Source organism: Rhipicephalus sanguineus, chromosome 5 (genome assembly GCF_013339695.2).
Source record: "Rhipicephalus sanguineus isolate Rsan-2018 chromosome 5, BIME_Rsan_1.4, whole genome shotgun sequence".
Taxonomy (NCBI): domain Eukaryota; kingdom Metazoa; phylum Arthropoda; class Arachnida; order Ixodida; family Ixodidae; genus Rhipicephalus; species Rhipicephalus sanguineus.
The window spans coordinates 117,526,810-117,598,898 of NC_051180.1; the positions used below are offsets into that span (position 1 = coordinate 117,526,810).

Here is a 72,089-nt window from a genome sequence, read left to right on the forward strand (position 1 = left end):
GGCCTTCCGTGACGCTGAACTCTTCGACACCGCTTGCGACGAGGTGCCAAAGGAGGTAGGCTGCCTTAACATCTCGATGCGTGTCGTTCAAGAAAACGTCGTAAAGCAGGCGAATTTCTCCGACGCCTTCAACGTTTAGCAGTGTCGAATTCTTCAGAGCAAATCCAAGCGCATTCATCGCGTCCACGACTTCGTCAATGTTCCAAACCTCTTGAGTGAACTCAGTAGCGTCGAGCGATAGGGTAGACTATCGCTGGCCCCTGTTCGCCTTGAAATTGTTCACAGAGCCGTCCAGCCAACTCAACGGTGTCTTCCGTTGTCGTCGTAGAATTCGTGACGCGTTTCAGCACGTCCACTGTAGCGTTCAAGTCGTCCAGCTCGGCGGCGTCCGGATCACAAATGGCGTTAACTTGTAAAGTGACTGCCCGATTCACTCGGTAGCTCACTCTAATGGCCGAATGGAGAGAATACACGAGAGACGCCTCCGTGTTGAACGCCATGGCATTTCGAGAGTCCACATTCTTCAGGAGGTTTCCCGCTTCCTTCAATAACGCGTTCGCAAGCGAGCTAGCGAACGACTCGCCCTGCAGGGTGATGGCCTCCAGGCACGTCTTGTAGAACGAGTTGAGGAAACGACCCGCGGTGAACGTCGTTGCAATGTTCGGGATCGCGCCGGTTACCGCGGCGCTCGTGATTCTGGAGTTGAGGCTGGCCTCAGTTCCGGAGTGCCACGAGTCCATTGTGTTTGAGCAGACGTAAGCGAAGAAATCATCGCACGGTACTGCGCTAGTGCTAAGGTACCTGGCCATCTCTTCGACGTCGTCGGGGCAACAGAACGAGCGTCTCTTGGTGTCGGAAGGCTGCTTTTCCCTCGTCTGGCCTGCGTAGGCACCCAAGAACACGAGAGCCGCGATGAGGGCCACGGACAGCGCAGCGGCGAAGCGAACGAAGAACGCGCGCTTACAGATGTCCTTTGATGCGTTGCCGAAGCAGTCTGCTTCGGAGTTCACAGGAGCGGGTCGATCAGCACCATCCGCCATAGTGCACGTCTTCTTCTTCTGCTCCTTGCGGTCGCTTGCGCGTGCCGTCACTGTGTTGACGAAGAATGCGAAATTCTAGTGTTGAAAAATCCAGCCGATCCCACGCATTGTGGGGATCACTTTCACACAAAGCAGTTAGCCAGTAGCTGCCTATGCCGGATTTTTCGCTTTGAGCCAAGCGTTTTGAGGTGGATCCACGTCTTTGTGTATCCGTATGAATCCGTACCAACTAGCTCAAGTTTCAATTCTCATGCATAAAACTAAAGTAATGTGGAACAATCTTGGCAGAGAACAGCGCTTTGCGATAGGTGGCGAGACACTGGAAGTTGTAAAGGAGTACGTCTACTTAGGACAGGTAGTAACCGCGGAATCGAACCATGAGAGTGAAATAACTAGAAGAATAAGGATGGGATGGGGCTCATTCGGCAAGCATTATCATATCATTAATGGTAATCTACCACTATCCATCAAGAGGAAGGTATATAACAGCTGCATCTTACCGGTACTTACCTACGGAGCAGAAACCTGGAGACTTACAAAGAGGGTTCAACTTAAATTGAGGACGACGCAGCGAGCGATGGAAAGGAAAATGATAGGTGTAACCTGAAGACACAGGAAGAGAGCAGAGTGGGTCGGGGAACAAACGGGGGTTAAGGATATCATAGTTGAAATCAAGAAGAAGAAATGGATATGGGCCGGGCACGTAGCACGTCGGCAGGATAACCGGTGGTCGTTAAGGGTAACTGACTGGATTCCAAGAGATGGCAAACGCGTGAGGGGGAGACAGAAAATTAGGTGGGTAGATGAGATTAAGAACATGGGAGACGCCTTTGGCCTGCAGTGGGCGTAGACAGACTGATGATGATGATGAATTTTCCATGCTTTCTGGTGATACGAATTTCGGATGATACGAATATTTTTGGTGGTCCCGTGAGATTCGTATCACCGAGGTTTCACTGTATCATGATGAGTCATACCCGCTATGGGATATTAAGTAAGAATTAGATGTGATCGAGAAGAGGGCAACTAGATGATTTGAATCTAAGGACAAGCAAAATCCGTAAAAGTTTTTCTTCGTTAGGAGACACGGTAGGCACCGCGTGTCTGCTCCTTCATCCGCGACTTTGCTGAAAACAGACAAATTTTGTGGGTTTCAGGCGTCAAAACCACGATATGATAATGACGGATACGCCGTAGTAAGTGATTCCGGTGAAATTAATATGATCAGCGGTGTTCTTTTTTTTACCTTCACATAAGTTTAAAGGGGTACTGACACCTTTTTTCGAAGGCGAGTTTACTCTGCCATACATATCTCCTGTATGCAGAGACGGCTCTGAGCAAGTGTGAAGCTCAGCAAATGCTGATAAGATACTTTAATTTGATATGAAAGTCAATTTTTCCATGGCGCACCTACTGACATCGACATTAGCTTGACGTCAGGCTACAGTACAAATTCTGGTGACTTCACGCAGCAGTCTGGCTTGTTGTGATGACGTTAGGTACCGAAACTTCCAAGATGGCCGCTTGTACGTCATCAAAACTTCCAAAATGGCCGCTTGTGCGTGGAAACGTCACTATATATATTGTGCAAGCACGTGACGAGAAGCCCATACCGTGTTGTGACGTCAGGGTACAGTAGGAACCGAAACTAGCTTTTAAAAACGTACTGTAATTACCTTTCCAGGGCGCAGTCGCGCTTAGCACTACCTTTTCTAGGCTCTTGAGGGCTTGACCTTTCATTTGACGCAAAAAAACGACAACTCAAAATATTCGTGTCAGTACCCCTTTAAGTACACGAGTGTTTTTGCAGCCGCCTTGGGTGGGAATCGTACCCGTGTCCTCGAGCTGAGCAGCACAAATCACTATACTAGAGCGGAGGAGGTCGCCCACTATATTTAAGCACAGATAAAGGTGCGTATTCTAAATTAAAACAATATTCATTCGAGGCAAAGGTGATGAAATTAATTAAAGCTTGTCTGTTTTTGTCACGTCACGAGGACTAGCGACCCGATGGAGCGCAGCTAAGTCCGAGTGAATGCGGCAGGTAATAACGAGGTTGCCCGTGCCCGTGCACAACTTATCTTGACAGTGGAGCGAAGGCTACGGAGGCGGGGCTTCCGCACATTCATGTTGCTCCGCAAGCAGTACGGCAGCTTGCGGTCGATTTCGGTTTCGTTCGCTCGCATCGTTAACGTGTTTAGAAAATTATATACACGGAAAACGTGAATGGGAGAAGCATTTCGATTGTTCAGTGTACATTTTAGTGTCATATTACGAGTATATTTCAGTGGGAGAACTGAAGAGCACCTTTGCGGCCGCACACTGACCCACTACGTCATGGACGCCATGTTTACTTTGGAAAACGGGCGTGCTAAAAAGGTGGTGCTGTTTTAAGAAATGGAAAGAACAGGAAGGCATTCTTGCAAAGTGAACAATAACATTATTTTACCTACGACTTCCCGCAACTGTTTCAGTCTCATAATAAATAAAGCAGTATTTATCAAATGCAATGAGAAAATTATCAGCAAAGTAAAGTACTATTTTTTGGCGCGGTAGCAGGCATGCGTTTCGGTTCTGTAGCTTCCACAGTGTCCACAGTGCTGTCAAGGAAAGATTGTTCAGGCGACAATGACGACAACAAACTCATGACGTCACCACAAACACCACCACTTAGACTTGCTCAAGGCTTCTGCACGCTCTCCGCGGCGTGACATCATGCATGACAGAAATGACAGATCGTAGCATGAAGATCACGTCTAGCATGTCACGTATATATGTCATGATTTACATGACACGGTTTTGGTGCTCTCTCGGTCGTTTCATTAATTTGCTGTACACCAGCTTGCCATGACATGAGTGCATAATGGAACATAAATGACAGGTCACAATATGAAAATCATGCCATGCATGTCATGTGCGTCATGATTTACGTGACACAATCGAAGTGCTCTTGCGGTCGTTCCATTAACTTGATGTATACTAAAAGTGTCATAGCAGTTAGGAGTATGACAAACATAAATGGCAGGTGATGCATAGTATATACTAGAATACACACTTTCATTAGCTTTGTGTACCAGAATACGCGGGCGTACATGCATGACAAACGATAGTGAATGACATGTCATGTCATGAATGCCTTGATTTGTCTCAAAGCCAAACAAATACGGTGTGTGCAGCTCCTCGCTGACTGCTCCGCATTACTTGCATGCTTGCTTGTTTCTTAGTGCTGGCTCCCACCGTGTGGCGCAGCCATTTTTTTTTCCTGGGGTGGGGGACGGGGGGGGGGGGGGGGGCTTCAACCATACCTCACGTATGTTCGTGCGTGCGTTTGTATGTGGCCGTGTATATATCCACATGCAAAACTGAGAAATTTCAGGGGGAGGGGTGGGTGGGTCGGGTTTGTCACCCCCCACCCCCACCCCCACCCTGGTTACGCCAGCGTCTCCAACCGACTATGGGTGATTGGCCAAAACATTAAGACAAAGGCAAGGCAAGGGGGAAGTTCACATTTTTTGAAGTATAGAAAATCGTAATTTTAGTCATACGGAATAAATAAATAAATAAATAAATAAATAAATAAATAAATAAATAAATAAATAAATAAATAAAAGAATATTCCCCCAGTGCGTGGGATTATTGGATTTCTTTCTTCCTCGAAGCGCTTGAAAAGACGGGTATACGAAGAACGAGGTCGCAGCACGATGAATTTCGTGTTGCGTTCGTGCTTTTCGAATACGGTTTTTTTTTTTTTCGAACTCTTTAAACCTGTTTAAAAAGAAGCAGCGGTTGTGTGTTTAACCATGGTTGCAGGCTTAAACAGTGCGAAACAAAAAAAGAAAACGGCGTGAAGGGGTCATGCCTAACCGTGATGGGAAAACCACCCAGGCGTATAACGCCGAGCATTCGCGCTGCCACCAGAATCGAGGAATTTTCGTTTGACTGCATGCAGCTGTGAAAAGTGCGTGCAATTTCACGCTTTCTTCTCGTTTTCCCATCCAATGAAACTGTGTTTTCAGCAGAGCGCGCCAGAGATGTAGACCTTGCAGAATTGCGTCCTAATTTTTGGCGAAGTTTGGAGGGACCAAAGTGGGTATACACACAGCAGACAGGTAGGTGTCCTTTGTAAACCTTGTTCTAACCAGTCTGAAGTACGCACTTCAGATGGGTTACAGCGAACACAAACCAACAAACTCAGCGACTTATTATTTATCAATGGGAGCTGCTACCCCTTTCTGTTTGCTTCCTTGCTGTTTTTCTGTGTTTCATTAATTCTTGTCAGATAAATGACTTTTGTTACCTATTTAAAAAGTATTGTTTGTCTCTAGGCTGTGCAAGTTCGTGACACTGCACATGTATGTACAGTTAAAATTTTGGTATGGTTCCTTTATTACATAATTTTGCTGGCCAGCAGTTCTATTTTTGCTGTCATGCCTTATGTTGCGTTATAAACTAAACCTTTACAGACCAACTTCGGAAGTTCAGCGTCATCTCGTCGAGGCGTGCAGTCTGGTCTGCTCAGATTCATAATCGTCAGAGAAGACCTTGCACGCTTGCGATGATGGCGTACGGCGTTTCCGAGAAAGAAGAACGATGAATCGAGCAGCTGTAGAAGACTGCGCGCCAAGTGGTCGTCTATACAACGTTGCATACATAGTCAATATCGTGAACATAGCTTATTCATTCGGGCCTACAGGAAGGAAATTAGAATGTGCGCCCGCGCACGAGAATTCACCGTGTAAAGCTTGTTCGTTTCTGCGTAAGCACGGATGCGAGCCGAATTGTTGACGTGCATGCGCTGTCCGTCACGTTCGCTGTCAATCGTTCATTGGTTAATGCGTTTTTATTCGTTTTTTTTTCGGTTGATGCGTACTTTCATCTGCTGCAAGGCCCTGCCGAGGCTACACTTGGCTAGTTGTATGAATAAGCGTATAGCAGCAGTGACGAGGGCTCCTTGGATGCCGTCGTAATCCCATCAGGGCTGTGGTAAATATGCGTGATCCCCCCAAAATGCACTGCCGAAGCAGCGACGTCAGAGTGCGTCAGCCATTGTACTGCCGTGCCGAAGTCCAAAAAGGAAGTGCTCCCCCGCCCTCTCCGTTGAAAAATTATATCGGCTCCTTGAGCTGAGCTTCCAAGTTCCCAACAATGAATAATCTGACGTCACCTTGTGTCTCTTTCAACGTCAACGGCATGGTGGAAAAGAAGAAAAAAAAAACGTCGGAAAACGCTGGACGCTAGGCAAGTTCAACTGGAAGGAGTGATTCAACACCGTGATGTCGTGTGAGCATTGCAAGCAAGATGTGATCATCCAAAGGAACGCTGGCACAAATATTACTATTAGCAGTATATATTTCTCAAAAGTTCAGACAGCTGCATGATTGCTCTGTAATAAGGTTCGTTTGATGCCCGAGTTTCTCGAGTACGCATAATATTATTCAATGCATTGGTTTAGTTAATTATGTCAACCTCTTTAAAACGCACGCCAAGTACGTAGCTGTGACGTCGCGTCGTAGCTGTGATGAGAAGATTAAGCTTATCAGCGCTGCAATTTCTTTCGGAAAGTCGAATGCACTTCACCGTTACATTCGATAACGTACACTGCAATTCGCTTGCATTGCTAAGCAGGTCATTTCTGATAAAGCGTAATCACGCCTCAATGATTATATCTCGACTTCATTTCCACGCCTGTGCCCCGAAATGAAGAATTCCCATCTTATCAGCGACTATTCGTCATTTCGGTATCACCAAACTCGCATTTCTCAAAGCCAGTAAGATCCGCCTCTTCAATAGCAATCCAGCTGATGTGCGCTCTCTGTGATGTGTGACTGCAAGTGATTGTCGAGCAATATAAGAACTGGGCTCCATTCCTAAATAAAAACGAATTTTCCAGCTGAAGACTACATGGCACAAGTCTAGGCTCGTATTATTACCAACCTTACTATGCAATATGTTGTCCTTATCAGATATGCCCTGCCATCCCGTCGAGTGTGTACACTGCCAAGCTACTGCTGTGTACACAGGCGTGCGCACCGGGGGGCGCCGATTCGACCCCAGGACCTGACCCCTCCTTGTTCGAAGTGCAGGATTACGGCCACGAAGGTTTTTGACGATAATGGCGGCCGAGGATTCCCGATGTTGTTTCCCAAGAACTGCTTACTTCGTGCCTTTACCTTCGGAAAGTCGAGGACTGGAGGCAGGACATTGTGAGTGGCACTTCGTTCTTTCATTTTCATTTTTTGCATCCAATTGCCAAGCTTCTTTTCTTTCAGACTTGACCAATTAGGGCGTGGAGGCCGCGTTGAAACTTGGCTTCCCATAAGGCAGAACTCTGCGCTTAATTGACAATTTGCAAAAATGTTACTGCGCATGCGCAAGCGAATATATCTTGCACCCGAACCTCGACCACAGACAAGCAGAACAAACTATTTTCTTAGAAGAGGACAGGTTCTTGAAGGATGAAGGTCGCACTACCTCCTGCAAGCCTTGACGGATCAGCGACAGAACTATTCTTTCCGTTCAACAATCGTCCCTGCTAAAGCCCCTCCATCACGTCTGCTGCCGGCGGAAAACGCATGGAGGGTCCCTGCCTTTCCCCTCTCTCTGTACACCGGAGAATCTAGATGAGGCGTGAAATTCCAGCAGTAAATTTTTTTGAAAAGCCTCTGCGCTGCTTGTTTCACCTTCGCTGGAATGCGGAGGGGTGCATGGTGCAAATGAAAGTTTTGCAGCTTTTTTTTTTTTTTTGTTAGCTTCAGTGAGACCGTACTCGACACTATAGCGGGAGACAGACGGTCCGATTTTCCATGCGATTTGACGGCCGACACGGCGGTGGGGAAACCGGAATGGTGACCTTTCATAGCATCGGACAGCCACCATTCCCTCTCCCCCACCGCCGTGTCGGACGCCGCATCGCATGGATTCGCCGACCGACGTACCCGCATGCGATTGAACTCACGTGACCACTATATCAGTGACCACCCTAAGTAATAACAATACCGTGCTTGTGGAGTCTGCAGGCTACTAAATCAAACAATAAGAACTAAAAAAACAGCTAATCTTCATTCGGCTTTGCACGGATATTTGCACTCTCTGGGGGCAATCCGAATGCCCCATTTACTTGAGGCCGCTGGAGGTCTCATCGCTCTCGGTTTCTGTCTGAGCCGATTGCGGTGGCGGTACATAGGATAGCCAGAAAAAAAAAAGTTATAACGAGATCAATATCTTCGTCTCAGTGCGCCTTTGAGATTAAAGATATGCTAAAATGGGAGCACGATAAAACAGGGTTTATTGAGCCAACAGATCTGCATCGGTATCAGCAACGCGACAAGGACCGACGCGGCCGTCCCAAAGACTTCCGCGGTGGTAACGCCCCCCCCCCTCCCCCCCCAACCATTCCTTCGCGTGAATGCGCGCCAGGAAAGGGACGCCCGGTAACGACGTCGGCTGAACACACACACACGCCGCTTCTCACCGGCAGCAGGACAACGGGACCCGGCGGACCACTTTCACCGGGCCGACTCGGTGAAAGCAGCATCAGGTCCCAAGAAGCCGCTCAGCAGGGTTATCACCCCCTTGCTCGCCTGCAACCACGCGGGCCGCCGCCGCGGTACGTAGCCGCGTGGCCCACTTTTTTTCGGCCAGCTGGGCCGGGCCTTCCCCGCGTGCATCTCGTTCTTTTTGTGTCTTTATTCGACGTGTACGCCAGTGGCGAGGAGATAGCGCACCCAAGCTCCTCCCCCTTCCCCTCCGGCACCCCTTTCCTCTTCTACGAGACTGGCCTTCCTCGAAGACTAGTACGCGCTCGGCTCCTCGCGAGTCGTACCAGAACGAATGCACTCCCGCGTCATCGCGGGTTCATTTATTTCTGCCCCTTCACGACGTTCCTTCCCTGCGGGCCCACGCCGCCGAAAGTGACCAAAACCGTGAAGACCGCCACTCGTCTCCAGCGCCGCTTCGACTTCCACCGGTGTTCCCGACTCGTTCGCAGCTCCGAGGCATCATATCATTCGGTAGTGACACGCCGAACGAGTTCGATCGCCGCAGTTCCAGAAGACGTCGTCGCAGTTCTGAACGGTTTTGAACGCTTTTAGTCCAGTTGTGCGTTTTTTTTTTGTTTGGATTGGTGACTCGGATTTACGTATACTCTGGGCCCGTGTCTTCGCACCACTCGGACACTACGTGAACCACCACTGAAAGTCCACCGTCGTTCCTTTCAACGGCGCCTGACAACGCAGAGAAAGCACGCGTGGATAACGTTGTTCTTGGTATCCATTGCCACCGATGCAGCGCTCGGAAAAGTATTAGCGCAGTGAACTGCGCAGACACCGCGGTTATCTGCCTCACTGAAGAACAGTGCTCCAGGCCGCTTAATCCGTCTGCGAGCTACGTTCACGACGTTTCCAGGGCGCGGAAAGATACTGCTGAGGCGTTTGATCGGCTGCTCGTGATCGGCTAGTGTGTGCTGTTTTTTTATTTTTTTTTGTCGATATCCGGCTCTGACGATATCGTCCGGCCATTAAGGAAGTGCGGAATAATTATGGCTTCCGGGAGGACTCGGCTTCTGTGCCCCAGGATGCGCCACGCCGCTTCGGTGGCCTGCAAGGGCGGCCGCGAGCCCCAGCAGCGGAGGTGCGTGTGGTCTTCGTCGCAGCGATCAGCGGTGCCTAGCTCGCTGCGGCTCAACCACGCTATCCAGCGCGCCGAGAAGCTGACGGGCCACAACACGAGCCGTTTCTCGGAGAAGCTGATGAACATGGGTGAGCTGCACACGTTCCTGGGCACCGTGGCCAAGATGATGGGAAGCCAGCATCCCATCGTGGATTCCGTCAAGTGAGTCCGCCAACGCGTACCCATTGGTCATGCTTGGTATTTGTGTTGAGCATTTAGGGGGTCGGCGTTCCGGGTAAGTCACCAACGTTTTCCGAGTACTAGACACACCAGTAACATGCGTAGTACTTTTGTCGAAGCGAAACGAACAGCTTGGCCTCGTCAGTGCGTGTTCAGTTGATTTGGGATGACACAGGCTGCTGAAACTTTATCTGGCAAAACATTCGACACCGAAATGATTTGGCCGTCGACCTTCGGTTTGTGTTCTTGCGGCATTCTTTCAGAAATAAAAAATAGGAACTGAGTGGTAACATCTGTACACTAGTATTTGTGCACTAGTTTTCTTGCAAGCTCGCTAACCGCTGGAATAAGAGTTTGTTCCTGCTGCGGCCACACAAGCCATCTCGGAGCTCCGCGCTCGCCAACTGTCCATACTATAATCAGGATGACAACAATGCACAAGGCTAAAGCCTTTGTGCAGACATTCCCGAAGTACAAAAAAAAGATAAACTAACAAAATAACCAAACATTCAGAAGTATGTCTATGCAGGCACACTTGAATCCATCACTTTTTTTCTGGTTCCTCTCGTGTAACTCTGCCACAGCGCATGACAAGTGCGAGAGCGCGCACACAGCGATACTAAATCGCGAGCGATTATCTCACTAAGCCTTCCAGATAGGAAAAACCTTGATCTTAACGATTACAAAACAAACAAGAAAGGCCGTCGAAAAGCGAAGCACACATCGTCACGCATGTACCAACATTTGGGACCGAGTCGTCTTCGGAAACCGTGTTTCCGCGCATTCCCGATAGGAGGTGGTTCGAGCTGTCAAGCGCTAGAGTGCCTCGAGGAGGGCATCGAGGCACTCTATCAAGCGCGCGCTGCGTGCTTCGATCCGCACCGGCGGCAAGCCACGCAAGGGAAGCGGCGAGCTGCCGATTCGCATTTCCCGCTGCTGCCGCGACCGTACATCGAGCGCATGTGGGTCAGCCGGCACCGCGGGGCAAGACGTCGAGGAAGGGGAGCAAGACGCCGCCCCGGCAGACACGCCTTCCGCGTGCCTCGCAACCCTTTCTTTTCTTTTTACTTGAACGGCAGAAAATTCTTGCCAAGGGTCGCTTGTCAATACGTGATGGGGAGTTCCCCAACCTGGTGTGACGTGAACAATAGGGCCAGCCTCAGGTGCCAGGTTTAGGTCAAACACCCCTCACGTGGAGGATGAACTCTGCAGTGGAAGGCACACGTGCTCGAACTAGCGAAGCCACGTGCGTTTAAAGGACGGAGAGTCACCGTGCACTACGCTATGTGGCCCTGCACAAACACTCATCCGTAGCCCGGTTCACTGCAAGAAGCCCTTTGATGGCCTCGCGCGCACATGATCACCGGGTCCAGAACGACTGGCCAGCATGCAAAGACACACCATAGGTGCGGCCCAATGGGGAGGGGGTTCGAGGTATTCACTCCTTCCTGAAATGTTTAAGTTTAGAATACCGCGAGATTTGCGACCACCCGATGCAAAGGGGAAAGTCACTCTTCATCATCATCATCATTAGATGAAAATCCAGGGCTCATCATAAGCGTGGCAGTTCACCGCATAATGCGAGGTCTTCATGCGTGTGTTGCTTCCAGAATCAAATGGTTGCGCTCAGGCACAAATGGTTTTCTCAAATTCGTAACATGCCAGAAAAAGCACAAGGGGACACACACATCTTGCCATGACGGCCATTTTGTTTCTATAAGTATGGTATTGTATTTTTATTTAAATAAGGATTAAAATCATGCTTTGAAATAAAATTTTGCGGTTCTCGTGGAGCAGCCGACCCACGCTTGCTACTGTGTTTGCAGTGTGTACGCGCTAGGTGTTGTGTGGTGTTTCCTTGACTTCTTTGTACTCGTGTGTTTCATTAACGATAGTACGGCGTTGGAACTGTCCCCTACCACTGCGTGTTGCATGGACTTGTAAAAGTGCCCAAGCCGCAGGACGTTGTTGCGCGTCGAGCTGCGTCAATCGGCTATGGTGAACTGCGCTGTTTACGGTTGCTCCAACCGCACAAGAAACAGCCCCAACGACGAGAACTTTCAACGGGTAGGGTTCTATGTCGTGCCGAAAGTTATATCAGGACAGTGTGCGAAGACAACGGAGGTGTCGTCAAAGCGGAGAGCTCTATGCGGTGGCAGCAATGCATTCTGTCCATCCGTGCATGATCGACCATCCCGGCGTGTCACTGCTGCCTCCAAGTAAAAGAGCACTGCTCCAACGTGTGAGCACGCCTCGCCAAGGCCAGCCATGCACGTGCAGTGCGCGCACAGAACTTCACCATCAGGCTTGATTAGTAGCCACGGCAGCAGCGGCTTTTCTTTAAACGCTTGTGAGCGGCGGACATGCGCAGATAGTAAGATAAATCAGTGTTCAGCGCGCGCGATTAGATTTTTAGAGCACTACTTCAAGCCAGGGGAGCCGCCGGGGGGGGGGGGGGGGGGGAGGTGCTAGAGCTGCCCCTAAATTTCTGCCTGCCCCCTCGAGCAAACATGGTCAAAACACAACGCATATGTTCCCTGCCCCCCTGAAGGAACTCGCTTGTCTTCGGTGCCCCCCTCCCTTAGCATCAAAATCCTGGCGCCGCCCCTGCTCCAAGCGCTAAAAACACGCGAAACACAGCGACAACTTGGCTGCCCATCTAGTGATAGCGGCACGAAAGTGCGATGGGCTGGACGCCATATCAGCGACTGATAGCAAGCGTTACCACTTTAGCACCCGATCACTAACTTTACGGATACCTAGAACAAGCCGTTAAGTCGGGAACATGCGGTACAATATGTGCAGCCTATCTTTGAAACGACGACGATGTTGCCATCACGAAGAGTTTTCACCCTTGGTGGCTCCACGAGGCCGCTTGTGACATAATTGTGAGCCTCCAAGGATTTGTAGCTCTTAAGCTGCTCCCGCGTCACGAAACTTGTCCCGTGAACAAGATAATCGTTGATATCCGCACGGTCTACGCTGGGATAGCAGCCAACATCGTTCGTGAACTGGTCATCGGAAAGCGCCAAGGGGTCGTCGCTACCGCATTTTGCGACTTTGATATGGTATCTCCTGCGCTCGGGATCAGACAACGACTTGGCGTAGTCGCTGAGCAGCATCTTTTCACTGCAGCAGCACGGCGATCGCTTGCACAGCCAGGCAAATGACTAGATCCGTGCAACACGCAGTGGTAGGGGACAGTTCCAACGCCGTACTATCGTTAATGAAACACGCGAGTACACGGAAGTCAAGGAAACACCACACAACACCTAGCGCGTACACACAGCAAACACAGTAGCAAGCGTGGGTCGGCTGCTGCACGAGAACCGCAAAAATGGCGCCCAGCTCGGGGCACCGCAGCGCCACATTGCGGCTCAGTTTCAGTGCATACTCCCTATAACAAAAGCAAAATTTAAGAGCGATTGTGATATGCATTCCTACGCTACATTCAGGTCTTAGACAAAAAGGAGCCTTCGGTGCTTAAGGTTAATCCAGGCCTTTACCGTGGTGATCAAAGATCGAAGCGATGAGGCCCGTATTCTTAAACGCTCCTTACCTCAGACCCTTTCCTTACCTTACGTGAGGAGCCCTTCATGCCTCCTTATCTTAAGGAGCTCCTTAAGGGAGCCAGCGTATTCTAAAAGCTTCCTTCAACCTTCCTTTCCTAAGGGCCGCCTCAGTAAGGTAAGGCGCGTGTTTCACAAGTCTGGGATCGAGAGTACGTGTGAAATACGGACTAAACGTTCGTTTTCAAGCAAGAACAAGGAATATTTTTTAGGCATAACGATGAATAATAACGTCTACACTGCTTTTGTGGGAAATACTGACTAAAGGTCCGTTTTCAAGCAAGAATTAAGGAACATTTTTTGTGCATAATGATGAATGTGTACACTGCTTTTTCGCGATATGGGCGCACAGCCTTTTCCATTTACTTAACTTTCGCCTGTTGCAGAAGACAAAAATAGGATGATCGAGCAACCTTGCAGCTCATTGCGTTCATTGATGCATTTCAACGGCCTGTTATATGGGAGCGAGTAATAAAGATCGTTTAAAGAATTGAAGACGTGGGTGAAATTGATTTTCATAACCGAGCAGTGTTAAGCTTGTGAAATCTCCTCACTTTGGTGCAAATTTGACTCGAATGTACTTATGTCCAAGTAAATTATTATGTTTACATTCGAAACAAGGGCGCGTCTATCGGGTCGTACATCGCGCCATCGTGGATTGACCTGTTTTTTTTTTTTGTTTTTTTTTTTTTGCTAAACGAGAAAATCTTACACCAGCGGTTCCCAGGAACCCACGTCCTGATAGTATTTATATATATGTGCACTATTTCTTAGTAGTCTTACAGTGTGGTGCCTCGGAGTTGCATTCTGAGTTGTCACAAATGGTCGGAATATTTGAAGAATGTCGCCCGTCGTCTTAAAACGTGGTATTCTTTTCTAGGATTCTGTCGGGTTCCTTGACCTTAAGCTCGATTTCACCCGTGATCATGGCTGCTGGACATATGATGGAGGCGAAAATGTTTGAGGCCCGTGTACTTAGATTTAGGTGCACGTTAAAGATCCCCAGGTGGTCGAAATTTCCGGAGCCCTCCACTACGGCGTCTCTCATAATCATATCTTGGTTTTGGGACGTTAAACCCCAGATAATATTATATGTGCTGGACATATGAGCTAGGCTCGTACAAGCTCAACTCTGCACAGTAAGCTTGTCAAAAGGTTTAGTTCGGGCTTGCTTCTACAACGCATTAAAATAGTCATGCTGCCACAGAGTAGGAGCCAGCTTTCAGGCACAGGTCACTCGCCTGTATCACGACGGATTACTAATCTCAGTGGCTGAGATAATTCGCAGAAAAGGAAAGGAAGGTTTTCTGGGCATACATTGTAGCGCATGCGGCAGCACCCCTGTGTTCGCTGAGACCAATGTGATTTACCGCACCTGTCTCATTGTGGAAGCAGCCCGCATCAACGTTGGCCCGCATGGCATGTGAAGAGTGCCATTGTTAGCCTAATCCAAACAAGAACTGCCATTCCTGGAGGACGGCAGCACGAACGGTGGGCGATGAGGGGCCTACCGTGTCGCATTCCTTGAGTCTGTTCTTTTTTTCTCTATTCCTGTAAAATGCCTTGTCCTCCTCGCGCTGCGCAAAAAATGTTGACAGCCGTTCGGCCGCACGCTCAAAAACACGCCTGCCAAGCAATTTTCCAACAACGGCGAGGATACAATTAGAGCGAGCTTGTGCAAAAGTGCAAGGCATCGATCGAAAATAAGAAATCGGACACACTGTCGCCGACAAAGTACTGCAGAGAAGCGCCCTTTCAGTGCAAATAGCAAGGTAAGGAGGCCTTAAGGTAGCCCTAGAGCTACCTTAACTTGAGGGAGCACCAAGGAAGGCCTCAGTGAGGGAACCTTAGTAAGGAGCGTTCCAGAATACGCGATAAGGCATCCTCAAGCAGTTAAGGCTCCCTCACTCAGGTAAGGAGCGTTTCAGAAGTCATGTTCTCTCAAAGTGTCGATGCGCGACTGTCTGTTGTAAAATGTGGTGCGAACAATGTTTCTGGACGCGTTTAAACGGTCCAACGACATTTCGGTTTTGAGCGAATGGATGGTTGTCCTGCGGCACTGGAAGTATGACCGAAGGACAGCATAACATTAGCCGGTAACATAAGACAACAAATCTGTAGAAGAACAAGCAGGCGACAAAAACAGCGGCTTTGGGCATCGAGCTTCAAAAAAAAAAAAAAAAAAGAACTGCATTTTGACAGGACGCTAACGGCGCGGTCGTCAAAATAAGAAACAACGAATCGTTGCCGTCTTCGCTCGAAACCACCTTTTCTTCCCTGTTTTGGCGTGGGTCTTTAAACTGACAATGTTCGCTTCACCGGTAAAACGTTCTTCGTCGAACCTTGAACTAACACTAATACCTTTATTTGAATAATCAGCTGGCGCATATTTTATGCCATGCCAGTTTCCGCACTTGACGGCTCCTGAACGCGTAAACAAAGCTGAGCCGTCGTCGTACGAGGAAGACTTCGCCGTGTTCACCCGTTGGGTTCTTTCCTCCAGGTGGAACCATCAAACTCTTCGTGGCCCCCTTGCGCTGAAGTGGGCACTGACCGCTAGTGTGAGGCGACTCTTCGACTCACAAGTCTCACAATGCAAGTCTTGCTCCCGTGCTAGCAATCTGTCGAATATGAATGCGCTCAGTATTTTTACGACTGTGCGCAGGCGTCAATGGGCACAGAGATAGTAGTCAGGTGGAAAGGCGCTTCGGCATTGTGAAGCGGCCAGGAACTCGGGCGTTTGTACAACGGTTCTTGTTCGTTTGGTATTCGTTTGACAAGACAACGGGACGAGAGTCTGGAAAAGAGATTTCGAGAAGAAAACCGTTTTTCGGAATGATGTTTGCTACGGTTTCACATGAAACTTCAACCTCCTGACATCCACTTCACACCAGCACGGCCGGTGTGGAGGCGCGCGCTCGCTCCTTCCTAAGGAGCGAGCGCGCGCCTCTAGACCGGCCGTGACACCAGCAGGCAGCTTTCGACGATAAATACGAATGGCTTTGTGCGACGTTCAGCTGGCTTTGTGCGAGGCCCCCGTAGCACAGGTGAACTGTCACGTTTGAGACGTTTCCAGGGGCGCAAGCAAGCGAGCCCTTGGAATGACGTTCGAATCCGAGCACGGCCGCTCCGTTCGCATTTACACGCTGCCAATTTTGTCTAAGGCACGAACCAGTGTTGTAGGCGTTACTGAAAAACAGTAACTAAATACGTTACTCGTTACACTATGAAAAAAGGAACGCGTTACCGCCCTACGTTACCTACAAAAAAATGTAACGCGTTACCGTTACCGAAAAAAAGTAACGGACGTTACCTCTGCCGTTACTCCGCAATCATAAATTTTAATCGATGTGTCTTTGCTGCAGGAACCCACAATAACAATAATTTAAATCTGAAATTTATGTTTCACATAACACTTCTAACCCATACAACGAATATACCCAAAATGCTAATTTAACGAGTATTACTTGCACAAATGTACCGGACGTTAGCAATGGTATAGTGGCTTAAAGTTGCCTTTAGAGTTACGTGTGATGGCTTCTGACTCTGACACATGGTGAAGCCATTTTTCTCAACGTGACATTATACAGAATATGAGATTCAATCATCAACGCTATTCGCAAAGAAACCATCAATGAAATCTCAAGAATAAGGTACGAATTTGGGCTGGTTGGTTCATGATTAACTTTAGAAACAGCGCTAAAAGACGGGACAAAGGAAGGACACAAACCACGGCGCTGTGGTTTGTGTCCTTTCTTTGTCCCGTCTTTTAGCGCTGTTTCTAAAGGAAATCTCAAGAAATTTACAATAATTCTGATGGTGTTCTTCTGCTAGCAAAATAGATGCGCGAATTTTGTAGTAGTAAAGAAATGCTTAAATGGGCTAGTCACGTAAAAAAATATCTCTGCATAAACATTTTTTGTTCACTTTAACCTATATAATTACCGCAAAAATTGCGAGCGTTTATGTGAGGGTATTCAAGATCAGCCTCACTCGCTCAGGAGTTCATTAACCAGAAACTTCGCTGCAGTTGCAGATAGAAAGAAGCAAAGTTTATTTTTAAAACAAAGTTGATAAGCCTTATCAACTTGTAGCGACTATAAAATGTCGCATATTTAGACATTCTTCAAAAACAGTTTCCTTAGCTCTACAAGTTTCAAACAATGTTACTTTACTCTTTGTTGCGCATACATTTCATACACAAAATATCTTCTTTGTAACCATAATATTTGCGTTTTACAGCGTCGTGAACTTTCGAGAACGACAGGTAATGAAATTGGTCCCCCCGGATTGAATATGTTTGACATTTTTCCCTCGTAAATTATGCAGTTAATAAGGAAATTAAGTTCCTTTTCGGGCTACTGGCATGGGACATTGCATAAAATATAAAATACTCAATCAAATCTAAAATATCTATTTTCGGACCCGTGTCGATCTCTCGTGGAATCACCCGTTTGCAATAACCACGATTAGTACACTAACTGCGGTAATGTCTGCCGTGTAGCTACCTGCAACCGTGGTTAGCCGTAACTGTAGTTAGCTTAACCACGGTTAAGGCTGTTCGTGTGACAGCGGTATTAAGGTCATGAGTAAAAAAAAAAAGATTTTTTTTGCGTTACAAGAAAAAATTCTACGTTTCGTGTCCCGCTCGCATTCTTTTTCAGGGTTTTCTTCCAGCCGGGGGTCACGCCTATTCTCCGCAATAAGGCAGACCCTCGATCGGCAGCGCACCTGTAGACCGGTTGACGTTACCGGCTGTCGCCCAGATGGGCCAGAATTCCACAGAAAGCCGCTTAAGTCGACGACGCGGGAGTTGTCGAATTCGATGCGGTGGTCGTTTACCATGTTATGCTCAGCGAGTGTACTCCATTGTCACGCGAACTTGCGGACATCGTTTTTACGTTGCCGCAGCCTCTCGGGGGAGTTCTTTGTTTCCCCCACGTAAGACATTTCACGGTCAGCACGTGGTATGGAGTAAACCAGCCCTTGCGCTTTCTCTTCGGACGGCCTGTCTTTAGGGCACGAAAAGGCGCAGGTGCCAGCAATCCATCTACTACATCCACTTCCACGAGAAGCATGTCCGTACAGTTTCTCATGGTGAATTATGCGGCTTTCATCAAGCTTTGTGTGGCGATGGCCCACACCTCCACACAAGGAGTCGGCGCGTCTTGAGAAATTGGTCCCCACAATTGGTCCGCCCGCGCTTTCTTGGTCAATGCCCTGCAGGCCGACAGCAGTCCGACACTGCGACAAAAGAAGTTGTTAGGGCGAGCTCTAGGAAAACGGCACCTCCAGGATGGAAAAGTAACGAGTAACGTGACACCACACGTTACCGAAAAATGTTAACGTAAGTACGTTACTCGTTACAGTTTCTAAATTGTAACGAGTACGTTACTAAGTTACCAAAAAAAGTAACGCGTTACCGGTAACGCCGTTACTTGTAACGCGTTACCGCCAACACTGGCACGAACACACGTACGCGTTGCAGCGCGTCAACGCGTGACTTTTTGACGCGGCGTCGCGCCCTCTCCCTATGGAGAGGGGGGAGGGCGCGCAGCTTCGCGTAGCCGCGCCCCCTCTCTCCCCATATGGTGAGAGCGCGGCGCCGCGTCAAAAAGTCACGCGCTGACGCGTTGCAACGCCTACGTGTGTTCTTAAGAAATTCAACCGGTGGTTTGTTTAATATTATTATGGTATAAGAAAAGAAACTGAAGCTACTAGGTAGTTACTACTGGCCACATTGTTGTGACGTTTGCACACCTGAACGGCGGTCAGCAGTGAAGAGATTGGGGTAAAAGAGCAAGAAACCAAGCGCATGGGCATAGTAGAGAGGACTGAGAATTAATGGATGTTTCTACTTGCGTATCTACAGCACCGCGGCTATAGGCGTATTATCCGTAGTTTCCGGATATGACACTTCCTATATGGTGCGCGCGCACCGGCACTATTTAGAGTATGAATATCTGCGCGCGTATAAATATCTTTCATTACACAGGCTCCGCATAATACACTTCAGCCACACACAGGGATGACCGGAAGCTCTCCGGAAGCGCTCCTCAGCTGGCAAACTGTGGATGGAGAGAAGGAGAGAGATTACGAGAAAAGCCGAGACGTCGGTCTCAAAAGATCAACGTGAGGAAAATGCGGAACAAAATGGAGAGTGAACATGATGTTGGCGAGGGGAGGAAAAGTAAATGCGCACGAAGAAAAGGAAACTGCGGAAGACACCTAACTCCCATCCGGTTCAATTTCTGCTTTGATTAAAAACAAAAAGGCACGGTGACCGTCATGGCCTGACATTTCGGCTACGGACCTGGAAGAAAGACGAGTATCAGGGAGTCGTCGTAAGCCAATGCTGGCCAAAGGTTCGGCCATTGATTGTCCCTTTCGCAGTCAAGTACAGCGGCCAAGCCCAAATCGCACAACCCCGTTCAGTCCTCACGGTACGTGACGTATGGCCGACAATGGCTAGTAAGATGGTGATAGTGTTCAGTAAAAGCCAAGTTTCACTCTTTATGAGATGGCTTGCGTTGCTTGCTTAGGTGTTGCATGATATCCCGAGTAAAAGGTCGGAATTAATCAACGAAGGCGGCGACAACCGCAGTGTGGCCCTAAGGTGGTTTCCAGTGAATTGTTACTTGGCGTGTAGTCGCGAGTGCTTGACGAGAGATTTGACCACCTGAAATAGCCGCAAGCACGGATCGTAATTGAGACGGTTCCTTCTCTTTTACTTTCGGTGCTGGATTGGATTATCTGTTACACGCAGCAAATTTACGTTTGCACATTGGTCGCTTTTGATGAGTCCATGGGATGCACCCACTTTCAACCTAACAGCACGGTTTCAAAAATGTCACAGTTCCATTAGGTAACGCTCAGGGGAGCTCAGGCGAAAGCCTACGCGCTCACGAGACACCCAGCAGATTACAGTCGATGTTCTCAGTGGATTGTTACGTCCCCCACCCCTCGAAGCATTCTGCGCCTCGTCTGGTTTTGCAATACCTCCACCTTTGACAAAGCGACGACGTCATGTGATGACGTCTTCAGATGATGCCATGACATGTGACGCAATTCTGGTAGTTGGCAATGTCGGACGCCGTATTTTTCGACTTACGAGACGTGTAAGGTTTTCGCCCTAATAACGGCGCAGCGCTTGAAGTGCACCGGAAACAAACTCAGTGTGGCTACTCGGTCGCCCGTTGCGGAACACTGGAAACTATATGCCTTCAACCCGACACGAAGCGGTCCCTAAGGCTGGTACAACGAATAGCTCAGTACAACGAATCACTCGGTACAACGAATTCTCAACGAATAGCTACCTTGCTGTGCCCCTTCCAGACGCGCAACAACGTATCGCGCACCCCGTTAGTGGTCGCATATTGCCAGATGCCAGATCGTCTAGAGCAGAGAGAAAGAGAGAGTACACTTCGGCGGCGGTCCGTGACAGGCGTGAGAAAAATCGCGTGATATCGCCGCACCTACACTGTTAGCAAAAATAAGCCGAGATGGGAGTAAATGGCTTGTCCTCTAGCGCACGCCCTGATGGGGGTTTTTAAAAACACCGTCCGGACGGAGTAAAAAATTTACTCCCCAACAGGACGGGGTTTTTGGATGGACAGAGGGGAGTTTTTGTTTACATCCATAGGGGAGCTTTTCCAGGTAAATATGGGAGTAAATTTTTATAACCATCAAAAAGAAAAAAATGCCTTTCGCTCTTTAATTAAATTAGCATCGAAACACGCAAACTGGATCACACGTACACAAACATGCACACAACGTTCGCAAAGTAATACAACACTCACACTGACAACAACTCACCACCAGCGCTTCACAACCAAACTTTGGTCACCGAGTATATATAGGCACCACATCTTGACCTCCAATGTGGCTCAGATGGGACACTTCTTTCTCCGAAATTAAGCAACAAACATTCATGGCGTACGTGTAAATTTGTGATGAGCTTATAGATACCACTGAGGCACACCTATCTTTTACTATAAACCCGCCTAACATTCAACGCCTTCTTAATTAGCGAATTTTGATTATCAGCTGGCACTCTGTCGCATGGGATGTATCCGCCTTAGCAGTACTGTGCGTGAGTCTGTAAAATGCACATAATCGTACACGAACCACGAGCGGCCGTGCACGAACGCTTCAGCGGCACACAATCACGAGCAACACCGGCGAAGAAATGCGTCGCCCCGCCGGTATATACCGCGTTGTGGCCGACGGCGTCGCTAGGCCTCTCCCAGGAGTACGGTACGGCTATACGATGAACGACAGCTCGCGATCACAAAATACTTGCTGCTGTACAGTTTTCGTCGCCATTTTTTTTACACACACACTGCCGCTATCCGAGTCCGCTGGCTACGGAGCGATGCACTTAAAACGAACGAGACGGCTCGTAGTCGCGGTTCCTGTTGCTCGCAGTACATCGGCGGTCGCACGTTGGTTCAATCTGTCTCGTATCGGCGCTCGCCTTCTCGCTAGACGTTTGACAGCGGTGGTTGCATGGCGCAAAAGAGACAATTTAAGCTTATTCATTCCAGCAGCTTTTATTTTCTGTGAAACATATTCTTTGCTTCACCGGTGGCCGGTGCGAGCTCGTAGAACTCACCACGGCGACCGGTGTGGCGGTGCGAGTTCGCTACGTCGCCGGCTTGGTACCGACGACGTAGCGAAGCCTTCTTACCGCTTAGAAGTTGCAGCCGGTGAAACATCGTTTCGGTGACACTCCGAGAAGCAAGCGTTGCCGGTGGTCGGAGCGAGCGCGTCGCCGGCGCAGCTCTCACACCGGCCGCCGGCCGGCTTGATGCCGACGACGTAGCGAAGCCTACTTCTTACTGCTTCGAAGTTTTAGCCGGTGAAACTCCAGAAACAACCCGCTGACGATCGCAACAGCTTACTTTTGTTACCGATGAAATTATTCTTCGCACTTCTTCGTAACTCGGCACGTTGAAGCGAGGTATCCGTGGCGTGTCGGAGGCTTGCACTCGTGTGCATGGGCATTGCCGCTTGACGGGAGAATAAACACGGGACAGCCAGCTCGATGTGTTCGCGGTCGGACGCTGGCGCGAGTTGAACTTGTCTCTGACCAGAACGGTTCAGTGGAGAAAATAGTCCTACACGTCTACACAAACCAACCGGCCGTTGCAAATCCTCGCTGCACTGATAACTTCGTTTGTCTGTCGACAAATGCTCACACGGCGACCCACACAAGGCACTGGAGCTTCACACCGGCGTGCTACACGCACATTCACACACGCACGCACGTCACGACCAAAAATGGTTTTTAAAACTCCCATAGGGAGTTTTTAACCACGGCACGCACGTCAGGAACAAAAATACTTTTTAAACCTCCCATAGGGAGTTTCTAACCACGTGACCTAAAACTCCGTGGGGAGTTTAACAAGGTCATGTCGTTCATAAACTCCCTCATTAAGCACGGGGCGTTTTTCGACGACATGTGCCGACTTCACTCCGCTACCACGGAGTAAATGATTGGGGCATGGGGGTTTTGGGGGCTCATGTGCTGGAAAAGCTCCCATCTCGGCTAATTTTTGTTTACAGTGACATGTACGCCGTACATACCATATATATATGGTATGTACGGCGTACATGTGTACGTGTACGCTCGCGTACTCTTCCAACCACTGCAGCAGAAAGTGTCCCATATTGAGACATGACTCCCGTCGCTCGCGGGATCCCGTTTCGTGCCGCGTGCGCAGCGCGGCTTCCCACCAGATGAGAGAGACAGCGAGCGTGATCTCTGACACCACTGAGCGACTCGGCGCGCTGTGTGTGCGTATACGCGCAGCTATTTCTGGAAAGAAAAGAGACCCGGACGGAGAGAGCAAGAAAAAAAGGATTGCGCCTGGCTGCTGCCGGTGCAGGCCTATTCTCGCCCACCTCGTTGAACGAGTTCGCATGCACGCAGATCTGAGCGCGATGTTCCTAAGGATGGGAAGGAGGAATAACGGGCGCCGATCATTTCCTTTTTCTTCCGAGCTTCTCGAAGATCGGCAACGGGCATGGTCGCCGGGTTCGATGACCGCCGGCTGCCGCTTGAGTGAGGCGCACGTCCGCCCGAGAGTAAAAGTGGGCCACAGCGGTGTGCGCGCCCGCCGCCGCCGCCGGCCCGCCGAGAAGCTTTGTCGGTCGGCCCACCGCGTAGCCTTGATTCGCATCTCTTGCCGCGTGCGGGCGGCGGGGAAGTCATCGGCACCCACCCACCGCTGATCGACGCGGAAATGACCGTCGCGCGCTCTCTTCAAGCACTGCCGCGTGAGACAAACGTCGGCACGCGAAGACGGTTCCTGTATGCCGGTGGACGGAAAATGTATGCTTCTTTCTTTCTTTCTTTCTTTCTTTCTTTCTTTCTTTCTTTCTTTCTTTCTTTCTTTCTTTCTTTCTTTCTTTCTTTCTTTCTTTCTTTCTTTCTTTCTTTCTTTCTTTCTTTCTTTCTTTCTTTCTCCTGCTGTTCAGTGTGGCCATTAATATAGCCTGATTGGTGGCGACTTGAGAACACGATAGAAAGACGCAGCTGGTTGAATTTCCTGTCCCGGTTGAGCCGAAAGACTCCTGAGGATGTGGTGTTCGGCTGCGCGAACTTTCTTGAAAGAAAGAAAGAAAGAAAGAAAGAAAGAAAGAAAGAAAGAAAAGAAAGAAAGAAAGAAAGAAAGAAAGAAAGAAAGAAAGTAAGAAAGCAATTAAACGGCTTTCAATTGCGTCTGTTTCCTCACACAGTTCAAGATATCGGTACTTAAAAGAACGCGGCAATTCAGTGGCGCATGGAATTTTAGCGCTCAGCGTCATCCGCCTAATAACGTGCCCGTGAAAGGGAATCGCGAGTCACAAGCCGTGCTTGTATCACACTAAGAATGAAAAAGATCAGTACGCCGTGGAGTGCAGTATACTCGTTTTAAAGCCTACGACATCGGGCATAGTTTTGAATCGATTGGTGAAATAATAAATTGGTTTGTATAAATCAGTCCCGGCCGGAATTCCGGTTCGGGTACAACTTTCGGTTGGGGTTCTGTTCGCTACCCTGATCCCATGCGATTGTCTGCGTCTACTTGTTTAATGACTGTATGGGAAACGTGCAGCACCTACAGGGCGCAACAGTCCACTGCACCAATTAGAGTTATATGCTACCTTTAGGAAAATGGTAAGGTAGCGTATACAGTAACTCTAGCACCAATGCGCCGCCAGCGCCACGAGTGGCCACTTGCGGCCACTTAATTTTCAACTGGCGTGCTACGAACCGTCGTCTCCCTGTCTGCTACGTCCGCGTTGCATGCAAGTGCGTTCGCGCGAAGGCGACATATTTGATGAAGCGGCTAGGTTTTCAGAAAGTTGGCAGTGCATCATTCCGTTAGGGCCTCAGAGGAAGAAAAAAGGACAAATAATACGGAATCAATCATGTTTTTGGATGTGTCAGAAAGCCCGGACGTGCGACGGAGTGTTTCGGAAGGGCGATTCGTGCGGCCGCCCGTAAACCACGAAGCATAGGCCGTCACCGTCAATGTTTGTATGCATTCTTTCTTGTCATTTTGCCCGCTTATTGTTGAGTAAACGATTACATTTGTGTCTGACGTGTGTTAGACAATCCCTTGCGATGGGCGCAAGTAAAACGTACGATCGCCGTACTGCACGTGTTGCATTTAGTAATGCGTGGCAGTTCCGCGAAGTTTTCCGTGCTGTAGTTCAGCTTCGCTCATAGACGTTGCTCGGGCTGCATGGGTCATTGAGTAACATTGTCACGTGCTAGCGTTGCACGTGATACCTTAGCTGTCATGTAGCGCAAGAAAACGGCGCGACGCGGCTTTGCTTGCACACACGGTGATGTTACGGGCAATGGCAGTACAAGGGGAATAAATTTTAAGATTCTCGTGGTCCGCGATGCATTTTGCCAGACGAGGGGCATCTTCCTAACTGTTCCTGCTTACGAACTGCGCAGTCTGCGAACTGCGCCGCTAGACAAAGTGCGGTACGGCGGAAAAACAGCAGCATACAAGGGAGAATTGCTGGATCTGTCGATGGCATTCGGCCGACGAAATGTAGATGGCAGACTCGAGATCACATTGCCGGCTCCTATTCGGTTCCGTCAGCAGTGTAAAAATATCAGTTAACTTGCGTGGAGCGTAAATTCACAGCGAACTAGCTACATGTACTTCATAAACGTGCCCGCAGCATCAGTTGCTTTACGCGGCGTACACTAATGCAGCGTGCCTATCTATCTATCTATCTATCTATCTATCTATCTATCTATCTATCTATCTATCTATCTATCTATCTATCTATCTATCTATCTATCTATCTATCTATCTATCTATCTATCTATCTATCTATCTATCTATCTATCTATCTATCTATCTATCTATCTATCTATCTATCTGTCTGTCTGTCTGTCTGTCTGTCTGTCTGTCTGTCTGTCTGTCTGTCTGTCTGTCTGTCTGTCTGTCTGTCTGTCTGTCTGTCTGTCTATCTTATAAAGAGGTTTATTAGCGGCGACGATACTCAACAGCGACAGTCGAGGCGGGGCCGACTCTCAGCGCGAGTTGCGTTCTCTTCTGAAAGAGCCGAAGAGGGCGACCCACTAGGAGGTGTTCGAGAGGACGACCCATTACCAAGTTCGATCGCTTCGCTACAATCTATCTATCTATCTATCTATCTATCTATCTATCTATCTATCTATCTATCTATCTATCTATCTATCTATCTATCTATCTATCTATCTATCTATCTATCTATCTATCTATCTATCTATCTATCTATCTATCTATGTAATGTCGTCGCCTCCTTAACTTACTGTAGACCAAAATTGAAATGGGAGGGTAATATGGTATGACGAATATGACTATCTGCTCATGACAGGAATAATGTGAAAATCATGTCGCGTACGTCGTCAAACACTTTGCTCCAGTCACGTGTGGCACATACCCGTTTACACCGGGCCGCAGTGCGCAGATATGCGCCACAGGTGATTGACAGTTCTTATCTACCAAGGAACGGCGAGAACAGACATTGGTAACTTAAATGCGAGAGCGGTAAGAAAGACCGACATCCGCAGCGTTGACCCAATGAATGGAAAGAATGAAAATTAGGATCCCAGAAGGAATCGAACCCAAGCATTCTGCCACCACAGAGCCACGCCGGGTCTATAAACTGTCAATTTTGGTCTACACTAAGTTAAGGAGGCGATGGCGTAGATAGATAGATAGATAGATAGATAGATAGATAGATAGATAGATAGATAGATAGATAGATAGATAGATAGATAGATAGATAGATAGATAGATAGATAGATAGATAGATAGATAGATAGATAGATAGATAGATAGAAACGCTCAAAGTACCTTGGGTTCGCTAAGGAATGCTTCGAATTTAAAACTTTGTTCCAGGTGCGTAGTTCTTAGTTTACAGTTTACGAAACAGCAATTTATACGCGGCATTGCGAAGCACCGCTAACAACTTGACACTGCTTCGCTCATGGGTCGGCTCCTGCGCGGAGCACGCCAGGAGCTTTCATTCACTCCCGCACGGCGGCGCCACCAGCTCAGTGCACGTTTCCTATAGTAGTGCCTGCCGTGGAAGTTTATCACGTAATGTGTTGCGCTGCTAAGCTCGAGGATGCGGGTTCGATTTCCGGCCACGGCGGCAGCGTTTGATAAAGTCGAAATGCAAGGAACACCTTTGTGCCTATAGATTTAGGTGCACGTTAAAGAACCTCCAGGTGGATGAAAGTAATCCGGAGTCCCACACATACGGCTTGCCTTATAATCATATCATATAGTTTTCACACTTAAAACCCCATGAATTAATACCTGCATAGAGACAGCCTTTTTCAACTGTTCATAATCATCCCACTCACCGCCGTCATTGTCATAATTACTGTGAAGACGTAGTAGCTATGCCAGAGAGCCCGTATGCAAGTTGGCGGTCAAGTGAAAGTCAAAATGTCGGGCGATTTGCTGACCAGAACGACAAGCAACACTCAAATCTCAACGATAGCGGCGAGCTCAATGTCGTCGGTTGTCCAATATTTACTTGCTGATCAAGTCCACCCGCTACTTATCTATAGATATCTCTCTACACACTGCGCAGTGATCGTTTCCGCTCGGCGTAGACAGGACTATTTCATCATACACAATAGACAACAACGCTCAGAAATTATGGAAAGAGTAGTCATATCTGTACGCCATATAAAGTGACAATCTGGCAAAAACAAAGTTCACCGACCAAAGGGAAAACAAAAAAAACCCGTGGTGATACCGTCCCTAATTCGTAGCCTAAACGAAGCCACGTAAATGTAGTTAAGCGCCAATAAAATGTTGTTTAGTATCAACTTCAAATTAGTCCACAAAGGAACGTTCTCATCAATGATGAGTCACTTTTTTTCTTTTGGTCAACTTTAACAAAAGCATAGCCATTGGTAAACCGCAAACCACGCGACAACAAGAAGTTTCGCAAAGGGAGAAAGGATTATATATATATATATATATATATATATATATATATATATATATATATATATATATACACACGAAAGTAGAAAATTTTGTTTTGAGGCCGCGTTTCTGTGTTGATACCACCAGCAGATAATGAAGCCAAGACAGGTATAGGGGACGTTAATTTAACTGTTTTAACTGTATTTTAGTAATTACGATATAAATGTGAAGAAAGTAAAGTGGAAGAAAAGACAACTTGCCGGCGGCAGGGACCGACCGAACCTGCAACCTTCGGATAACGCGCCTGATGCTGTACCAGCTTAGCTACATACGGCAGCGGTTGTCCTCCTCTCGTTCACCTTGTGTGTGTGTGTGGGGAGGGGGGGGGTGTATACGTGCACGTGCTATGCAGATGAAAGTGCGGCACCGCGCTACACCCTGTATACCGTTAAAGGCTGGCTTATAGATGCGTGCCCGCCGCAGAAAGCAGCGGAGATCAGTGGCGGAGGGGGCTGGTTCAGAATCCTTTCCCGCGCCGAGCCTTGGGCAAGAGGCTGCGTCTCGGGTCAAGTGCACGTATCGATGACCCCCACGACGCAAGGCGGCACGGGATCTGAGCGAGGGCGTTGCGCTGCTGATCCCGCCGGGCCGCTATTTAGATCGGGCACGCGGCACGACGCGCAACGTGTGCATATGGCACAGAAATGCAAACGCCGGCCCTGATGACCGGAGATTTTTTTTATTTCGTGAAAGGTCAGTGGATATAGTATAGACCTATAAGGCGTTCGGAGCTGCTCAGCGTAGAAGTCGTTGGTTCGCATCGCGGTCGCGGCGGCCTATAAGTGCGCGGGATGCAAACACGCTCGTGCGCTTGCATTTCGGTCCACGTTACATAACCCAGTATGTAAACACAATTCTCATAACTGATATATCTGTGAGTCGCCAAAGAATTTCTCATGCTAATCAGTCTTGTTTACATGTGGCGCCATCGAAGTGGAATTGTTATATAATTAATTGGGATGCTACTTGCTAGAACAGCTGTTCTTTGTGAGCCCCGTGTCAAGTCAAGTTTATTAAAACGGTTGTGTTCGCTTTAGATGGTGAGAACATCACAGCAAGAGGCCCCAGAGTTTTGAAACAACTTCCAGGGTGTCCTCCTATGATTACATAAATGGGATAAGTATACGGAAACAGTAAACAAGTGCACGGACATCTGAACAGAGGGTCTCATTTTAAATGTATTTAAACTTTCATTCACGCCACTTGGCGTGATTGAAGTAGAAACAATAGCAATTTGTGTTCGCATTGCACATGCCGACAAGATCGGGGAACCATGTGTGGAAGAAAGATTTTCTATACCTACATGTTAGTGCAATCGATGGTTGGCTAGCACAGCCATCTTGATGACGATAAACTTTGAACGCGTAAGAGTACTTCTTGCCTGGCTTGTGTTGCTGTAACATAGCTCGAAAAAGGGGGCGCGAATCCGACAAACACGAAACGAAGGAGAGAGGACAAGCGCCACAACCAGCTGTTTTATTAAGCCGTCAGACCTTCGGCTATATACAGCACATAAGACATGCGCGGAATCACCACCCTTATTGAAAATAAAGATAACAGATAATGGTTTCTAAGTTCATGGGACGACATTCAGCAAAGCGCTTTCTGAAGAGTTCAAGGTTAAAGACGTGTCATTGATGCAACTGTCATCATATCTGTTGTATCGCACCGCAGAGTAAAGGGATCGAACCCCATGGCTCGAACTAAAAAGGCACGGACGCCGAACTGCTCCCTTCAACGAGCACGATCAAACTCCTTTAATAAGGAGGACGCAGGAAGTCTTCCTTTAATAAAAAACTAAATATTAATAATCTACACGCAGTTGCCAACAGAACACATCAATATCTGTTTATCTGGAATGTTTCTATAAGATTTCCCTTGCGATAGGGTTCTTATTTCTTCCTATGATTTCTATATCTGAAAAGCGTGTTCGTCAGACTCGCACCCCCCTTTTTAGAGTTGTGCATGTAACGCTTACGTAATCCCTCCTTTAAGGGTAACGTGCTCCTGTTTGTGTACATATTTGGCGCTGTTTCATCATCGTCGAGTGACGTATGTCTCCGCTATTCCCAGGCAGCTGCTGTTCCAGCAGAGCACCAACATCCAGACGCGGGGTCTTCTCGTCTCGCTGTTTATCAAGGCGTGCGGCGTGGCCGAGCGCCAGGCCGATCCCCTGGAAGTGGTGCTTCGCCGCCAGCAGCTGGTTGTCAACGCCACCGAGGAGTTCCACGCGGCGCAGACCATCCACGCGTCGGCGCTCAATGTGGCCGCGGCCGAGAGGGACCGACTGGACCCGCTCGTGCTGGACGACGTCCAGACGGGCAACAAGATGACCGTACTCGCCGGGGACTTCTTCTTCGCCAAGGCCTTCCAGACCACCACGGACATTGGCATTCCCGTGGTGCGCAGACCGTGTGCGGAATCCACACAGTATAGCTCGTTTACTGCATGTCCGCATTGTCCCCACATTGCGCACGACGCTGATTGCTTCTTTGGCAAGGCCCCGATAGAGCGCGCGCTCCTTCTAGCGGTATAACCGTACTTGTATTTGCGTATAGACGTAGAAATTGGCACAGAGGCTTGGATCAGCAGCTTTGTTTCACCAACTGTAGCGCACGTTCGAGAGCTACACGTTTGCGTGCACAGAAGGCGGGTCGAAGCGGCTTGTCGGGTTGAAAACAGGTCGTTGGATTTCCATAGCCAGCGTCGAAAATAGTTCAGGCTTAACCTCCTGTAAAAGGTCGATTGACCATTCAAACCCTATTGGCAGATGCATGTAAAAATGTGGCCGATGTAAGGTCGGATCAGCTCGATATCTGACTCGACCCGCTCACGTCGAGTTCGCGTAAACCAAGCTATATATGGTTTGCTGCAGGGGCCACCTGCAATCTATAGTAGCTAAGCTACCTTAGACGATTGCGTGGTGCGACTCAAATGCGTATTAAGGTCATGTGCGTCAAAATCGTTTGATCCGCCGGACGGGGCGTAAAAAAATGTATGGCATACTCGGTCTGTTGAAAATCTCTTCAAAGCGTCTTGAAAGCTGTTGGACGTCTCGCTGATATAAGGCCAGTCGTACAACGAATCGAATGACTTATACACACGTAGGTTTCGTGCTTTAGTACACGGCGAGTTGAGAAGTGGCCATCGAGATCGTTGTGCATATTGTAGTATAGCCCTCCCGTCGAAAAGCCGCGCTTTGTCTACACCAGCTCATTTCTCCAGGATGTGCACAGTGAAAGCTTGGGATAGAATTACGAACTGCAGCGGTCACTGTTGAAATTTTCCTCTGTACAAGAAATCGGCATGCTTATTGATAGCTTGCACATGACGTCATAGGCGCAGTACTGGCATAGGCGTGCGCAGGGTTCCCCTTCAGGGGGGGGGGGTGAAGGTTCGTCGCAGCGCCCCCCCCCCCCCAATTATGTCAATGTATGGCGCTGACATTGCGCCCCCCCCCCCCCGAGTCGCAGCTCCCCCTCCCTATATGTCAATGTGGGGGGCTGAATTTGCGCCCCCCTCTTAGGTGATAGGGGGGGGAGGGGCGGCCGCCCCCCCTGTGCGCACGCCAATGAGTACTCGTACACCAACACGACGGCTGCGATGACGTCAAGGCAGCATAATAACGTTGCGGTTAACCAGTGTCATTGTGATAACGACGCGGCCCGAACGTTATTGGCCTCTGTGCATGCATAACGAAATAACCTACATGCGATGTACTGCTAACATTAACGTAACATCACAAACTTCGCGTCCCACCATGCTGGTGCTCCAACATGGCGGTTGCAGTGAGGTTGACGCAAGTCATCTATAGAAGGTACACCGGATGAAAAGTCTCCATCACACGTGTTCCACGGCAAACGCGAATTTCTTCTCTGTTAATACATGACACTTGCAATTTTACAACTTAATAATAATAATTGTTGGAGTTTAAGGTCCCAAAACCACGATATGATTATGAGGGAGGCCGTAATGGAGGGCTCCAGAAATTTCGACCACCTGCGGTTCCTTAACCTGCACCTAAATACACGGTGCCTCAAGCATTTTCGCCTCCATTGGAAGTGCGGCCGCAGCGGCCGGGATAATTGATCCCGCGACCGTTGGGTCAGCATTCAAGCACCATAACCACTAGACCACCGTGGCGGGTGATTTTACAACTTTGAATGTCGCGAGAACGACTGTAGGCTAAAACGTTTAACAAGAGACTATGTTCACGGCCTAAGTGAGAAACGAGAATTTTAGTAAACATCGCGTCCTGGCCACTTTTCTCCCCAGCAGTACGTTGAATGTACTATCGATTGTACGTCGAATCCGAGTTACTGCGAAACTCAACGATACCGAATGGTACGAATTATTGTACGAGCCCCCTTGATAACTTGCACACGCGTGCAATGATGGATGGTCGGTGAGGGTGTTTTCACTGCAGTGTTGTCGTTATTATTCCTCACTGTTTTGCTACTGCGCAGCATGGGTTCCTTCACTCCTGCTCACCACTGCCACTGCTCTTCGAAGTTTAGTTATCGTGTTCGTTCTTACGGGAAGAGAAAGCAAAAAAGTGTTAACTATGAGCAATCTTATCCTAAATGTGCTTAACTTTACGATAGGATATATTACTGAGTGTAAATTGCACCGACTACTATTTTTACGTGAGATGAACACATAGGAACAAAATATGCAAGAATTTAGTAAAAAAGAAGTACAGGTAGCAACAGAGGCTTTGACGCTCTCCAGGTTCGGCAAAGATGCTCCATCAGCGTTGTAATGTAAGCGTACTTCCTGTCCATCAGTGTGGTTAATGCCGTGGCTGGCCCTTCTATTGTTGCTATGCAGATGCTGGACGTGTTCGGTAAGGCGGTCGAGGACTACGTGCGGTCGTACTTCGAGAGCGACCTGAAAGAGGCACCCTTCGTAGACGCCATGTGGTGGGAAAGCAAGACCCACCTGAAGACCGCCAGCCTGCTCGCTTCCGCCTACAGGGCAGCAGCCATGGTCGCCGGTCACCAGAAGGAACTCCAGGAACAGGTCTACCGGCTCGGCAAACATATCGCCCTTGCCCTTCAGGTAATTCAGTTATTGAAACGCTGGTTCAGTGGGTAGGCGTGAAGAGTTTCATTGTGCTGAATTGTTTCTTTTAGGGGCGAAGCACCTTAGGGTCTAGGCTTGTCCATTGTGGTTGTGGTTGTCCGTTGTGATTGTCCGCTGTGTGTGCTCACGGCATAGCACCGTGTAAAACCCCCTAAAAAAGGTTTGACAAGAGACTAATATCAATCATAACTGTGACAGAACAATGTCAAAACACATAGAAGCACAAACCCTTTATACTAGTTGGTGATTTCAACGTAGACATTATGGACCTTAGGACCTGCTTTGTCGTCGACGCTCACTGTCCGCTGTCATGGGGATTAGAATTTAGAAAACCGTTGCTATCGAAACATATGTATGTGAATAAAAAAAAAGGTTTACAATAGACGAACAACAATCATAATTGTGACAAAACAATATAAAACACGTACAAGCACATACCCTTTATACTAGTCGGTGACTTAAACGTACACATTATGGACCTTAGGACCGAGCTTTGTCGTCGACTCTTTATGTCACTTTATGTCAGTCAATCTACATTATATTGGGCAACGCTCGGATAACATATGTGAGACACAAAAAAAGATTGAACAGTACACTAATATCAATCATAATTTTGACAGAACAATATAAAACTCCTACAAGCACAAACCATTTATACTAGTCGGCGACTATAACGTAGACAAAATGGATCCTAGGACCTAGCTTCGGCCACTCGTCATCATTCACTTCATGGAGATGCGTTCCATTTTTTATTTATTTCTACAGACGTTTTCTGTTGAGATGCAACTGAATACTATCACACAATTTGTCAATGTTAGAGGTACTAAAGCGAAAACTCGAGTGCATTGTAACTCATGATCGTCTCGTTGGAACAAAAATACCGTGCCTTGAGAACCCGCCGTGGTACCTTAGGTCCTATGTTGTTGCTTCGAGGCAGGAAGGCCCAAGTTCAATTCCCGGTCGTCGTGGCCATATTTCAATGGAGGCGAAATTTCAAACCACTTGTGTACTTAGATTTACGAAGCACGCTGAAGAATTCCATGTGATCAAAATTATTCTGGAACCTTCCAGTACGGCGTGCCTCAGTATCACACCTTTGTGCAAGTAAAGCCCCGTAATTTATTTGGTAATGGTTTGGTTTACTTTGCATGTCAACGATTGCCCTTTAAAAGTTTCAATTGATTTCATCTAACCTGCGCAGACCTACCATGAAACCAGGCAGTTCTTGGACACACCACACTCAACGGGCCTCGACTACGATGTTACTAGTCTTCCAATAGTTTTACACATGGAAACGCATCCACATGTGCTGTCCCACCTCAAGGAGTCCGGAATGAAGAATCTTCAGTTCTCACAGGTTGGTGCTCGCGAAAATTGCAAAAGTGCATAAATCATGGCAATCATGGTGCATATATGAGTCGTCCTAGTGAACGTTAGCAGCACTACACTTCAGACGTCGCACAGATAGTTCGGAGACATGCTCCCAGACCATCGCAATACACGACCTACTGGTTTGCGTTTTACCGGATGCGGCTTTACGCTGCTAAGAACGAGCGTGCAGGCAGGTTTAATTTCCACGTTCTGAGAGAGAGTGAGAGGGGCGAGGAGGTTAACCAGACGCTAGTATCCGGTATGCTACCCTACACGGGGGTGGGGAAATGTGGGTCGGAAAGAAAGCACAGAGAGAGAGAGAGATAAAAATAAGAAAAAAATATCACGCATGCACACACAAGGGCGTTCCATTCAAGAGTCGTTCAGACAGTCCAGTAGATCGCAGGGAGCCTAGTAGCGCCTGTACGGCCTCCACAGTTTGTCCTCCACATATGGGGACGAAATGTTCGCGTACTTAGATCTAGATTCACGTCAAAGAACACAAAATGGTTGATATTAGACCGGGCTCCCCTGCTAAGGTGTGTCTCATGATTATATTGCGGTTTTGGCACGAACTTGATTAAATCTTTTAACTGTGGAAGTGCGAGCTGTGCTTCAAATCCACAACGGCTACGGATTAATGAGAAATGCGGGGGAAAATGCGACAAGATGTGTAGCGTCTGGCGTGCACCTGGGCTGTCGAATTATACATAGCTCTCGACAAATGTGTGAAGGTTTCCTTCAGCACTGCCAGTCGTAGCAAGGCGGGTCGACGTCGTGACCCAGCTGCGCTACTCGCATATGAGCACGCGCCGGTAAAATACGAGAGCCGTCGCACCATCTGTCTCCGCAAAAGCCACGCAATGCGAATCTATGCGCGCGTCATAGTGACGACGTAGCGCTAGCCCGATTCCGAGCGTGTCCATGTTGCCAAACGTTTCCGACACCCATTTCACGCTACACCGCCCATGCGACACGGAGGAGAAAAGAGGAAATGTTGTAACCTCTTTCGAGATCGCGCGTGGGTTATGCGACGCCTCTTGCAAGGCGTGGTGAGTGAGTGAGTGAGTGAGTGAGTGAGTGAGTGAGTGAGTGAGTGAGTGAGTGAGTGAGTGAGTGAGTGAGTGAGTGAGTGAGTGAGTGAGTGGCCGAGTGAGTGAGTGAGTGAGTGAGTGAGTTGAGTGAGTGAGTGAGTTGAATGGCTGAGTGAGCGAGTGAGTGAGTTGAATGGCTGAGTGAGTGAGTGAGTGAGTGAGTGAGTGAGTGAGTGAGTGAGTGAGTGAGTGAGTGAGTGAGTGAGTGAGTGAGTGAGTGAGTGAACCGCAGTGGTGGTCACGTTGTTGAGCGTCCACCTTCAATGAGGGACTTGATGGGTTCGATTCCCAGTGCGTCCGTGCACTCACCGGTTTTGTAGCGTTAGCTACACTGGCCTAGCCGACACAGTTTCGCGTGGATCCTCAAGAGCCGTGCTGCGCATGCGCGAAAATCAGCGATGTCACGCACCAGAGCCGGGACTTCCCGCGCACTCCGCCGCCGCTGGTCTGCGCTTTCCAGAGTAGTGACGTCGTAGCCTTGGCAGACGTATTGGCGCGGCGCGCGCAGCTATTCGCCTTCGCTGTGCAGTCGCCGTCTGACACTGCGCTGGAGCCGTTTGATAGCGCCTCTGACTGGCGTTTGCCAGTGTGATATAGCCATGGAGTCATTGGAGCAGCAGTGAGCATGATAATCAAGCTAATCCTAGACAATCAGGAAAGCTAAGAACCTTTGCTAACGCTACTTTATCCTGGCATAGCCGAGCTAAGCCACTGCAACATTTTTTTTTCTAAAGGAGGGAGAGGCACCCGGTGACAAAGCGCTCAGTGGTGTGGGTATTCATCTCAAGAAGGTTGCCCCTCCTTTCTGTTCCCTTCTATCTTTCCCTCCCCCTCCCTCTTGGAAGACGCTGCGCCATGCTCCCTAAAGTGTTGCAGAAATAAGCATCTTTCCTAACGTCGAACTACTGTCAGGGAGTGTGTGCGCGAGCGCGCGCGCGTGTGTGTGTGTGTGTGAGATAGATAGATAGATAGATAGATAGATAGATAGATAGATAGATAGATAGATAGATAGATAGATAGATAGATAGATAGATAGATAGATAGATAGATAGATAGATAGATAGATAGATAGATAGATAGATAGATAGATAGATAGATAGATAGATAGATAGATAGATAGATAGATAGATAGATAGATAGATAGATAGATAGATAGATAGATAAAGATGGTTGCGGGTGTGAGTGAGAAAACCGGTTAGTGGCTGGCTGAGTGAGTGAGTGTACGGCCGGGAGAGCGTGCGTTAGCGGTGTGAACTTGGTTGGGCGAAGGTGAGTCGATAAGCGACGAGCAAGAAATAAGTTGTTGAGTTCGTGAGTGACGGGTTACAGGCTGTGTATATAAAGGTTAAGTAAGAGAGAAACAGTATACGATTCCACACATGATCCTGCGCGTGAACAGTCTGGCTAAACTCCGCATCCAGCAATATTTTAAAGTGTGTTCGAAGTTGCCACAAGGTCTTGAATAACCGAAACAGCCATCTTTCATAGGCGCCGTATGTAATATCCTACGGGACGTCACATCGCACTGCGCGTTTCCTGCATTAGGTATCCAGGAATGGTGTCGGAGAGTGTTGAGTAAAACAGACAAGTATAGGTCATAGCATGTTCTGGTCTGCTTCTCTGCATACTGAAAAAGCAAAGTGGACGAAATGAGCGATAACAGGTGGTGATCAGTGCTAGAAGAATTGGTTTTCTTAATGTATCGAAGGGTGGTACTTCTCTGAGACTCTTATAACAACCCTTGTAGCTATTGCTTCTGTCTGACGTCATGCTGTACCCACTGTACATGGTGACATCACGAGTTATCTTGTAACAAACAAGCGAAAGCTGGCGGCTGCTGCATGTACCGTGATGCAAGCATGAAATACCTACTTCTGATGCAAGCATGAGACATCTCTGATTACACCTGTTCTGTTTGTCTCTTTCCATTTCTTTTTTCTTCGTACATCGTTGCTCTCCCGGAAGCTCCAGTCCGAAGTGCTGTCGGGCGACGCGCTGGAACGGGCGCAGGTCATGCTGGGATACTACATCCAAGAGGCCCGGCTGCTGGCCAGGGATCTCGGGTCTTCGGACGCTGCCGACTCACTCGTGACCATCGTCAGCAGTCTCAAGGACCTGTGAAGACCCTCGCCTTGGAGCCATAGCATGGCCCCGACCTATTTGATTTTTCTCGATTTTTTTTTTTCATTTCACAAGTGCAGTGCAAAGAAACGTGCGAACTCCGTGACCCTAGTTTGCTGGACCATAGTAGCGTGGGACAGTGTTGTTGAGACATGCTCACTGTCGAATTCGCACGTCTTCTAATTCGCGAACTTTACACGCGCAAGCTACTTCGCAGAAAGTGGCGTGCGTGCACCCGTAGGAAGCTAACGCCTCAACATTGGTGGTCTTCGAGTCATCTTGTTGCGTCTTCAGATGCGCGGCTCCAAACAGAGCGTCTCCTCTGTACGAGTAGATAGCTCTTCCTGTAAGCGTCTAAATAATTTCGAATAGCGTGTAACTGGTGTTCTTCAGGGTAAGACATCGCAAGATTGACCTCAAGTGAAGACACTTTTATACCGTGACTGTTGTGGATACAGAATCTGTATATACAGTCCCTCCCGGAGCTTTCCACGTCTTTCAAACTAGCATCTGCGGTGCCTTGCTTTTAGCTTGTTCTCGCGGCCGCGTTTTGAAAGAAAGCTCTGTCGGGAGAGAGTACTCAAAGCAACAGACCAAACTTACTGTTCCTAAGGTGAGGTTTGTTAGACGGTACAACGGCTAAGCATGCAGATTCAGCGCTCGCTTGCTTTCTATGGTTTGAAATATATAAAAAAGTTGCCGCCCACCCACTCTTTTTTCTGCTGAAGACGTGAACTTAATATCGGTTCAAACAATGGCCGTTGTTTATTCATGAGGCATCGGACCAATGAAAGAATGGAAGTCGTTATAGCATACATATACAACACTCGGCATGACGCGGGACTGCATCTGCATGTGGTTGCTGCTGCCTGCTGCGTCTGCTTGGTACAGCGACAGCATATCGTTCAGGCTCGGCGCGACCAATGTACATATACGCCACCTATGCTTCTCGCTCAACACGTCTACGAGACGTGCCAAACGCGCACCATCACCATGTCGCACTGTACGATGCCACGTATTTTCAGGGTGGTGGTGGTGTAAGAATGCCCAAGCGTATAATAATACACGCCAGCTCTCGAGATCGGGCTGGGTTTCTTGAGAGCGCCGCGTTTTCTGCACGTAAGCGTGTGTCCCGCACGTTTTCAGCTCGTCAGGACGTTCGCAAACGGCCTTTGGAAGACTCCGCTGGGATGCTTACAAGAGCTGAAGCACATAAAGAAGTTCATGATTGAGTGATTCTTACACATGTGATTTGAACAACTTGACGAGCGCATTGCGCTTACATTTGCGTCGTTTCGTTTTAGCGCATCTATGTGATGAAAGACTATTGTTTTATGCCCAAACTCTTTAATATATGCGCAAGCAGTCTGTGCACACAGCCAATGTAGTGTTAACGCAAGTGAATGTGTGATATATTTTATGGAAAATAAAATGTTTGTGTGGTGTCCTGTTCGAGTTTGCGTTGCATGATTGCGCTCCGAGAAATTCGGATCGATGAGCTAATGCTTTCACCTTAAAACTGTAATGAAACGTGTTTTTTTCATTGCTCCATAGAAACATGGCTCTAAGGGTGATGAGGTTGAGCCCTCTTCATTGCCGTTATGCCTTGAAACGTACAATGTAAGGGCGATGCGAATTAAAGGTGCAGCCTGCATTGCAGAATGCAGCCCTAAAAGAAAATGCAAGGCCACGTTGTAAGCAACTGCAGGCAGTAGATGCGTTACATTCCTAGTTTTCACAAATACAATAGAAATTAAGTGCGGACGCAGAGAATTTTCAGGGCTCTTCGTCATAATTTCAACTGAGATGTGTCAGTTTCCATGTGATGCTTATACAAAAATATGATATACACAGGACCCCATCCTCAATGACTCACACGGGGTGGGGGGGGGGGGGGGGGGGGTACGCACAGTAAATCATCAACTGGGGAGTTCTTTCGTTATTAGATCGAAGGCCAAGTGGAGACCTGTTGCCTCTGCAGCAGTCGAGTTCGTGCGTACCAGCATGCGGCACGCCTTGCTTTTCCAGCGGGCAGGGGCAGGGTGCCGTCGACGAGCTGTTGTCCGGTATGGCTGAGCCATCCCCGTGCTTACGTGAATAGTAGTTGGCAGTGCTGGGCAGTATCGAAGATACATGTATCTTCGATACTATCTTAGATACTCTTTGGGTATCTTGTATCTGTATCGCGATACGTCTCGCAAAACGAGCATCTGTATTATCTGTATTTACGATACATTCAATAATGTATCGTGTATCTTAAGATACAAGATGCTGCTATAGAAACACCACCGTGCGAAACAATAAACGTCTACCGGAATTTCGGTTCTCAAGCTCATATTGCTGCCACTAAGCCACCTGAATAAAACTAACGACAGTGACATTCTTGTATATTTCCTCCAGAGCGCTCCAGCGAGCACAGGCGATGATGTTGAGGCGTCCCTATTGGTGGAGCAGATTCACGTGATGGCGCTCGAGCCGTCTCGACAAGAACAAGCGTGCGAACGTCTACGCGCAGCCTACAATTTTTTTCTATATGTTTTTTTTTCTTTTAGGGACGAAGCACTTTAAGACCTCACAATGTCCGTCCGTCCCCTGTAGTCTACAGTCGAAGCGCAGGTGCAAAATAGCTGTGCATAAACCGTCTACAGAGCGAGCATAGCGCGCATATGGTTTAAAAATAGACCGTACTCGGCGCGGTGCAGCTCGAAAGCTGCTCGAAAACAAGCGCATCGATTAACAGGTGACAACATGCGCAAAACCATCTACAGAGCACGCGTAGCGCGCACATGGTCCCAAAATGGAGCGTTCTCGGGCGAGGCGCCGCGCGGCTTCGTTTTTGCCAACTTAGATCCGATCGAAGAACCATTGGTTTACATTTCATGGACCACAAAGCAGTAATAATGAAGGCAAACGGAATCCACAACTGAACACGGCATACGTGTTATGACCAACAAAACACATTGTACACACTGTACACACGCGTTGTCACTCATTTACATGCGCGAGTGGGTAATGTCACGGGAGATTCACGGTTACCGAACGATCCCCAGTGCTTCGCCCACTCATCATCATTCACTTCGTGGATATGCGTGGATTTGTTTAGTTGTGTTGACGTCATGAGACTTGTTCACAGCCACTGCGCTTTGCTGCATACCCCAATGCGTGCGGCGTCTTTGGCACAAATTCTGATGCTGCTACTGTCGCTATCGAAGTTAGACTTGCGTGGTGCTTCGTTGCAGTCTCAAGAATGCAAGAATGGGGCTCCTTTGCGTCTCGCGGCTTTCACACATGAGTGATTTGAAAGATCTTGTGGATGTAAGCTTGACTTACATAGTACGATGAGATTACATAGTACATGCACAGGAAATTCTAACAACCGTCCCATTATCGGTGCCGACGTTAGATGCAATAGAAGAAGCATTTACGTATATAACAGGAAATATTTTGGCGTACTGTGTCTTTGTTCTTCCTGCTAAATTATTCGAGAACTTATTTTAATGATAATTTGATTCTTAGCACAAGTGCTTTCTTTGCTGTCCTCCGTTTGCGTCCCATATATTATCTAGTTTTCTCCCGAAAATATTCACCACGCAGCATGCTGCCAAAAAAAAGTTGGATCGGTCGTTTTTAACAGCGCTCTACGATGTGCCGAAGCGCAGTTGGCCTTAAACTGAATAATAAATATGTCGCATATTTGAAGTTCTTTATTTACCAGTTAAGCTCAGAAAATTCCCATAACGAGTGCCACATGACAGCAAACCAAATACCTTCGGTTTCATTCTGCGGCTGTTAACCACTTGTTTTTCTTTTAATATTTGGTTCTTACGTGAGGCACCCTGTATACTTATTCACTTTGATTGTTTAATACGGAACCACCTTGCTATTTGTCTGAAATATATTCGTTTTCCTTTTTTTATGTCAGATTAAAGCATTCTTATTCTTACAAATCTGCAGGAAAGCACAGCTAGAAGTGGCAATAGTCCGAATAGCAGTGATAACCTGCGGCATTTTGTGCCGCTAGAATACGTCTGAGACGTTACCTGGCGGTTCAGGTTCTCTCGGACAACAAATGGTAAAAGATTGCACGTTAGTGAATATGTTCCTAGCGAACGCTTTACGCCAGCCGATAAGTAAAATATGAGAAATGACTGCAGTTTTATGTCCTCAATTAATTGCGAGCGCCAACTATGTCGTTCATCGTCTTCACACGATGCGTCACAAACAATATCGCTACCAACGTTGTCGCTGCTCTGCACCTATCAATGAAAGAGGTATTACGAAAACAACACGCTTGCGGACAAGGTAAGACTGCACAGCGGTATTTGCGCCATCGTGCGGAGGCACTTGCAAGTAGATGGCAACCAGCTAGATGGTCGCCAAGTAGAGCAGTGACACGAATAAGTTACAGAAGTAAGTTACATAATATAATAAGTTACATATACATAATATAATAATATACATAATATAATAAGTTACAGAAGGCTGCCGCAGCCATGGAGAAAAGTTTCAAAGAAGTGGATCTCCTTCCTGCAAAGGTAAAGGCCAAGGCGACCGCTCTTCTTAAAGGGGTCATGAACCACTTTTCCAAGTAATGATTTAATGGCCTCAGTATCGGAGTGTACTGCCTCCCGAATCGATTGCCACAAAAATTTCTCGAATCCGTCAAGAATCAGCGGAGTTACGGGGGTTTGGCGCACGCTCCCAGCGCTTTCTCTCTTTTCTCGTGCCGACGAGCGCACTGGAAGCTAGACAGGGAGGGATGGCATGGGGGAAAGAAGTTACGCCAGCGCGCGTCATGAAACGCGATCGCTCTCCCGCTGTGATTCGCTTGCGCGAGTGCGGCTACCGTGTACTGAGGAGTGCGGCGCCGGCAAGTGGCGGCACCCCGCGGCAAGAAGCGCATCTGATCCGAACGCCGCTCTCGATTTACGTCGGCTATCGGCCAATAAGCATGCTATGTCTCTTGCGACGTACAGCGGACAGACGCCCCTCCCACCGACGAGAGTGAGAACCGGCCTCTGTTTGAAAAGAGGGTGCCTGGGGAAACGGCAACTTCGCGCTCCGCTTGTGGCCATTACGTGGCGCGCACGACTGTAGTATTTGGCAGAGCAGTTCATAGCCGTGTCAGCTTTCCGCAGGATGTGTTTTTTCAATCAGCCCAAGGGGTGCTTCATGACCCCTTTAAAGACATGAAGCTGGATGCACTATGCAAGATGGTCAAGTCGTGCAAGGGTCAGGGACTCAAGGCTTTCTTTACCGCAAAAACTCATAAAGCACTGTGTCCTTTTCGGGTCATCGTTACAGAAACTGGCAGCTGGCAGCGTAACGTCAGCAGCTTCACCTGAAGGTACTCACACCGGTGGACCCCTTTGTGCTGAGGAATTCGGACACTCTTGTGCAAGACTTGAAGATGGGATTGCCGGGAGCCAACTACGCGCTGTCGATGGACATTGAGGACTTATTCTACTCTGTTCCACACGACGAACTTTTTGTCTCAGTCCGAGAGGCAATTGACTCGTATGGTGTGGTGTCCTTCCAGAATGGCTGCCTGGTTACGGTTGATAGCTTCATGGAGTTATTGGCATGCCATCTGGCCTCTACCTTTGTTAGCTTTCACAACAAAACGTTTTTACAGAAGAAAGGAATCTGTATTGGTTCGTGTGTGGCGCCAATTTTATGCGAAATTTATCTTGCCAAGTTTGACCGTTTGCTTCAGCAAGAATTGAACCGCTCACTGGTTTTAAAAGTATGTAGATATGTCGATGATTTTATTGTTTTTATCGCAGTCCCCATCAACGCTTGCCATGAAGATGTCACTGAAAGTGTATTGAATTGCTTTAAGCAGTGTTCACCCTCATTATCTTTCACGAAGGAAATTCCTGACAATGATACACTCCAGTTTTTAGATTTAGCATTATTGTTTTTTAATTGTGACGACCACATTTGCTGGGAGTATAAACCAAGGTCAAAAAAAGCCATCCTTCCTTTTGACTCATCTCATACTAAACTAGTAAAAAGAGGGATTGCTTCATCATGCCTCCACTCGGCTCTGACAAAATCATGTTCTCATAGAGCCAGCCTTAGCTATAACCACCAGATTTCGCGCCTTCTTACGTCGGGTTTTCCTTCCACTTTGCTCGTTGCCGTTGCTTCCACCCTTTTTAGACAGATTGGTGCCTCACCCAGCGTTACAACACGACAGAGGCCCAACAAGTTTGTTGTCATGCCCTACATACACAAGGTTTCACATAACCTTAAGAGGATAGGATCAAAGCATGCAGGTAGACCTCATATTCACGGCACCCCTTAAGCTTTCCCGTTTATGCAATCTTGCCGGTGAAAAAACAGAGAAAACAGTCTGCGGTAAGAAGCATAGGGAGCCATTTGTTCCCTGTGCTGCGGAAGTCGTATATAAGATACCACTCAGTTGTGGAAAATCTTACATAGGCCAAACGGGCCGCTGTCTTAACGACAGAATAAGGGAACATGCAAACACGGTGAAAGCTCAGAATGATGGGGCGCACCTTCCTGCGCATTGCAGGAAGTGGGGATGCAGATCACTTTTCGAGGAGACTGACGTCATGAGCAGAGTAAAAGGCAGGCGAGAAAGGGAGATCGTAGAGGCTGACCAGATAAATGCTGCCGTAGACACGTGCATCAGTGCACCTTCGGTGCATCTGACAATGAAAGAAATTGAGTTCCTTCAAAGCGGATAAGTGTAAAAGCTGATCAAATGCAACCCTTCTGCGTTATCGTAGTTTGCAAACGCGATTTTTCCCAGGAATTTGTTATCGGGTGTGCGACAATCCGCTGTGACGCGCCTGCGCATACGTTTTCGTGGTGAGATGTCTTTCAGAATAAACTCAGTTGCAAGTTGAGCGTCTGTTCTTCTGTGTCGCCCTGTCCTTCCTGCCAAGCCTTCGCTCTCCCAACCCAGATATGTCAGGAAGAACCACTAACAGCGCAGCGGTTAAAGCGCTATCATGTTAAGCAGCCAAACAAATGCCAATAGGTCGTTCAGAAATGAAACTAATATACCATAAGCAAGAAAGTTTGTATCTTTTTGTGATACGAACAGGTATTTTGTTAAAACTAAACAAAGTTGGTCACAGTTAAGAAATTGTCAAGTAAACACATTTCTACATAGGCCTTTGCTGCTTCATTATATAGATCTATAATAGCGAATTTGGAAATGTATCGAAGTATCTTAAGATACAATTGGAAAGTATCGTATCGGATACAATTATTCCGCTAGTATCTTGTATCTGTATCTCAAATACTTCTTGACCGAGTATCTTGTATCGTATCGCGATACAATTTCAAAGTATCTTTGCCCAGCCCTGGTAGTTGGCATGGCTCTCGTGAAACGAAGAGGTAGCCGGCGCGGTACTGCAGGCGAGACAGCAGGGCCCGTCCGTCTGGAGCCTGGTGCAGATGGTCGACATGGCGGAGCCCTTGATTGAGTACCAGGAGCGATAAGGCAAGCTCGAGATGAGTGTACACTGCACCGAGCGCCATGTGGGGGCACCGGTCTCTTTCCCCTTTAGAAAAACGGGTGGGCGCCCGGCGGCGTAGGGAAGAAACGATGCTCGGCGCCTAGCTTGGATGCAAAGATTTCTGTAGGCATTGATTGATTGATTGATTGATTGATTGATTGATTGATTGATTGATTGATTGATTGATTGATTGATTGATTGATTGATTGAGTAACCTTTAGTCTCAGAACGCACAGCAACTTGAGTTTTTATCGAAAGTGCGCAATGCGAGCTCTCTTACACGCGCCAGGTTGATTCACGCCCTCGCATGCTTCCTGTCATCCTGAAAGATGGCGGAGTATAACGCGATTTAGAATGTTCGAAGCAGGAGTTTCTTCTTTCTTAATGGGCACCAATCGGAATATTGGTGTAATCGGGATGCGATAGTGGCTCGAGGAAATCAAATACTCTAGTTTCTGCAACCCATAAGAGAGCACTGCGCCAACAGCGAGCCACAACCGGGAGCCAGGCAATCTGGGTACCTCTTATCCCCGTTTGCCCCGCGGCACTGACGTTTCACTTAACATTAGAATGCACCACAATTTCAATGCCGGTCAGTGGAATGCACTTCTGTCTGCTTCCTTCCCCTCCCCTGCATTCTTCATTCCTTCTGACTCACGGCGGCGGGTCTACAGACAACACATAAGCGCAGCCAGACGGACGTTGCAGCTCCAGCCTCCAGAAATTTTCACTTTTATATGCGTATATGCGTATGTACTATATACATGCGATATCATACAATCACACGCGAACATAAATAAAGAGCAGTCGGACCCCCCCCCCCCCCCCCCCGAAAGGGATTTCTCGCTACGCCCCTGTCTGGCCCCCTTTTCTCCTTTCACGACAATAAAAAAATCCAGCCAGCTGCACTTCGCGAACACTGTCGAAACAGCGAAGCTTATGCCCGTCATTCATCAGGCGTACTTCTATGTTTTTCAAGTCTTCGCTTCGCTGGCGCTTAGCTTCGGCCTCCCTTGCGCGAACATTGCGGTTGGCTCGGCGACGACATGCCCGTTCTTGCTGACGCTCACGTCGAGTGGCTTCTTCACCGGGACACGGCCGCCTGGATCGGGGCGCGCGGCGGTGTTGGTCCGGCCGTCCCATTCGGACGGGGGAGGCGTAATTGCAGAAAGGGGCGTGACCACTCCTTTCGCCGCACCGCGGCGCGCGCCTCCTACCCCTCCATTCCTTTGCCATCTATGGGGGAAGGTTTGCGGCGCCTTGAACATATCGCTTTATAGTAACCGTGGGTTAGCATAGCAGCTCCCCCACCCTCACAAAAACGCATATAAAAGGATGGAGCGGCTATCGCTATATTCTTTATTTTGTGTGTGTGTGTGTGTGTGCGCCAGTCCCTGTCGCGATGGTGATGCCCGAAGCGAAAACCCCCGTGAGCCACTTTTCAAGAAAATTGTTTTGGTGTTGTTTAGTGCAGCATATCAGTAAAAAGTATACATGCGAGGGAAAGCACGAGATTTATTAAAAACCCTTTTTTTTTCTGAGTGCTTCCAGAATAGGGAAAACAATCCGAAGGTTGGTTCCGCTGCTTAAAGGAGGTTGGCGGATTTCCCTTTGTATGCTGCGGCCTTCAGTGCGCGAGCTTTACCTGCGGAAGGAATGCCACTTTGGCGTTGAGGCAACGTAATCTTTCTTGGTGCGACGACACGCAGCAGTACGGCACGTTTCTGAAAAAACACGGTAAATTACACACGGAATCCCAACGCAGACTAAAAAACAAATTACTTGCCTGAAGTAAATGTGGTATGACAATGTGAAAATGCATATGAAAACATATATGCTAGTCGCAGAAAGCCATATCAGCAGCCGCTCAGCCAACGAACCGGTAGGTTAGTTCGAATCTTAAAGGGCAAACCGCATACAAGCAATAATGTAGGTGGAAATTGGGGGACCCTTAAGCTTCGCTTTTAAGAGTTCAACGCGACAGCGATATTTGCGCGCATACACACACGCACGTATACACACACACACACCGCCGCCGACACCGCGGAATTACTGCGAAACGGGCTCGTTCATGCTGTCGCGTGAAAACGACAAGCGATACCAAAACGACAGAAAGTGGCCATTGCGCGACCGACCTTTAGCTAATTCGCAGGTGACACGCGTCGCTCATCGCTTTCGCGTTCAACTTCGCCTACGTGCGGCCTGCGCTTAAATAAGAACGTCGCATTCACATCACTGTCGTATCGTGGGAATGTCGGAATGCAAAGAGACGTACCCACAACAAAATGTTGCCTATCATCGGCAAGGTGAAAACGCCTACAGCATTATCATTACCGCAGTTTAGTTTTCCAGCAACGTGATGCTCTTACAGCGCTCGACCGCAGCACATAGCCGTTGCAGTGTCGACGACGACGAAATGCATTTCTTTTAAAAAGAAGCATGGCGCGTGTCGATCCAGGCGGCCGTGTGAGAAACGAGCGCCAAAACAAAAAATGAAAAGCACGGCAAATCACGTACTCGGCAGAATACATGTCATGGCACTTACGTAGCGGCCGTGGTCATGGCATATGAACGCGCCGCGCCACACGAAGTCGCCTAAGCACGCTGCTTGGCTAAGCAGGCTGCTTGGCTCTATCTCGCTACAGAGATAGACGAGAGATGCTACAGAGAACAACGCTCTCTGTGTAAAGCCCGATTAAAAATACATAACAGCGTACTTGATTCCAGTCATCACGTGCACGATGTCCAATGTGCATTTTTCCAAGCACATCTGCGGCTGTCTACGGCAACGTTACTAGAACAAACTCAGTTTCAAAGCTCCGTATCTCCGCCAGCGGAGGAGGGTGGTCCGAACGGCGGTCGCGAGAACTAGCGGCGCTGCAGTTCCGTCTTGCGCCACTATCGGCGCGTCGTCTGCTGCCACGGCATAACGCTGCGGTCCGCCGCGCAGTTGCTCGCGGTAACTGCGCGGCAACTTTCTTATTGTACTAGTTAGGTGGATACTTAGGTGAATATGCATAAGGTCGTCTGTATGCATTGGCCCGCGTGCGTTGTTCATTGATTGGCTAAGAATCAATGTTCGGTCTATATTGCCACGCCCACTTCTTGTTTTATTTTGATGTATTCGGGTTTGACCAGCAAGGACGGTTATCAACGCTCGACGCTGTCCGCGAAGCAGTGTTCGAGAAGCTTCGCGATTGTAGTAGATCGTTTTGTTAAGATTGCGCGCCGCACGCGAATGTTCTAGCTTTGTCGAGAGATAACGCCGCCACCAGCGATATCGCTGGAAAGTTCGATAGCGCCTGTATAAAAGCCGACGCGCTTGACCGCTTGTCAGTTGATCGACGGTCGACGCTCTGTTCGCCGCTATCAGTGTATTGCTGTAGTTTGACTTTCAGTTTCCCGGCCACAAGTTCGGCCAAATAAAGAGTTTCATCTCGGACCTGCTGACTGCTGCCTTCGTCGACGTCACGACCCTGTGACAATATTTGAGCTGTCTACATTGCGCTTAACATCCAAGCATAGGAGTTTCTAAGCGAATGAGGGTTTTCAGCGTAATATTTATAACTATCACCACAATTTTAGCCGTTGCCGTCTTATCTAGACCAAGAACAACCCAACACGTTTGTGAAAGCCTTTATAGTGTACAAAGAAGCGTACTTACTCGAGATACAAAAACGTTTCAGAAAAACAGTACTCATGTTTCTACAATTTATTGAAAAAACTTTCTCGAAAAACATCACCAATGCTTTGCAATCTTTACAAGACACGTTTTCGCGACGGTTAAAGGGATACTGACCCAAAATCGGAAAATTTTACGAGAACTCGGTAAATGAAATCTCAGTGTGCGATTACATCGAATAGATGTCGTCTCTGAGCAATATTTTTTCAGCGGATAGTTGTATTTTCGGTGTCTCGTCTTTCTACCTCGCATCCTTCTACGGTACCTTAAACAATTCGAACAGATCGGCCGTGATGTGAGCACCGAGCAGTTATTCGCGCGTACTCTGTCGCTAGAAGAGTCGTCAGTATTCAACTTCAGTTTTTCAACTTCACCGAGCAGATGTTCCATGCCCGCAGCACTTCTTACACTGTACGAGAGCCGTTTGCATTTCGTGCTGTAGCCGTTCACTACGCAGTTAAACTGCTCGTCAACTACAACTATCTTTTGCACAAGTAAGTCTCCGTTCCCGAAGCAAAGTGTGGGATTGGGCTAGTTGGTGTTCCATTATTAAACTGCTCAGCGCAAAAATTTGACACGGTACACATAAAAAAGACGAGGACCAGCGCTGGTCCTCGTCTTTTCTATGTGTACCGTGTCAAATTTTTGCGCTGAGCAGCCCGTTCCCGAGCCGGCGAGTGTAAAATATTCCGCACATCTTGTTCGATACCTCGTCGTAAAATCTCTCGAAAATCCGCAGCTTTGAAGGCATAGCGACAGCTGACAACTGGCGGCTCCTCCAAACTGGGCACTGGGCTTTCGCGGGACGCCGTGCGTTTTGAGGGCGATTTGCGCCTAAACCCCGAACATTTTGGCTTTGAAATGTGGGGTGGAAGTGCTGGGAATAAGCGCGACACGGCACCGGGCGCGAGTTCCCACTTTCCACGTGGGATCAAAGCTTCTTGTCCCGCAACGACACGACGATAGTGCTTTACAATGTCGTCACTCTCAAAATGAACGTCACAGACCTTGCATTTCGCAGTAAGCTTTCTATCTTTGCGATGCGAAGCTTGAATGGCGTAGGATCTTTTGGAGGTCCGAAGAAGTGTCGTGAAGCGGAGTCGTCGTTGCGATAGCCGCTCTTGCAGCCCGGCGCAAAGCAAGTCGGCATACCGCACTGTGAATCTGTTCGCCCTCGTTACGCTTCGTACATCATGCACGTGTCTTCGCACAGGACGCTAAGCCTGGTCAAGAACAGTCGCAAAAATGACGAGCTAACAAAGCGCAGACGACGCTGTAACACGTGCGCTCGTACATCGGCGGCGCAGATCACAACAAGCGCCAGCCGCGGGAGCTAGACGTGACTGCAGCGCCACTAGTTCTCACGACCGCCACGCGGACCGCCTCTCCGGCGGAGCTTTTAAACTGAGTTTGTTCTAGTAACGTTGGTCTACGGCGCGGCCAGCGCGGCATCATCTGCAAGGGGGTAGGAGAAGAGCGCCGCGTCGCGACGCGCGGCGGAACTACCTCACTTACATTTTTTCAAAGGGGCGCGCGCCGAATGGGACGGCCGGAGCAACTCCGCCGCGCGCCGATGATCCAGGCGGCCGTGACCGGGAGAACGAGCAAAGATCTACTGAACACGCTATTTTACGCTCCACTGCGCCTCACCCCATCTTCTATATTATAAAAGGTTCACCCCTCGACATCGTCCGCCCTCGCAAGCACGCCCTCGCCTCTCGCAGCATGGCGCAGCCCTCCCCTTCCTAGCGAGCCTGACTCTCGCCACACTGCAAGGCCACGTGATCACTTGCGCCGGACATTGAAAGCCTCAACTAAGAAAAGCTTCGCTGTTAAAAAGGGCCCCTGACCAGGTGACATAACGAATTTTAGTTACACTCTTAATCATGTCCTGCTTAAAGTTGCAGCCTATAGCCCGGAAACGAGACGAAAAATCTAACGCCTATAGACTGTTTGTTTAGCCGGCACAACCAGTAGGCGGCGGCGCCCGTAGCCGTCCCGCGGCGTAGTAGCTATCTCAGCGGCTCGTCTCATAGGCGGGACTCAAATAGGCCGGAGATTTTTCGTCTCGAATCCCGGCTAGTTACAAGGCCGGCTATGGAGATCTCCTCGCTCCGCCTGAGCCTAGCTACGGGGTGTCCCAGCTACGGCACGTCCTAGCTATAGGCGGTGTATGAACCAGCGAAACAAAAAGTTGATTTTAAGTCACCTTTTAAGCTCTAATCGGGGATTTGGAGGCTGAGACACATGTTTTATGACATACATAATCGATATACACATATTACATTCAGAAGTAAACCACAGAAAATTTCACAACAAACACTCGGATTCGAACTCGCGAACACTCGATCAGCAAGCGCGTACGCTAACATAAACCCCCGTTCTTTTACAGCTGTCGCCGCGGCGTGATGTGGTGTAGTAGTAGATCACACACTACACCACATCACGCCGCGGCGACAGCTGTAAAAGAACGGGGGTTTATATGTACCAATGGGTCGCTACACACTGGCGTATTAGTGCACTGTAGATCGTTATTATACATGCAGCGTTCACTGATACGTAAGGAGACATTTTTTAAATGATATTCGTGAAAATATATACGGGCTCACTCAAGTTATTGCTCAGAGCATGCTTGAAGCGAATTTGCGTGCTTCGTATAAAAGATAAAACTGTTCCGCATATATTTGGCACTGGCACCTCAGTGACATTCAAGGAATCTTAGCGTGCATAACCGAGTTCTATTCACGTAAGCCTCCAGCCTGTTGCCTTTTGTGGATTGAACGAGGTTTCAACGTCAAGATTCGCTTTCCGTGGGACGTGAGCTCGGAATCCATCCGTGCCAACCATACAGCGACGTAGCCGTAGCAACGACGTAGCAACGACGGAGAATAGCCGTGTTCTAAGTAACGTCGCTGGCCGCTTCACCGCCGATGGTTACCGGGCCGGTAGCCGATATCGTCACTAAGCCTATTCAGTTTATTTCGAAGCCGTAGTCGACGGTGCTTCAGAACAAAGCGCTCACGCTCATATGTCAAGATCCTTTACTTCTTACCGTTGTTGGCTCGACCATCTCCGCGTAATAATTACACACTGAGATGAACATGCGCTGATAACCGTGGTATTGTCGGCTATATGTAAAATATGCGAATACGCTCGAGCCGGTGCGGTGTGCCGCGCACGTACTGCAGATGAACTTCACTTGTAAAGGAACTCATCTTGGTTGTAAACGTTGGATAGTGCACGTCGCTTCCCCTCAAACGAATGACACTATTCCCGCAGATATTATTGTTGCTTCAACAGAAAGTGCGGCCCACGTTTCGGTCGACCATGCAAGCGAGGAGGTAGCTAGAGCTGACTGCATGCAGCTTCGCGGTCGCTCGGCGGACTGCGTCGCGGAAGAAATGCCTCTCATATGCGCTCACTTTGGACGACACTCGCGCGACAGACGTGACTCGTGAAGTCGACTGTCCACGCCAAAGACATGGCGGCTCGCCATTCGCCGTTGTCTGGCACGCAGTACGCAGGCGGGAACTGGCTGCTAACATGAACTGGATCTGATATCCGGCAGTATTATCGCCGAAATATTTGCGACGTTCTGTTACGACTCCACCAGTTGCCATATTTTTTAGAACATCTCGATTCATGCTGGTATAGCGGCCCCGCCGCGCTATTTAAATCACCTCATACTCGTCTCAAAGCGGAGAATTCGCGAAACTCACACTGGATGATACAATATTTTTCACATAAGTTTACTAGAATATTTTCTGGAAGCGCGAGTCCATGCAATGTACTATACGCAGTATTTGTGCGAAAGGAACCTTCATGGGCATGCAGTGCCTAGCTGTATACCTGTTTCACCTTTCAATAAATTTTTGGCATATTTCGCCGCTATTCACACGGCGGTACACGCAAAATTGGCGAGCTACATCCACACAGCTGCATTTGCATGCGCACGCGACTGGGGTATGTTAGTTTGTTGTGCTATAGAGTGCATTGGATAGCCTTCTGGGGTTTTTTACTTGTACAGGCACTTAATTTTAAATGCGAAGCATTTCTTAGCGAACTTCTGCGACTTTGAGCGTATCTATCTATCTATCTATCTATCTATCTATCTATCTATCTATCTATCTATCTATCTATCTATCTATCTATCTATCTATCTATCTATCTATCTATCTATCTATCTATCTATCTATCTATCTGTCTGTCTGTCTGTCTGTCTGTCTGTCTGTCTATCTATCTATCTATCTATCTATCTATCTATCTATCTATCTATCTATCTATCTATCTATCTATCTATCTATCTATCTATCTATCTATCTATCTATCTATCTATCTATCTATCTATCTAGCCGCCTACGACTTTGTGCTCTCCTGGTCGCTTGGTTCAACGAATGTGCACTTAAATTGGTATGGCGTAACATGACTGTATGACGAACATAAATGACAAGTCATAACATGAAAATCATGACACGCATGTCATGTACAGCATGATTTACATGCTACGCCCATGGTGCGCTGGCGGCCTTTTCGCTAGTTTGATATACACCAAAATTGGTATCTTGCGACGTGACTGTGTGACGAACATAAATAACACGAGTTAACATGAAAATCATGACACGCATGTCATGTACAGAATGACTTACGTGGCACGCTCATGGGGCGCTGGCGGCCGTTTCGCTAGCTTTATATACACCAAAATTGGTATGTTGTGACGTGACTGTGTAATGAACATAAATAACACGAGTTAACATCAAAATCATGACACGCATGTCATGTACAGCATGACTTACGTGCCACGCTCATGGTGCGCTGGCGGTGGCTTTGCTAGCTTGATCTACCCCGAAATTGGTATTGCGCGACGTGACTGTGTAACGAACATAAATAACACGAGTTAACATGAAAATCATGACACGCATGTCATGTACAGCATGACTTCCGTGCTACGCTCATGGAGCGCTGGCAGCCGTTTCGCTAGCTTGATCTACCCCGAAATCGGTATTGCGCGACGTGACTGTGACGAACATAAAAACACGAGTTAACATGACAATCATGACACGCATGTCATGTACAGCATGACTTACGTGACACGCTCATGGGCCGCTGGCGGCGGTTTCGCTAGATTTATATACACCAAAATTGGTATCTTGTGACGTGACTGTGTAACGAACATAAATAACACGAGTTAACATGAAAATCATGACACGCATGTCATGTACAGCATGACTTACGTGCCACGATCATGGCGCGCTGGTGGCCGTTTCGCTAGCTTGATCTACCCCGGAATTGGTTTTGCGCGACGTGACTGTGTGACGAACATAAAAACGCGAGTTAACATGAAAGTCATGACACGTATGTCATGTACAGCATGACTTACGTGCCACGCTCATGGGGCGCTGGCGGCCGTTTCTCTAGCTTGATCGAACCCGAAGTTGCTATTGCGCGACGTTACTGTGTGACGAACATAAATAATAGGAGTTAACATGAAAACCATGACACGCATTTTCCTCAATGACATACAAGACGATTTATGCAGCTCTTTACTGGCTGCTTCGCATTACATCGCTTCCCACAATGCGTGGGATCTGCCGGCTTTTTTATGTACGGATTACTGAAAGGTGTTGCGCACACCAGAAATCTAGAACGTATAGTCGTGCATTAATGGAAAATGAATTTGACACCATCGCGTAATAGGTTCTAGTGTTGCAGAGCTATGCGCAGATGCTAAAAGACAAGGTATGGTCTATGAAGGATGCAACTTTTGGTGCAAGCTGGATTTTTAATTTTTTTATTGCGCACATACAAAGCGGTTGCGCCTCAGTATGGCAGTCGTCACGAGGAACTTAAACTGCTAAACTATGACATATTATCCCAAGAAAGTTAACGTGGAGTGGCCATTTGTCGAACAGGAGGGTGTTTAACGATTTATAAACTTTTTAAGCCAATGAAGCGATGTTATTACGAGGTACACCCACCGGCGTGCGCACTTCGGGCTGGCACATATGTACGTTCCAGAGGACGGTAATTTAAGTATGCAAATATTGTTTTCCAGACTTAGGCATTGCTTACCATGGATTTAGGAGAAAAGCGTGAACGGTTTTGCGAAATCTAGAAACCTCGTGGAAGCTCTACTGCTCGCACTTGATTTCGACACCATGCCGTTGCTTTTAATAGAGCATTAAATTAGATATGTACATTTCACGGCAAACGATTCGCGCATTTGACCAAGGAAGCATTTCGTTTTCATCATTACCAACCTATTTTATGTCCACTTGAGGGCGAAGGTCTTTTCACTAATCCCCCATTGATCCTATCTAGCGTATTCATTACTGTTTTTTGTATGTTTGTGGCATGCACAAGAACTAAGAAAGCAGTCAGGTTGCGGTATCCCTAATGCGGACTCCCTTGACGTCAAATGGCACGCCGTGTAGTGGTTGATTGTTGGCTTACGGAGTTTTAGAATTGTGTACGCAGACGTTGCGTTGGCTGGGCACGTACGCTATACTGTATTCGGAAAGTAACGTGCGTATACCAGTGTCTTAGTCTTTGACAGATGCGCAGTGGCAACAAACATAAGAAATTGTGCACACGAAGCTCTTGGTACCGAATTTTAATAGTGCCTAATTTTAACCACTTGGGATTTTTTAACGGGAACCGATCACGTCATATAGGAAAGTTTTTACGCTCAGTTCCCCCTTGATGGTTACCTAGAGTAACCACTACAAGTAACTTGGAAACTATAAGCATGAAGTGTGTTTAGACATGCGTATAAAACTTCGCATTCATTTTTTTAAAGTAACGGCGGTTAAAGCATGGACGCACCATGTTCCTCGTAAATGTATCGTTCAGCGGAATCATTTTCGTTGAGAATGACTTGACTGACCCTATCAGCTTCATAGTTCAACAGTATATGTTGTGTCTAGCGTGTATAAGCATGCGAGAAACAGGTACTACTCACGTGTAAAAATAAGTATTTATTGTAGAAAAATGCAAACAGCGCTAAAAGCAATGCTCAGCGCTGAACAGGGTTGCCAATGGTGGCTACTTTTCGCCAAATTGGCGAATTTGAGAGACCCGTGGCGACCTAAAATTATGAATGGCGACTTGGCGAATTTTTGGCGATTTTCGGCTTAGGTCTCCACTGAGTTATGCATCCTAAGATTAGTGTCTTCCCAATGAATGAGCGGCAACATTCTCTGTATTTTTCTTGGTTTTAAACCCACGAGTAGAATGTGCACATTACGCGTCATTCGGTTTGTCCGTCCTGTAACTCCTGTGCATCTCCTCAATTCGTCTAGATGCAGGAGGTACTGGAACGTCCCCCGGCGACATTTTAGCAAAATGTAAGTAAGCGGACTGCCTTGAAAACCGCGAGGCGGCAGTGTCTATAAGCTTATGGCTTTAGGTGTTTTAAGCTTCTCTAAAGTTTCGCTTCTGAAGGGGCTAGACGATGGGTTGGCCACGTGTTCCGACCAATTGTTCCGCCAAAGCTCCAAATGTTCTGAATCGCTTGGCGACTTATTCACTGTTGCGGTACCCCCAATTCAGCTCGCAAAGACTGCTTTGGAATAGCGAAGAGAGGTCAGACGCGGTTTCGTCTTTGCCGTGTTTTTCGATACACGGCTATTTGTGCAATAAAGAATATTTATTGAGGCATTTTCCACTGTTCTCGGTGAGCGTGTGCAATGAAAATAATTGCTATATAACATTTTACATTGTCAACCTGATCATTAATAACGCGTCGGATTGACGCGTGTAGATATAGGCGACTATAAGACAGGGTCGGTGGCGTCCGGTATCATATTAGTTCACAATGAAAAGGTGTAAGACTGCTGTAAGAATTCTGTCGTGTTACCTTCAATAAACCTTTTAATCCTTTTATTTATATAAGGGTACGTAAAGCTGTCTACAAAGAACGCTTTCATGGTTTTCGCCCAGGGTCTACAACACTTTTACCTTTGAAACGAGCGGACAGGGATGGGATGATATCATGAGCGTTTCATTCATTCACCCTCGCGCCACCACGCACATATCTTGCGGCTATAGTCGGAAAAGCAGCACTATGCACTCACATGGTGAAGCGGGCGATACGACTGGCATCGAGAAACGTCAATATAATTTCAGGGTCTTGGATGGTACTGTATTCTACGGGGCTATACGTGAGTGGAAATTTTTATTACTAGGTTTGCCACACATATCTAGAATGGCGACTTTTTTGGCGAAATTTGTAAAAAAATGGCGACTTTTGGCGACTTTTTGCTCGTCGTTTGGCGACATTTACTCGAAAGTCAGTGGCAACCCTGGCGCTGAAGGAAACGATAAACGTGACATCCGATATTCTGGTGCTTCTGATCGTTTCAATGATCGTTTTTGATGTCTCAATGATCGTTTCTTTTGATCGTTTCAATGTTTCTTCAGCAGCTTCCCGCCGGCAAAACACCTGGGAAACAACTGGGTATTTCTCATTGCACTCTGCACAAGATGAAGCATTGAGCATACTCAGTTGGATATGTGAGGACCTTAATATAGTACATTGTCAAGCACAAAATAATCGTATCGTACATCGTCAAGCACAAATTTCTCTAGAACTGTGCCAACCGAAGGTTTCAAATTCTGATCGCAGTAGAAAGCCTTGTTGTCGTACTCCCTCCAAACTCCGGGGTCAGGCGATCGGCGGGCTGCTGGCATTTCATCCTGACGAAAAAAAAAGCAAGAAGACACATTCAACGTTAAGTTCTTAGATCACCTGCCCTTTTCGCCCATCACACAAAACCTTCTACTTGGGAAACGGTTGTTTTCATTCTGTTATACACCTTGTCAAATTTTGTTCGAATAGACAGCGTCACAGAAGTTGGAAATTACAAAAGTGTTTTAAGAAGCTGCTAACGAAGCATTCTTATAGTATTTTAACCATAAACTTACCACAGTTATGAAAGAAAGCTTAGCATCATTTCCTCAGAAATACTCGTCGACCCCCACGAAATAAATACATGCGGGTATTGAACATCTGACCGAAGATGACTTTGGCTTTGTTGAGCTTCTCCATGAAACTTCCAGTTTTTTTAGAAGTGAAGCTATGTTTCGAATGTCCGCTGCAAGTGAAAACCTCAGCACAGTCGCAATGTGATGAGAATCACGTACAAGGAAAGCGGTTTTACAATAGACTCACGATTCATTCGTTAAGTAAATAAGATTTTTAAATGGGCGTGAAACGCAAAAAAAAAGAAAATGAATAAAAAAACACAGGAAGAAAGATCGTATGCTCAGTTACGGCATTGTAAACAACACCACGGCCGGTGTTGCTGCTGCTGCTGGAGACCCTGCAAGGTGTGAGCTCCTGGCCAGTTGCTCGATAAAACTGCGCCTGGCTCTTGTGTCAGAAGGTTTTGTCACCTGCAAACGTATTCAAATTCTGCCTATACTACTATAACGAGGATGAACAACAATTATATCCCTTATTACGACTGCTGTATGCACTTCACTTCTCTGTAATAACATTAACAGTGATCAATCCAACATAAATAATAAGCTCCCAACGAAAACAACAATACTTTTATACAACCACGGTTATATATCGCTGTTGCATCGCATGAAATGATGAATGAGAGAACAAAAATGCCATCAATAACTAGCTAACGTCTAAATTATATATGACGCATTACTTTACCTTCATCGAGATCAGCAATTTGCACAGGCACCACAGCTGGTGCATGATGCACTGATGTACTTGTCCACACTTCACTTGGCACTGCATAAGACCAATGGGCAAATGTGATCCGAAACCACAGAAATCAGTGAAGGGGCACAGTAAATACGCAAATGTATTCACGAGCATGATTGAGGCCGGCTTTAAAACTTGTTAGAAATTAGGCAGGAAAACGCGTTTTAAAGACTGTCGCTATTCGGAAAGTCAAATTGCTGATTTTTCCTCCTAAAAACAAGAGATGCCGCTAGTCGTATCTGTGAGCGCCTGATCCAATGAAACGGTAATAACGTCTTCGTTACTCGTAAGTGCAGTTTTATTATTTTTGATTGTGGAAAAACTTTTCCGCTTCCCAAAGGTAAAAAAAGAAATGTAAATGCGAAGTATAACACCTACCATGAAAGGATGTCCTAACATCATTCAACTGCTAGCAAAAATATGCTTCCTTTGATTGCCACATTGTATCATTGACCATAAATGCAGAGGACAGTTGCTAGCCGAAAGATAAGAAGCCATGCGAGAGCTAAAATTACACAGCTTGTCAAGCAACACGAAGTGATTATCTCAGTGACACCTGTCAAGAGCGACGAAAGCCTCTGAGCTGTATGAGAGTTCGCAATAAATGCGACCAGCACGACAACACGTGCGCGACTCTTGAGACGGATGGCGATTACAACAAAGATAAGTACTCGTATACTCGTATAGTTACTCGTACGCATACTCGTATAGTTATTTCAAAAGCCGGCAAAAGAATATTCTGGCAGCTCAATGCCGTCATTCATATATATCAGCGCAAGCATGCAACAATGTGAACGCTAACAGCACGAGCATATATGTGAAGAAAGAAGAACACTCACCCAGGCGGGTACGATGCGCCGGGCTGTGTGTGCGCACCAGCGAGACAGAAATGGCGCGAAAGCGTCGTGTAATCCTGCGTCAACTGCTTGCGTGTAGCCATTTCACGTGCAAAGGGATGTCGCTATGTCCTCCCAACACGCCCTTAATATTGAGATAAGAGAATGTTTCCATGGCGGCCGAGTACCGGCTCACGCGGCACGCTCAACAAACCACACCAACCTATTAATCATCCGCCGCTAAAACTAACCACTCGCGCCAAAAACGCAACCCCCTTCCCGTCGCGCAATATCTTCGAACTCTCGTTTTTACCTCCCTCCTTTCTTTTCTCTGCGCAAAAACAGCAGAAGCGGAGTGCAACAGAGAGCGTAGCAGCCCCTATTCTCTCTCACGCACGCAAGAGAGGGTGCGTAGTTAGCTCCATGCGTATACCTCCTCGCAGCATAGCTCGCCTTTGCGGCCGACGCTGTCGGCGCATGCGTATACACCGACGCTTGCGCCGACAAGTTATAACACGCGGGAGCATACGCTGAGCTGTAGCCAGGATTCTCACTTACGCGGCCCACACCGACGCGCGACTAATACTGCAGGCCGTCTATAAGGCGGCGGTGAAGGGTGCACACGTTTTTTATATACACTTGTCACGGCTAATTCCTTTTCGAAGGCCTACTATAGCCGGGAGTTTTCCTGACTTTTGAAGCGTCCCGCCTACAGGGCATGAGTTAGCCAGGACTTGATTAAGAGTGTAGACATTGGGAGTTGTTGCGAGCCCAATAAAGAGCATTATGCCACAAGAATTTTTCTAACCGGTCCGTTAGAAGCTGGGAAAAATTACACATCATCTCCCCCTACGGGCAACCATGGTGGGATGCGAAAGCACCGCGGTGGGTGCGCATCGAGTTTCCGTTTCTCTTATGTGACTTATGAGACGGCGGTTGTCGAGGCGTTTGAACTACCGCTTGCCGACGCTGACGTTTACGTTCGGCTTCCCGAGCCTTCCTCTGCTCCGCGGCAGTGGCGCTGCCGCTGCAACTAGCGCCGACGTTGACGTTGTTCATGGCGTTTCGCACACCGTTGCACAGAGAGAGAATGACGGAAGCACAGCGAAAGCGCGCATTCGCAGCTTCGAGATTCGCTTGCCGGCGTTGCTGTTTACGTTCAGCTTCGCGAGCGTCCATAGCGCCGTTGCGAAGGGGACTGCAACGGGAGCGAGCGCGCGCCGCATTACATACGAGCGCACAGGTGTGGTGGATAGAGAAACGGGAGAGGAGAAACGATGCGAAGGCAGCGCTCACGCCACCTCCTCCCATTTGCTCACGCTCACGTGAGGAGAGGGGGGCGAGTTGGCGCATGCGCAGTAAGGGTGCGGACGCCGCAGAACGGTCACTGCCCTGAGCATAAGATGCTTTCGCATCTAAAAGAATAATTTGTAGCGGTGCGAAACCATGATGCGAGGGGGCGAGCTGCAAACCCTTGCCGTTCGCCCCGTGTAGCCTTCGCAAGCCAAATCCCTTCCCGGCCCTCTTCGGCACGCGAGCAGGAGGACCACACAACGCATACGCATGAACACGTCATGCGCACACAGTGTCACGAGCGCATGACGTGTACGAACCAGCCCGAGCCCCGAGCCCCCGAGACGCGAGCGGTGTTGTGGCGGTGTTGTGGTCCTACGATTCTGCTGTGACGACTGTCCTCCGTGTGTCGTGACCACTCACTGTAGGCTACCTGCGGTGCGGGCTGCCTATGCCACGCTTGTGCGTCTTGCGCTCGAGCATTGCCGAGGAGGCTATCGCTCAGTAGGGGCTCTATAACATTACAACAATCTGTCATGATTTTATTTTGTTCTGTCTGGACTGAAATTTAAGTAATCGGTGATGCAGATATGGGCGGGAACCAGTAAACGTTTTATAGCCCGATCAAACGCTCTCCTTTTTCAGGAAATTCAGTTTCTTTCTTTGAAAACGAATAGCATCACCACTGCTCTATATCCAAACTGCTGTGAGTTGATGAGTATGTAGGTGTCTAGTATTTTAGTTGTGCCTAGCCAGGACAGCTAAAATAGATTCCCACTTTATAGTCTCCGATTAGCCTGCTTCACTTTGCTTATCATATGTTAGACTGCAGCGATCGCGGCGGCTTGTAACAAGGCAGTGGACTCGAGCACGTTGAAAAGCCCAGCTTTCAAGTTTGCCCCGTAACTTGATCTACCTCACCAGGGAGATGATCAGCGTCTGCGGTTTTCTGGACTAAGAAGGCTGCCACCTGCAAAGGATTGTGTCTGTTCCAAATAATGTTTATTTCTCTCTCTACCTCTTTGCCAGCAACGATGAGTTCACAGAGAGTTGTACACGCGCAAAAACAGCTCAACATCGCTATACTATACTGAAAGTATCTATTATACACATATGAATCCATCTCGCCCTCTGCTATAAGCAGCGGCTGCCAATGTGATTGGCGGGCAGCTTTCTTAAATTACGTTCAGAAAGAGACACTGTCTGGCTATTCCGAAAAAAATGAGTTATTGTTCAGCACAGTAATGTGCTGATTATTGTGCACACTTCATTTTAACGCCGCGAGTTTTCGCAGACTTGTGACGTCGCGCAACAAGGAGGCGATTTTATGGCACATTGAAAATTTTTGAGGATAGTGAAGAGCCAATGACAAACAGTACGCAGTATTGAAAATAGTTCACTATTATTATTTTTTACGCAATCATGCGTACGTGGCAATTACGCAGTGGACCACTTACGCGTCATTTGTTGCGTCGTTTTACGAGCAGGTGCTGTGAGCATGACTCAGAAAATTTCGACCAACGATTAACAGCTAATGACCTATGCGGAAGGAAACAATGCGGGGTAGTTTAACGTTGTAATCGCCCACATTTTTTCAAGGAAAATTTGAGCTTACACAGTTTATGTAGGCTATTCACTTGGAGGAACCGGAGGGGAGGAGTAAAGGGCCATTTCACCGCTTTTCCGCCCACCCCCACACAAGCTGGGAAATGTAGGAGGGCAAGGAACGAAACCTAGTATATAAATTTGTAGTCATTTATAATCATAACTATACACAAGCAGCTCAATGTGGTTTGCTTAGGTATTAATCGACTGAACTTGGTCTTCTTTTTAGGAAGACACTAAAAATAAAGAAATTGGCACTCGGCTTATCCTGAAGACTTCTGCGAAGTACCCTGCTTTGTCAGCCACATGTTTTATTTAATAAGTGAGAATTTAAGGTACTAGAGTCATAGCAGGTTCTTCATACTCATTGTATCTACAACGCCAAGCTCAGATTGGGAAGTTTACTGATGCTGTGCTCAGATGATCAGGTTAAATTTGGGTGTACTTTTTAAACTTCACGGTAATATTGCCAAAATATTATTAAACACTGCTGTGTTGTCGCGGTATAGGGCGGCCCAGCCTGCACAATCTCTTTCTGCAGATTCTTCCTTTGTTTAAAAGTTTTGAAAAGCAAGTAATCTGCTTTGCTCTATGAATATAGAAAATTACCTCAGATCATATATATATATATATATATATATATATATATATATATATATATATATATATATATATATATATATATATATATATATATATATATACGGCGGACAGAGTGAGCGACGCCAGACCCCCCACTCGCGAACGAGTTGGTACGCCACTGAATCAAATAATTATCGCTGTGTCACGTGCTACTGTTGGCGACGTCAGAGCACAGTCGTCTACGTAGAGGAGCGACGTCACAGCACTACCATCTACGTAGGGCCATTCTGCCATGTACGTCATCCCTTCATTCTCTCTGCGCGCGGCCGCGAGAAGAAGGGCAAACAGCGTTCAGCTTAAAATTTGACCCATTTACGCGGCGCGTAGCGTTGCAAATTTTGGCAGACGTAATCGTGAACGCCCAGTGCTTGCATTGCGCTCGTCAGCTCAAAATTGTCAAACCTGGTGAGGGGGCCATAGGCACCGTCCACTGACCAGAGGGAGCTGCGTTGCTCGCACTGGCCCGTCCCAATTTCGCTCACATTGGTCGTTAGGCGCACACAGAAAACAGACGCGCGCACGCGTCCCCCGTCTAGCGCAGCCACCATCCGCCCACTCGTGCTGGGAGTGAGACGCGCGCATCGCGTTCCATTTTGACCGACCCCGTCTCAATATTGCTTATTTTATCCGCTACGCTTCGTGTTCTGGCGCTGCAGTCGCGCTGGAAAACTCGACTGCACGGTGCCTATGAAGGAGCTGACTCATCACAGAGTATTTGGATGAGTAGGCTGTTCGCGAATTCATGACGAAGAAAATGAGTGCGAAATTAACAGCGAGACAAGACGAAGAAGGCCACTGGATGAGCGTTATAACCCTGAAGCCTTCTTCGCCTTGTCCAACGCTGTCTTGTCTCAGGTTAATCTGGCTATCTGGCGCTTCATTTTCTACGTCGCGCAAACAGACGCTGACGCGTTTCCAGCGCAGCTCGTTGCTCGACGAAAGCAGATGCGGCGTCCCTCGTCGCCGACAACCAGAAAGAACATCGGCCGGCGTGGAACGCACGTCGCTCCAGAGGACGCGTCCGCTTGTGATTTCTGCCAAGAAGGAACTCCATATTGCGTCATGGCAGTTTTGTCTCCGGAAAAAGAAGAAGAAGAAGAAATCTTATCGCCGCGACATCTGAGGAACATCAATAACAACAGTATGCCTCCACGAGCAGCTCTGAAGTCCCGCCGCGGCCGAGCACCGCACGTGCTCTTCCTTCCCCGCCGGGCACGTGCGCGCGTGCGAGACCTAACGACAGTGTTAAAGATGGCCGAAGCAATCGAGTCCGGTGCGCCGACGTTCCTAATCGACGATTCCGGCGGAGCCGTCGAAGCGGTAGAGCAAAACTTCGAGGTGTTCGAGCAAGCGTGGCCTGCAGGACAGAGTGCCGCGTATGACCAAACGCCGCAAGCGTTCAACCGTGGCGTCCTCAGCCACAGCCAATTCCAAGCAACGCCTGCAGCGTCCCCTTGGACACCGGTAGCTCCCGGATGGTTTCCAGCCTGCACCGTGCCTTACTTCGTCGTCCCACGCCGCTATCCAGTTCCTCCTCCTCCTCCTCCTCTAGCGCCGCAACCACGGTGGAGCGTGCCGTATTTTCCAAATGGCGTGGCACCCCCAAACTACTTCGTGCCACGCCTGGCTCCGGCTCCTACCACGTCTATTCCGAACATGGTACCCCCAAACGTCTGGTCGCAACCGCCTATGGCGACAGTGGCAACAGGGATCCCAAACTTGTCGTCTCCGAATTCCCTCGTGCCGGTACCACCTTTCGTGAGGACGATAACGATTCCCAACGTGGCACCACCTCCAACTTTTCTGTTGCCGCAATCGCCACCTCTGGCGAGAGCAGCAACGACCCCTCACGTGAACGTGAGGGCGTTCGCCGTTCCGGCACCATGGTTTGCTCAGCCGCCGCTCCCAGGTGGTCCTATGGTGCGGTTCAGTGCCGGCGGAGCGAAGCCGAGTGCTTACGAAGTGCAACGCGTACAAGGCGCTCCGCTGTTCATGACTCGATCAAGAACGCGCAAAAAGTTGCAACAGCCTCAGCACGCGTCTGGGACGCCGCCACCTCGTCCCCACCTCCAGCATTAGTGTGCTTATGACACCGCAGTCAGAAGTGAATGTGAATAAGGAAAGTAATAAGCGCGTCGCGCTGTCAGTATTCTGTTTAATATTAAATAAGTGCCCTCTAACGCAAGGTACTAGCTTAATTGTGGTGTTTGTTTCATTGACGTGTGCCCGCTCGCACACGTTTTTCTTATTCTTCCAAAGTATTTGCGCATACGAATATCCATCAAACCTGTGAAGACAGTGATGCAAGCTCGAGGAATGTAGAACACAAAAAAGATGCAGCTCCTTTGAAACCCGAGAAAGTTAGTAGCACGGACACCCGACGGTTCCCGTTCGTAGAGTTCCCACTGCTTCGTTTAAAGAACCGTCTATGACGTCAATGTTTGAGGTGAGCATGTAGGGTTTCCCCGGCACGAGTAGAACCTTCTTAGTGAGATTGGCAAAATCGGTGCGTGACACGCGCGGTACCTTTTGCTGCGGTTTATCGACTTCCCCGCTTATTACGACAGTTGAGACGCGTGTCGTCTGCAGCGAATTGTGTCAGATTGTTTCCCCCTTCAGATGTAGTGGCGATGACGCCAGAGAAGCGCCGGCGGGAGGAGTAATCGCGCACTTGGCGAGGCGGTGGCGCCCTCTCTTGCGCAGCGCGGGTGTCAGGCACATGTTTCCGGAGCGTTTTAGCGATTTTAAAGGGGTGGTGCCATCAAATTCCGAGGCTATAAGAAGCCTGTTGTGGGTTTCCTCTGTATGCAAGGACATTCCACACGAAGGGTCGGACACAGCAAACGTTTAGAATATATTTTAATTCACTTCCAAAGTGTACCTAAATGCCCATTCTCCCGATCGAAACCCATCGCTAGCGCACCAACACTGACGTAGATCTATAGGATGGGCAACGAAAGTTGTAGTGACGTCACACCAAATCTGCTGTAGTAACGTGAGTGACCTCCGGACCTCCGCCACTTCCGCAACGTACGTACCGGCTGTAGTGAACTAGAATATATTCTAGTTCACTATAGTACCGGCAAAACATCGGTTGCTACATCACTCGCCGAGTTTCGATCGCTTCCTGGCTAAGTGCGTCACAGCCTTGTGTGGTCACGTGACCACACTTCCTACACTTCTACGTCACTGCCAAACCTCGGCGCCCAGAAACCGAAACCGAAAGTTGTCTACATCAAAAGGCGATATTAAATTATTTAGCGAGAATACATGAATCTTGGTGCGTGCATCATGCTTCCTGAAGCTATAGGAAATGCTTACAGCAAAGAACGCGCAAGCCACAAATTTGGTGGCACCACCCCTTTAAGTTAATATTGCGATTACTTCTTGGTTATTTCTGTTAATTATATTATTTTAAACCTTGTTCGTTTATTTTAACACTTCTGACCCGCGGGTCGTTGGATCGAATCTCGGCCGCTGCGGTTGCATCTTATATGGAGGCGAAAATGTTTGAGGCCCGTGTACATAGATTTAGGTGCACGTTAAAGAAACCGAGGTGGTCGATATTTCCGGAGCCCTCTACTTCGGCGTCTCTCATAATCATATCGTGGTTTTGGGACGTTAAACCCTAACAATTATTATTATATTTATTTATTTTAACCCGGTTTTCAGGCTTGCTGGTCTTGTCTTAGGGCCGTACTGACCACTTGATTTTGAGAGTGATCACGCCACATGAGTTCTACGGATGGACGACAAGCCGGGCCTTTAAAGTGGTACGCACTTCAAAACGATAAATCTCAGATCAGTAAATTACTCTTTCACGATACCAATATCATCAAGCTTGCAGCCAGAATTAAGACGCTTCGTTAGCGAGAAACGCGCAAAAAGAAAATGCGGGTGGCGACGCCACCTTAAAATTCCTGCACGAAACGCCGTGACGTCATAGATTTTGATGGCGTCTACTAGGTCCTATACGTAGTTCCTAGTCGGTAAAAATCAAGTACATTGTCCTCAGATGGGGTCATGCACTAATTAACATGGTAAGTTTGAGGAAGTTTCGTTGATCGAATGTCGCCAAAATGCGAAGAATACGGTTTGAAAGCCGTGATATGTCACGCGCGGAGAATAAAAATAACACGTTGTCCTCGATTTTCTCCTCTATTAAGAAACCTATGATTGTGAAATTAATAAAACCGACTGGCGGGCTAGTTGGTACTGCGTAGCGTGTGTTTTAGCGCTCGGAAATACAAGGACGCAAAAGAAGACACAAGGACAGTCGTTAATAGCACTGCGTCCTCGTGTCATATCCTTTTGCGTCCTCATGTTTCCTTACGCTAAAACATCCGCTATGGTGATTAGAGTTCCCAGAGTACAATTTATCAATCTAAACCGATTCATTGTTTCATTTCTGTGTCTCTTTAAAGGGAAGCTGAAGTGGTTTTAGAATTCGGTAAAGGGCCAACGCTATTGTCGACGATCCATAGCGTAAGCATGTCCGCCGTTGTGGCAGCAGGAGCTTTAAAATGACACGGGCAATAGATTCTGGCCTTCCAAATTATTTACACAATGCAAGTTATCGCTTAAATTTGCTTCTCCGGCAGGAACTTCTTGACACTTGATGGTGTTCGGGTTGACTTGGGTTACGTTCCCGTTGATGGAGTTCCCACGTTTGCCTAGAAAAAAAAAAAAGCGAAATGTATTCTGAACAAAACTCGCTGAAAAAGAGAAAAAACAAGACACTAAAAGGGAGTCTTTTGTAGAACATCGCTTAAATTTTTAAGCAGCCATAAAAACGTAGACTCAAAGCTGAAGCGTTAGGCATGGAAGCTATCTACGTTGTGAAACGAACTATACACTTGCTGCAAGACAACAGCATAAACATCGCTCCTGCCCCTAAGCGACTTTCAGAAAGAACAATGCGTATTCATTAGTGGCCGCAACATACATGCATGACAGCATTGCTCAGAGATGATTGCTTGGAGGAAGCAGTTTGTACAAGTAAGCAATGTTTCACTCAGTCCTCTTAACAAAAGCCAATACAGCTGGAATTTCTATAGCTTGGTAGGACTTTTGGGACAATCATACAAGTTCCAAGAAGATGATGGTGAAGTCAAATTTTTTTATGCACAAAGTGGTTACCGATTGCTTGCTTGAAGCTTAACTGGAAGTCTCATCACTTGCGCAGAACGTGTGGTAACAGCAGGGTGGATGGATATAGCCTTTTTGTTTTTTTGTTAAAGGGCCAGTAAACAGGCTCCGGCTTTTTTTTTTTAACTCCTCCCAAACAAGCTCGCTAATTTGTGCAGGAGGCAGCGGCGATCACATTTTGTGAATATCGCAGTGCTGCGCGCCACGCAGACGCTCCCTTTGGAAAAACAATAGACCTTTTTCAAGCAATCCCAGAACCCCCGCGGGCGCGCGAAGCACTATGGGAAAAGTGTGTACGGCGAGCCCGCCGGCTGTTCCGTCGCTTGCTGCTCGTTGGCGCCGTGGGAACATCAAACTACAGTGACCAAACGAAAAAAACGCGTCGTCGCTGGTTGACTATTATTAAATCCTAAATACTACACATGTCTGAACGCACCTGCATATGCATGTATCTCTACGCATGAAATGCGAAAGGAATGATGCAGTCAGTGTAGGCATTACAAAAGTATTGAGGGACCATGGTATTACCGATCGGATGTATACCGGATGTAGCTTAAGCGGCATGCGAGTTACCACGTGCCGATACATGCTGTCAAAACGTGCCGTGAGCAGTGTGAGCTGGAACACCGAATTCGCATTTATTCAATGATGACTTGTTCACAAGCCGCTATGGCATTTAATGCCATAGCGGCTCGTGGTGGGGTTTAACCAAACTGAGGTGTTACAGTGTTCAGGTACACAAGCCAAGTCATTGACAAGTCACGCGCTGTACAAAGAAGTGAGCACATATTCTAAACGTGTTTAAAGGGACACTAAAGGCAAATAACAAATTATGTCAGAGTGAAAGCTCAATGTATGACAACGTCTAAAACGGCAATATTATCGACAGCAGTGCCCTACTTACCGAGAAATTAAGCTAAATGTATCACACGATGAGCGCCACGAGGGGCACATTTTCAAAATGATCCCGATGATGTATGAGAGTCTGCCTACAATTAATCACTAGTAATCAAACTAGCAGCAATAAAAAAAAAAGAACCTTCCGAGCATCAAGACGTGCAATAAAATGCTGCTTGTTCGTTTCTGTTTGATTCATGGAAAAAAGAGCCTCCTTGGCTTTGCCATGGGAACGGCGCGCGTGGTTCAAACGTTCCGTTTTCGCCGAACTGCGCTTCGCCCTGCTTCGCTCACGCGGTCGCGTCTCAGTGGTAGTTTCGGTATCGCGTACTGCCGCGTGTGTCTTGCACGCTCGTGAAAATCGCTCTGACAGAAAGTTCGACAAAATACCGCTTAGGTGCGAGGAAACCAGCGAAACTCAAAAACAAGGACGAAGAAGGCACATTCAAGACACACCATCGCCGGAAAGTCTTCTTCGTCCTTGTTTTTTGAGTTTCGCTGGTTTCCTCGCACCTAAACATGAACCAACCGGCCCAGCTTTTCACACTTCTTACAAAATACCGCATGCATGTGATGTTGCCGGATGCCCGAATGGTGCACGCCGCCATTGCACGCCGCCGCGCAGTAAAGGCGGGCAACGTTGGGCACGGTAACAGTGACGTTAGAAATACTGCTTTCAGGCGGGTGGTTTGAAGTGCACTAACGCGATGCGGACCACTAAAACGTGATTTTAATTCAAATTAAGCACTTCCTTGGCATAAAAGTAGCACTGCGAGGATTCTGGACCGCTATTTCAACAATCAAGGTCGACTTTAGTGTCCCTTTAAAGAAAAAGGGATGGGACTAGAATTCACTTGCGAGATGCCTTACTCTGATAATTTGCAGTTTCTTGATACATGCTTTTAAGTTTCACTGCGGAGCATGTTTGCGGGCAGCATAGCCAGCGTTGCAGCGAAATCGGTGTTTAATTTCACGTCAGCGCATTCGAATATTGTTAAACGAGGAATTGTGATGTCATGATTACGCACGGCATTGGAAAAAAAAAAAAAAAAAACTTGCGCACATAAGATGAGCAGTAGTTTCCAGCTGCAAAGTGATCAAAGAGGCGGGATATCCTGCCTATCGTTGTACGCTTTGAGAAATTGTTCGCATGGCAAAGAAAGATTAACACGGAGGTCCTCCATCCGTAAATAATGAAGAAACTAGAAATATTGAAGTTATTTCACATATGTATAAGAAGTCGCATGGCCTGAAGAACGTAGGGAAGCGATGTGGGGGTGAAGGTTGTGTTTGCCGCCCCAAATAAGCTTAGTCGCATTAAGGTGGCAGGGGTCTGCGGTGGGCAAAGAAAAATGCGGTCAGAGGCATGCCAATTGTTTTGTAAATTGTGTAGGAGTTAACCACCAATTTCTCTTTCTTGTGTCCACATGTACACAAGCGTCCACTGTTAAAGGGAACATCGGAGCGTGTGGCGGCAGCTCGGCGCCACCGCCGGCCAGCGGCTGCAACGAGTTTCGCGCAGGCGCAGTGCGCGCTGTGAGTCGTGCTCTGTCGTCGTTTGCTGCCGTCTGCTTCCGCGCTGCGAATCGTCGCGAAGCGAACCGTTGATACGAAGAAAGAGCACCGGGCACGGTGCTCACTGCGTCTGCGCGAACCTCGTTGCAGCCGCCGGCCGGCGGTGGCGCCGAGCTGCCGCCACACGCTCCGATGTTCCCTTTAACAGTGGACGCCTGTGTATACATCGACCAGACTGGTCGATGTGTTCCGATGCTCCCTCCTCAGGGAGCCTCGGAATTCATTGAATGGAGCCTTCTCATCTCGCATCGATATGTCAGTCATGAAAATGTAATCCCATCTTCGAAAGCACAGTAATTTTGTACCATCAACCTAATCGGACAACGCGAGAAATTTCGGAGGCATATCATGTCACAAATAACGCCACACTGTGTCAGTCAACCTTCTGAGTCGTTACAAGACAAAGAATTCAGCTTTATTAATCGACTGTAAGCGTGCGCCTTGATTGTCTGACTTTTTGTGCTTCTCTGTGACGCGCGCGACGCACTCCCATTTTTGTATATATGCTTTTTTTCACGCGTGCAATAAACTTTCAGTTGTGTGTGAGCGCTGGTTTGTGCATTTCCTTCCTTGTACTGCTCCTTTCTTTTTTCGCTCTAAGTATTATTCCAACCTGTAGTTATAGCACCAACGAAGGTTAGTGGGCACTTATCGTTCATTACATATATGATGCGAGCGACGCAATGAATGTATCTCATTTCCCCAAATGCCGACTACGCTTTCTAGTGTGCATGCACGCTCTTTAAATATCAGAGCCTCACACTGTACTCGTCGACAGTGTCGATGGACGTTGATTCCAGGCAGTTGTTCCAGGATTTTCCAGGCAGTTGGTTTACCAACACATGTCGCTCGTAACACCTTCATCGCTTCTCGACTTAATACTAACATTATCAGTTGACATCACCTCATTGATAACACACCTACCGGGTTTAACTGATCACGACACTTTGCATTTCACGCTAACAATAACACGACCTTCCCAACGTAACAGCTCGAAAATTATCAGAGATTATAAGAAAGCCAACTACACAGCCATAAACGCCGAACTACATGGAAGATTTCTTATCTAACTATCTTGAACGCACCGTTGAAGTGAACTGGTGCATGTTTAAGAAGAAAGTTCAGGAAGCTATCAAACGTTATATTCCCCTACAACCTGTGCGCAGTAGCAGCTCAGCTCCTTGGTTTAATATTCAGTTTAATCGACTAAGCAACAAGAAAAAGCGACTGTACCATAACGCTAAAACAGTTAACACTCCGGTTCCCGTACAAAGAAGCTGTTGCGCAATACCTGTCCATACAAAGAACAACCAAACTCACATTTTATACTCACATTTTATAACACTACGCTTCCTAACATACTTAAAACAAACCCCATCTACACCATCTGGTGCCTCAGTGCCTGATAATGACTGCGCAGCTATGGTAAACGACACATTTGTAAATTCCTTTTCACGCTCATCGATTCGTAATTATCCACTCCTTCGTAAATATAACCACACTCCAATGGAACATATTACATTTAATTCTACTGGTATTCGCGCCATAATCAACAAGTTA

General features: G+C 47.8%; 2 protein-coding genes across 2 annotated transcripts; both read left to right on the top strand.

Moving 5' to 3' along the window:
- The first annotated feature begins 9,130 nt into the window (after window positions 1-9,130).
- LOC119394194 (all trans-polyprenyl-diphosphate synthase PDSS2) lies at window positions 9,131-37,725 on the top strand. The gene is made up of 5 exons (XM_037661468.2): window positions 9,131-9,869; window positions 30,037-30,364; window positions 32,794-33,024; window positions 34,250-34,405; window positions 37,479-37,725. The coding sequence occupies exons 1-5, from the start codon at window positions 9,577-9,579 to the stop codon at window positions 37,632-37,634; spliced, it is 1,164 nt and encodes a 387-aa protein (XP_037517396.1). The 5' UTR covers window positions 9,131-9,576; the 3' UTR covers window positions 37,635-37,725.
- A 26,435-nt stretch (window positions 37,726-64,160) lies between these two features.
- Window positions 64,161-64,988, top strand: LOC119394931 (uncharacterized). Its single transcript, XM_037662228.1, has one exon. The coding sequence runs from the start codon at window positions 64,161-64,163 to the stop codon at window positions 64,986-64,988; it is 828 nt and encodes a 275-aa protein (XP_037518156.1).
- Window positions 64,989-72,089: the final 7,101 nt, after the last annotated feature.

Bases quoted from the DNA above. Each gene is read 5' to 3' on its own strand.
- LOC119394194 (XM_037661468.2), top strand. From the start codon at position 9,577: ATGGCTTCCGGGAGGACTCGGCTTCTGTGCCCCAGGATGCGCCACGCC. The intron at 33,025-34,249 runs GTAATTCAGTTA...TAACCTGCGCAG, and splicing joins ATATCGCCCTTGCCCTTCAG to ACCTACCATGAAACCAGGCA. The intron at 34,406-37,478 runs GTTGGTGCTCGC...CTCTCCCGGAAG, and splicing joins AGAATCTTCAGTTCTCACAG to CTCCAGTCCGAAGTGCTGTC.
- LOC119394931 (XM_037662228.1), top strand. From the start codon at position 64,161: ATGGCCGAAGCAATCGAGTCCGGTGCGCCGACGTTCCTAATCGACGAT.